A 72,089-nucleotide genomic window follows, 5' to 3' on the forward strand; every position below is an offset into this window, starting at 1 on the left:
TTTAAAAAGTCAAAACCATAAGGGGAGGGAAACATAGGGGTCAGACTGAGTCCAAACCCAAGGCCAGGCAGAACAGCTCTGTCTTGCAGGCGCTGTGGAAAGATGTCAAGTCCTGCAGGGCCCTGGTCTCTTGTGACAGAACGTTCCACCAAGTCGGGGCCAGTACTGAAAAGGCTCTGGCCCTAGTTGAGACCAATCTAACCACCTTGTTGCTTGGGACCTCCAAAGTGTTGTCATTTGTGGATGTTAAGGTCAATCTTAAATACATGTACAAAGAAAAGGTAAAACTAATAATAATAATAACAACCTTAAATAATTATACAATTAAATATTGATTTAAGCTTGTACTTATACATGCTCTTTTCTTATACTTTCTAACTAAACAAAAATAAACCAAAGTAAAAATCCAATAAACTAAATTATGTCAAAACAGAGTTCCCATCATTTCCCGATGTAAGTTACATTTACAACATAGAATGTACTTATACTTCTTACCTTACTCTTACTATATTTTCTAATACTTTTATAACATATCGTACCATTTTTCCTTATTTAATATTTAATTTACACAAGGGTCATTCAAACGCTGCCATAGATGTTATGTCATTATTATATTTTTGTAGGTATTTCTTAAACATATCCCATTTTTGCGTAAATGATTGTTTTGTATTTCCCCTTAATCTATTTGTCAATTGAGCCATTTCTGCATAGTCTAAGAACTTATTCTGCCATTCCCTTATTGTATTGGTATTTCCCCCCCTTTCCAGTTCAATGCAATTAATAACCGGGCAGCGGTTGTCACATATAAAAAGATTTCTCTTATGTTTTTTGGGATATCACTGCCTAGAATTCCAAGTAGAAATGCTTCTGGCTTCTTTGAGAATGTTAATTTAAAGATCTTTTTCATCTCATCATAAATGAGGTTCCAGAACTCTTAAATTTTTCAGCATGTCCACCACATATGGTACATATGTCCTTTTGTTTCTCCACACCACCAACGTTTGTCTGAAATATTTTTATACATCTTGGAGAGTTTTGATGGTGTAAGGTACCATCTGAACTGCATTTTCATAATATTTTCTTTAATTGTATAACATGCCATAAAATTCATGTCAGTTTTCCAGAGTTTCCCATTCACTCATCATGATGGTGCGTTCAGTGCCTTGTGCCCATTTAATCATTACCGGCTTCACCTCCTCCTCCTTGACTTCCCAGTCAAGGAGGAGTCTGTACATTCTGGAAATAATCTTAGTATTGTTATTTAACAATTCTTTTTCTAATTTTTAGGGCTCGTTGTTGAATCCATTTTTTTTTTGTCTTGTTTGAATGTCTCAAAGAGCTGGTGATATTCTAGCCATCCTGATAATTGATCTTTTATTTCTTCATCTCTCTTTAATTTTATTTGGTTACCATCTTGAATTAATAACAAATTATAAGTGAGCCAATTTCCTTTCATATTTTTGTTTTTAACCACCATGGCCTCTAAAGGAGAAATCCAATGTGGAGTTTTTGGTTCCAACAGGGCTTTATATTTTGCCCATACTTTAAACAACCAATTTCTTATTATGTGGTTGGTAAAGCTCTTATGTACTTTTGACTTGTCATAAATTTAAGTAGGCATTCCAACCGAAGCGAAGATCATGCCCCTCAAGATCCAGTACATCTGTATTCTTTTATCCAATCTTTTATCCAAGAGAGGCATGCTGCTTCATAATAGAGTTTTAAATCAGGTAGGCCGAATCCCCCTCTCTCCTTGATATCAATAAGTAAAGTGTGTCTTATCCTCGTTCTGCACCCCTGCCAAATAAACTTAGAAATTTCCTTCTGCCATTTTATTATACAGCCTGTGCCCCCGATAATTGGAATGGTTTGAAACAGAAATAGTAGCTTTGGCAAAATATTCATTTTTATAGCTGATACATGTCCCCAAAAAGACAAATTTAGTCTACTCCAAATCTCCATATTCCTTTTAACTTCGGACCATGTGTTAATATAGTTGTCTTGATAAAGATTAATGTTTTTCAATGTTAGCCATATTCCAAGATATTTTATTTTTTGACAGAACCTCAACTGTGTTGTCCTCTCAATTTCTTCTTTCTCTTGAGCCATGAAGTTCTTAGCCATAAGTTTAGTCTTTTTACTATTTAGTTTAAACCCCACCACCTACCAGCTGGTCCAGTTCACGGGCGATCAAAGTCCTGGCTGGGGACGTCGGGACCGGGGGCAAGATGGCGAGGTGGGAGCAGGAACGAGAGTCCAGAAGCCAGGAGTCACGAAGTCAAGGGTCTGAGGATCAAGAAGCCAGGAGTTACGAAATCAGGGGTCTGAGGATCAAGAAGCCAGGAGTTACGAAATCAGGGGTCTGAGGATCAAGAAGCCAGGAGTCACGAAGTCAAGGGTCTGAGGATCAAGAAGCCAGGAGTTACGAAATCAGGGGTCTGAGGATCAAGAAGCAAAGAGTTAAGGAGCCAAACGCAGCAAGGCAGGGAACGTGTTGCTGTGGCAAAGAGTCGAAGGGAAATGCTGGCCTTATATACCTTCCTGGCTCTTGCCACCAGGTGCAGTGAGTTACCAATCAACCTCACCTGTGCAGCCTCGCCTTGCCTCTTCAGAACAAATTTAGGAAGGCCCTAGTCTTGCAAAGTCCTACTGGTCACAGGGCCTGGCTCCTGCAGGCACTCCTGACACCAGCCATCTTTTCTCATCCTTGTCATCTGCTATAATTTACTACAGCTTGTCATACAAGTGCACTCTCTGGATGTAAGTTAAATGAAAAGTTAGTCAGCCCAGCTTGTGTGATCAGTGCAGTTTGTTTCCAGGCAGGACTTGACAAATCTGTCAGTTTTGGTTTCTCTTATTTTCTCGTCTTCTCCTCCAGTCTTTGGTTCAGTTCTCCACGCTGACACCTCAGTCTGGGAATTCTTTTAATTAGAAATCCTTCTGAAAATTTCACAGGGTTTGAGTCTGAATCTCTCCTAACAGACACATTTTTGTATGCAATTTTGCCAAATAGACACAATTCTGCAAGCAATGCTCCCTAACATAATACAATTGTGTATGCTGTTTTCACTGGTATATGGATTTGTTTTACCTACTGTATGCAGTTTTTGCTTGGCTGAAGAACAAGACTGCAACATTCAGAGAAGTGTGACACCCCCCCCCCGGAAGGCTGTGTTTCAGCTTCCATATTGTTTTGGGATCTTCAAACTAGAGAGACATGCCTTTAAGTGTGGGTTTAATTGAATGGTGAATTTTCCTGAGGATTTCCCCCCCTTAAAAAACAACAACTGCAAACGGATGTGGAAATGTGGAAAAGTGAATTTAAGACCGGGAAAATGAGAGACTGCAATTGACAGATCCGTCTTCCCCTAATTCACGACTTGGAGGCGTCAGCCTTTGTGGGCATCATGACTGAGTGCTCCATTCGCACTGCTGATTACACACTCCACCCAAAGTTCAAGTGCACAGGAATCCATTGGTCACAATCAGTTATCCAAAAGGAAGGAAAACACCCTATCAATCTATCTGCAAAGCAGCAGTGACCCCAATGTGCACCCAGGATCTCTCTCTCTCCACCCCCCCCAAGTTTCTGTATAACTTTCTATTTCAAAGACAAAGTCTAGAAGCAGTCAGCTCGAAGGCACTCTCCAAGCCAGTAGCATCCATCAACTGCAAACAGTAACACTTTGTTGCAGGCCATGACAACAGTGCCCCTGTCTCCAACAGAAAGATGTAGTTCTTTGCAGCTGCATTGCCACCAATGGAATTTGCTACGGTCGGTCTTTTGCAGCAAGCACTGAGTAAATGAAGAACCAGGGCAGGACAACAGTCCTTTAATCTAAGAACACAGGGTTTGAAATGAGATCCAAATTGCAAAGGAGGGTTATACACACCCACTCTCACTTTCTATGGCCAGCTTTGTCAGTTGCAGATCTGCCATCTTGACCACTTTAGATGGCGATATCAGAGTTTATTCTCCCAATGATCTGTCTAAATGGTGTTATCCCTTATATCCCATTTGGTCATTTGAAGCACAATAGCAAATTATTGAATGGCAGAACCATATGACTTGCAAGCAGCTCAGTTGGTTAGAGTTTGGTGCTCATAATGCCAAGGTTTGGGGCAGTTGCATATTCTTGCATTGCAGGGGGTGGACTAGATGATCACCAGGGTCCCACCAACACTACAATTCTGATTCTATGACCTCCCTCTCCCAAATTTGCATCTAACAACCTAATTAATTAATTATTTGGTTAATGATCCAGCTGAACCATTCCCTCCTTTCATTATTGAGGAGTATCCTGATGACTTTTTAAAAACATGTTGATATTATTTATTGTGCTTTTCTTTAAAAACAAAAACAAAACAAAATTGAAGTTTATTGTTACTTGTAAGGTGACCTGGAATTTTCTAAGATGGGACATAAATAATTATAATGATAAAAAAAATAGAGAGATGGATGAATGAATGAATGAACTATCCAGCATTATTCAGTCTTAAAATGGATGGGATGTTAACACAATTTGGTGCAGCTCAGTTTGGTGCACATTTAAAGGCAAACCTATCTATTTTGCACTTTCTGAAGGACTACACAAAATGAAATAAAGCCATCTTTCAAAATTTGCAATTTTTTGTGGATTTTTCAGTGCAGTTTTCTGGCCAAGTAACATGTACAAAAATGCACAAACTATAATAAAGTGTGCATTAAAATGTATGTAACACAGAGGGATACTTCATATTGTGGAAAAATGCTTTGCAAAAATTTGTATATTAGGAGAAATTCACACTAAACTGATTTTTCATGAGGACCTTCTTTAAAAATAAATAAATCACAAAGTAATTTTGGAAATGTGAAGATGGGAAAAATGAGAAACTGAGGGAAACCCAGATTCCCCCATCCTTACTCTTAACAAAGGCAATAGGAGCTGACTTTGTTTATGCTTATTTAACATGCGTCTAGGAATAGAGATGATGACAATTTAATTATTTATACTGCTCCAACAGTGGTGTCATGTCTGTGTGTGTGTGTGTGTGTGTGTGTTTGTAATATCTTACAATCTAAGTGTTGACTTTGGGAGAAAGAACAAAGTGTGGAGGGTAAAGGTGAGATGCAAGAGCAAGATGGAATTACAGCAATCTACCTTAAACTGTAATAGTTTTTATACTTCTTCTATTAATATGGGCCATAGATAGAGATTTCTGCTATTTATTGTAACATTTCTATCCTGCATGGCTCTCCCCTCCCTTCTCCATTTTATCCTCACAACAACCCTCTGAGGTAGGTTAGGATGAGAGACAGTGAATGGGGATTTGAACCCTGGTTTCCCAGGTACTAGTCCCAAATTCTGACCATTACTACCCTATACTTTAAGAATTGTGGCTGTTTTGATGAGATTTTTCCTCATCCACTCTCTGCCCCCCCTTTCCAAATAATGTGTTTGATTTAATTTTCTTTTACTGCCCTTAATTGAAAAGGTATCAAGGTGGCATGCAATGTAATACGAAACAATAATCCTAGTATCCTACAATTAAAAAGGTCTGAATACAATCCATTTTTAAATGCCACAAAATCTCTAGCAACAGCATATTTAATAAATAAATCATGTCCTCCCTAAAAGAGGGAAAGTGTTGCGGTGAGAACTGGAGACCAGCCTCCTGTGTTGTGGGTGGGTAAGATTGGACAGTCACAACACCCGATTGGTAGGTCCCATGATTTTGGGTTCAATCTGGCCAATGGGGCGCAGTCCAAACGGATTGAGGGACCTATATATACCCATACACGTGACCCAGAGCTTCCTCTTTTGGCTCGTGCATTCGGAACAAGCTAACAGTGTGTCCTCTGTGCAGCCGAGAGTCTTACCTTCAACAGATCATCTTTGGTGATTTCTTTCTGTTATCTTTCTTTTTCTTTAATTCATTCCTTATTTATTCCCCCTTTTTAAAGTTGATCCCTTCCCCTTCCTTCCCTTCTTTCCAGCAGGGCTTTCACCCCACGGGGCTTGCAACCCCTGAGCACTCCTGGTTGCAGAACCTGCCGCTGCCCATTAATCCTTGCCCTCCCTTTTGCAGTGCCATTAGTATTGTGAACATAAATTCAGTACTCCCCACCCAGTAAAGAAGGGATTGAGATGCCTATCAAAAGGAATCCCAGTCCTGCTCTCCCTTCTAAGAGGGTGATTAGAGGTCTGTCTCAGTCACTGCATTCAGCACCTGCCCCCGTGGTTCCTCAGCTTATGCTGGATCGCTTGGGTGCAATTATGGCTAATATTGGTTCAGACCCTGCTGCCATGACAAGGTTCAATACAGAACTTGAGATGCTGGCCCAGCAATTTGGGGGCAGCCTGACTCTCAGCTGGCCCCTGCATGTCATCCACTGTTTTTGAGGCTCATGGTCCTTCAGATGTGAGTGAAGGGAGCAAGGTTTATGACCCTTTCCCAATTTCAGACTTCCAGGATCCCATTCCCAGCTAGTCCTGGGGTCATCCTAGGAGTATGGGTGCTATGGTACAGTGGGCCTTTTGGTCTGGGCTTCCTCATTCACAGTCAGCACCCCCAGGATCTAGGAGCTGAGGGCCTCAACTCACACAGCATGTGGGAGGGGGGAATTTCTCCCAACCAAGCTCCTCACATGTTTTTAGTTCTGTGCAGGTTTGGTCGGCCCCTTCAAGGGAAGCACTCAGTATCCAGTCTTCAGAGGAGGATCTCCCAGTGCCTAGAGTTCCTTCTTTGGGTGGCAAGTGGCAGAGGAGTCATCGCTCCAAACACAGGGCTAAGAGGCGCAGAGATGGTGATTCCTCCTCGTCTACTGGTTCATCTTCTCAGACCTCTGATGATGATTCAGAAGCAGTTCTGGGTCTGTATTGGGATCATGGTGAGGGGGCTTCGGGCCTTCCCAGGTGGGTGTGGCAGCATACAGCCAACATGCACAGGGTCAGATATGGCCAGAAGACTCTCTGCAGGCCTGCAGTCACCCCATCATCGGGTGCGATTGCCCAGCGAGGTCAAGGCAGACCTCGAGATGTGGCTGGAATTCCTGAGGGGGTTCAATGGCGTATTCCTGTGGCAGGATACTTTGAATCTGCAATTCGATTTCCAGGTCCATTCGGACGCTGCTGGATCCTTGGGTTTGGGGCTTTATTTCCGTGGCCGTTGGTGTGCTCAGTGGTGGCCTGAGCACTGTCAGGGTACAACCATTACCCATGATTTAACATTTATTGAGTTCCACCCCCTTGTAGTAGCAGTGCACATCTGGACCATGGAGTTCAAGGACCAGTGGGTCTGTTTCTGGTCCGATAATCAGGCCATGGTGAGCGTTTTGGCGAGGCAGTCGTCATGCCCCAGCAGAGTCTCTGCCCTTTTGCGCACATTTGTGCTATGGTGCCTCAGGTTTAAGATTGTGTTTTCTGCCCATTTTATTCCTGACACTAATAATGATCCGTCACCCGGGCGTTACCTTCCGTGATGCGTCCCTTTACAGGCTTGATGAGGTTCATCTGTCTGTAATTGGGAATGATTTGTGGCTGACAGCAGTGTCAGCGGGGTTAAGGGATTGGTTAAAGGTGTGAGTGGTTGGTGGTGAGCGCGGTGCTCATGTGATAGCTAGGCACTGGTTCACGGTGATAGGGATGGGAGAGCGGTCTCTCTATCCCTATGTGAAGGGTATTCCATTAAAGGAATCCAGGGACTCAACTGGTTTGGTCAACTCCCGAGAGGGGGTTGTGCCCATGCCTGAGTCCAGGGGGGCATCTGGGTGGTGAACATAGTCTGTTCCCGGCTTTTTGCCTACCCAGGTGTTCACCCTTGGTTGGCCAATGCTGGTGCCCTGGGTCAGCTCTGCCTGCATGGGTGCAGGGAGCTAGTCAAACCAGAGCCTATGCAACCAGTCACCTTCTGTAATCAATAAAGTTGTGGCCTAAATTCTGCCAAAAACCAAAACTAAAATTTGAGTCAAGTGTGTATTTAGGGGGGAGGTCTCTGGGTCTGAACACGCAAAAGCACCTTCTACTAGAAGCCAGGGAAGACTTATGGGTTTTTGATACTTTCTTTAAAAGTTGGTGAATTCCTTCTCTTTCTCTCCCTTACACACACACAAAACTTGGGAATGCAACAAAATGTGGCAGTGTGGAAGCTTCCTGTTTAGGAAATTCTCCTGGGTAGGGTGCAAGGATTTTGCTGAGCATGCATTATGTATAAAGTGTGTTTGTGAGTGTCTTTTCTTTCATTCTGTAATTCTCTTTCAGTTCTCTGCATTTTGCAGCCTCCCTGGGTGCCCGTGCTGCCTGAAAACAGCTGGGCTTTCCTGTAAGGGCAGGCAGGTGGGGAGGCTGCCTGCTGTGTGACTGACAGCTGTTCGCCCCCTCCCCAAGGGATGTCTTTTTACTTCTATATAAATCAGCATAGAAAGATTTTTTTTTAAAGGGTGAAAGGAAGAGTTTTGCTTAAAAACAAAATCAGCAACTGCACCACTCTGAGGTGCTCAGTAATCTGCTTCCCTGGCTGGCTGTGCTTAGATTAAACTTTCTGGGAAGATTCCATGAGGTAATATTGTCCTATGAGGATTTTTAAATCAGAAAGGGGAGGCAGAGTTCTGGAGAAATGTTCCTGAAGAAACACCCTTTCACCCATCTGTAGCTACCTCATAACAAGAAGATAAGCTCAACTCTGCACTCACTAACTGTCTAGAGAAATTCTAATTGCCCTGAGGAACAGGCAGAAAAATAGAAGCTTCTTTCACAGGAGAATAAAGCATTTGAGTAATTAAGGGACAGGTTTTGACACAGCACTAGAATTTACCCATTTTACTCTGACAAGCCTATTCAATTGTTTACAGTTCTTCATAATCAGTCAGTCTAATGTATTATTATTTTGTACGGGTTTTAATGGTGTTTTATGTTTTATTGTACTCAGTGCTTTTTTAAAAAAATAGAAAAAAAGGTGCTGGTACTCTCCATGAAGTTGTTACGGTAAGTGCCACACTTTTAACATTTGGTGGGGGGTGGGCGCGAAAGTGCTGATACTTCATACCCCCAGAAAAAAAGCACCGATTGTACTTGTCAGTTTGGTAGTACAGGGTCCTGGCCTTTTATATGGGGAGTGGGTGGGTTTCTTTCAATATTCATACAAATAAAAATAAATACAGAGACAAAACATAGGTGGCAGAGATGAGATGCTGCATACCTAATGTACTTAGTGTGGACTGGATGGAGGGACAGGCAGGTGAGGCCAGGTTGTCATGGGAGCCACCAAGGTCACTATTTTGAAGAGTAGGCCATGCTCTTTTTTACTTGAGGAGGCCAGAAATCTGCTTGGTTTTTAGATAGGCCATGAGGGAATAAGAAATCCTGTTGGAGCCATTGGCCTTATAAAATGAGAGAGAGCAAAACATCCTTTGGTCCCCCTTCCTTCTGCCCAGTTCTCTAAAGCTCATTTCTTTACATCTCCTTCTGAACTGTTGCCCCCCCCATCCGTCTGCCACCCTCTCCATTCCCTCTTGTAATCATGTGTCTTTATAGCAGCAAAAGAGTCCCCAGGTAACTATTTAGTCTAAACAAACCATGCAGCTTTAATGGAATTACCTCAGCCTTACTAGTAAATAATTTATAGGAGGCAGTAAATAAAATATGTTTCTTCATCTCTCTCTATCTCAAACACACAGAGAGAGACAGAGACAGGGGGAGTCAGTTGTCAAGCAGGACGTTAAGCGAGAAGATTGTAAAAGCGCTCCAAATGAAAAGGGGGAACACAGTCAAAATGAAAGGCAGAAACCAAACAAAGCTTGTTTTTTCTCCTCCTTCCTTCTTCTCTGAAAGCGGAGACATGAAACGAGGCTTTGGTGCCATTGTGTGACTGGAGGGTGAGATGGCCCCTAGCCCTGAGGAGGAATGAAGTGAGGGATGTTGAAGCAAAGGTTTGTGTCCATTCAAGGGGCTTTTGCAGTGCAAGGTTCTGTATGTTGAAGATCTGCCAGTGGCAAACGCTTTATTTATTTAATTGGATTAAGAATGTAAGAAAACCCCTGATGGATGAGGCCAATGGCCCATCTAGTCCAGCATCCTGTTCTCACAGTGGCAGACCAGATGCCCCAATAGGAAACTCACAAGTGGGATGTGAGAGCAACAGCACTCTTCCCGCATGGGATTCTCAGCAAGTGGTATTCAGAGACATACTGGCTGGTAGCCACTGGTAGCCTTATCTTCCATGAATTTGTCTTCTTTTAAGCCTTCCAAGTTGGTGGCCATCACTACGTTAACATGGGAGCAATTTCTAAGAGTGGCTATGTTTTTGGCTCGCGCATTGTTTCAGGAAGTGCAGACTAGGCATGTTCCTCTTTCAATGTGAAATGAATTGAAATTCTCCCCCATATCTATTGCAAATGTTGACATAGTAAATGAATATATGACTTCAAAAACCCAATAGAAATTCGTGTTGTAGTTCATAGGCTCATTGACAACACAAACAGACTATGGGACTATGGGACAAGAGATAGGTCAGGCAACGTCTCCTTCAGCCCTGGCTTAGATGACTTTTCAAAGGGAATTAGGCAAAGGTATGGTGGTTGTGGTGGGGTGGGGTGGTGGTATCTGTCCATAGATATTAGTTATTTATTAGTCAAATGTAGAATCTAGTTTGTTCAGAGGCAGTGTGCCACTGAATGCCAGTTTACTGGAGAGCAATAGGTTTGGGAGAAGAAATACGTCCATTTCTTGTTCTAATATGAACCTACTTAATTTGCACTTCCTGAACTGAGAAGTGCAAATACTTTGTACTTTGCACTTCTCCAAACCCTGCTCTCTAACCAAAAAAATGTGCACAAAAGTCCACATCTTTGTAAAAAGAATGTATAAAACTGCATTATATTAGGGCAAATTGGGGCATCGGGGCAGGGAATGAAAATGCAAATATTAGGAAAAACATACACAGAAATGCAGTGCTTTTTTGGGGTGGGGTGCAGGGGTACACATATTCCTAAACATTTTATGAATCTTTGTATTTTTGTCCATTTACTGTTTTTATTTTCCCTGGTTTGAACTATAAAATGGTGGTTTTCTTGAGTCAAAATGAGAGTACCCCTAAACATATTTTTAGGGGGGAAAGCACTGTGGAAATGTATGCACATTCTTGTGTAGATTTTTCTTTTTTAACTGGAAATTCAAAACAATTGATGTAAAAATAGGGTGAAGTTGTTGTAAACGAAATCTCCCCTTATTTCCTTATGGAGTACACAAGAGCCCTTATAGAGTTCTTTGTAGGTTCTCCATCGGTAGGAGAAAATAACAGAGGCCTACCAGAGAATACTGAGAAGCAAAGCAGCTAGTAATTAATTTATTAAACTGTTGCAACAGGGTGCTTCCCTCACACGCAGGAGAGAGGAGGAGGACCACTAACCATATGTGCTTGCCCTTATATAGCCATTTTGAAATTCCCTGCCCTAGAGCTCAAGACCACCCCTCCATACATCATACATACACCACAGAAGAGGTGTAGCCCAAGACCACCCCCCCACAAACATCCTACCTACATCACAGAAAAGGCGGTCTACAACAGAAATTTGAATGTTGTTGTTTTTCCTGTCTGCCAGGTTATCTGATAATGGCTTATCTGATTGCCTTTCCTGGAAGTCTGGCTGTTCCTTTGAGATGGTGATTACCCAGTTCCTGAGACAATGGGAAGGTTCCCTCACCCGCTCCCTCCTTGCAGAGAAAACATTTGGTCAGTTTGGGAGTCAAAATGGTTTCAGGACTGTCTTCCTGTGCTTCTTCAGAAATGAGGTTTATATATTTATGTACATGTTTGCTTGGTACATTTATGAACATTTATTATATATATAAGACTTTACAATTCTTATTACAAAGTTAAGGTGGGAAAACATGAAAGCAGGGAGAAACTGAAATCAACTGATTCATACATTCCGCTGCGCCGCTTGAAAGCATCACAGAGGAATTTGGTTGGCTGCTGTGGGAAGCAAGCTCTGTTCATTTATGTATTCAGTACAATCCTCCACCTCCCACCTCCCAGGAGATAAATCCCACCAAGATGGCTTAGACCAGGAACATTTCATAGCTGGTCTGCACCCACCCACCTTGGCCTGGTCCAGCAAGTTGTGTGTAATCTTGTTTAATAGAGATGTGTACCATTTGCCAGACCAGAAGCCAAGTTTAAATATGTTGTTTCTCCTCCATCATCGTTTCCCTTGCCCTCTGTGTAGATATTTGGTCATTGAAGAGATCTTCCTGTTCTTCTTAGGTCGCTGTCTCTTGTGATCCCCTTGACCATGAAACTGGAGCCCTGAATACTTGACCCACATTCTCAAGGGCATCTGTTTCAGCCTGTAATTGCCAACATGCCTCATCTGAAATCCGAAACTTTGGCTCTAATAGTATTAACAGAAGCTCTGGCTTTGAGCAAGGAAGCGCAATGGGTCATCTTTGCCTGGATGACCAAAAGCACCTTAAACCACCTTTTCAAAGTTTTGCAGGCTCTGTTTTGTGTTGTTCCCATTGCAGTCGTAGATGTGTGATTGGCTCCTCGTGATTCTCAGTTTTCATATCATAGAAAAACAAACAAACTGTCCTCTCCACTGCAGAGAATACAGCTGGGTGGAGGTCAGCAGAATCTGCCCTTGCAAGGGTGCTTTGCAATTCTATTTAGCAAAATCATTTATTTGTAGATAAACATAAGGCAAATTCAGCTGCTCCAGGCAATGCGCAAGAAAGCAGTTCAATGAACCGATATTATAAAACAACACAAAAAGTTACCATTAAACCACAAGGAAACAACTAACTCCCTAAATGTCTATGTATCATCGCTCCATCTAATTTATTTAAAAGCATTTGTAAACCACTTAATATTTTAAGAAATCTCCATGTGGTTTACAACATAAGACAATAAACCATATCATTAAAACAGAAATGCAACATAAAACCAGTAAAACAGTAGCATAAAGCATACAAAAGCAAATAAAAACAGGAATTCGGGGAATCCAGACAGATAAAAACAGGATCAGAGAAAGCCTGGGCAAAAAAGATATCTCTTTACAAGATGTCCAAAGCAAATGATGGATGCCTGCTACACATATGGCAGAGGGAAGGAGGGCATTCCATAGTACAGAGGCAATTGCAGAAAATGATATTCTTTAGGGTATGGTGCCAGAGGTAGAATTTCCCCAGATGAAATCTATCATTTATCTACAGAGAGAGAGAGAAGAGAGATATTTAAAGGCAATTATATTTGCAAAAATAATGGGTTTTGATTTTAAAACATTTTAAAATCTATTATCCTCCTTATCTCACTTCATGCAAATACAACAGAATCCAAATGATGAAAGCATTGAAATAACATGCCATTAAATATATACAACTAATAATTAAACCCATTCATCAGCAGGCAATAGATCATTTTTCTCCTTTATCAGATTACACACGCATGCACACACACACACACATTTGGCTTTGGTCTTTGAACAGGTTCCTCTCAGTCTGGCAAGAAAAACAGTTCCTTATTCCCGTCAAAGTGCTCATATCTTCATGGGTATATTCTTATTAAACCATCCATTCTGCTAGGTTACAGACAATTGCAGTATTCATGATGCAATCACCGTTTACCAGCAATTTGCATTAGTAGTTTCAGTGCTGGTAAAAAAAAAAATATTCTCAATAGCTGTTTTGCTTACTGGGGGTAACTCTATCCAGGCCAATATCTGGAAATCTTGCAAGATGAAAACAAGACATGGCAGCCATCATTAGTCAACACCAAAGACCTTAAATACAACCAATTAATTGAATCATAGAATCATAGAGTTGGAAGAGACCACAAGGGCCATCGAGTCCAACCCCCTGCCAAGCAGGAAACACCATCAGAGCACTCCTAACATATGGTTGTCAAGCCTCTGCTTAAAGACCTCCAAAAAAGGAGACTCCACCACACTCCTTGGCAGTAAATTCCACTGTCGAACAGCTCTTACTGTCAGGAAGTTCCTCCTAATGTTTAGGTGGAATCTTCTTTCTTGTAGTTTGGATCCATTGCTCCGTGTCCGCTTCTCTGGAGCAGCAGAAAACAACCTTTCTCCCTCCTCTATGTGACATCCTTTTATATATTTGAACATGGCTATCATATCACCCCTTAACCTTTTCTTCTCCAGGCTAAACATGCCCAGCGCCCTTAGCCGTTCCTCATAAGGCATCGTTTCCAGGCCTTTGACCATTTTGGTTGCCCTCCTCTGGACACGTTCCAGTTTGTCAGTGTCCTTCTTGAACTGTGGTGCCCAGAACTGGACACAGTACTCCAGGTGAGGTCTGACCAGAGCAGAATACAGTGGCACTATTACTTCCCTTGATCTAGATGCTATACTCCTATTGATGCAGCCCAGAATTGCATTGGCTTTTTTAGCTGCCACGTCACACTATTGGCTCATGTCAAGTTTGTGGTCAACCAAGACTCCTAGATCCTTTTCACATGTACTGCTCTCAAGCCAGGTGTCACCCATCTTGTATTTGTGCCTCTCATTTTTTATTTTATTTTTTGCCCAAGTGCAATACTTTACATTTCTCCCTGTTAAAATTCATCTTGTTTGTTTTGGCCCAGTTCTCTAATCTGTCAAGGTCGTTTTGAAGTGTGATCCTGTCCTCTGGGGTGTTAGCCACCCCTCCCAGTTTGGTGTCATCTGCAAATTTGATCAGGATGCCCTTGAGTCCATCATCCAAGTCGTTGAATAAGACCAGGCCCAAGACAGAATCCTGTGGCACCCCACTAGTCACTCTTCTCCAGGATGAAGAGGAACCATTGATGAGCACCCTTTGGGTTCGGTCAGACAGCCAGTTACAAATCCACTGAGTGGTAGCATAGTCAAGTCCACATTTTACCAGCTTCTTTACAAGAATATCATGGGGCACCTTGTCGAATGCGTTGCTGAAATCAAGGTAGGCTACATCCACTGCGTTCCCTTCATCTACCAGGCTTGTAATTCTGTCAAAAAACGAGATCAGGTTAGTCTGACATGACTTATTTTTCAGAAATCCATGCTGACTATTGGTGATCACAGCATTCCTTTCTAGGTGCTCACAGACTGTTTGCTTAATGATCTGCTCCAGAATCTTCCCTGGTATTGATGTCAGACTGACTGGGCGGTAATTATTTGGGTCCTCTCTTTCCCCCTTTTTGAAAATAGGGACAACATTTGCCCTCCTCCAGTCTGCCGGGACTTCGCCTGTTCTCCAGGAATTCTCAAAGATGACTGCCAGTGGTTCTGAGATCACATCTGCCAGTTCTTTTAATACTCTTGGATGCAGTTCATCTGGCCCTGGAGACTTGAATACATCTAAACTGGCCAAGTATTCTTGTACTATCTCCTTAGTTATTCTGGGCTGTGTTTCCTCTGCTGAATCATTTGCTCCAAATTCTTCAGGTCGGGCATTGTTTTCTTTATCGGAGAAGCCTGAGGCAAAGAAGGCATTGAGGAGTTCAGCCCTTTCTGTGTCCCCTGTTTGCATTTCACCATCTTCTCCTCTGAGTGACCCCACTGTTTCTTTGTTCTTCCTTTTGCTACGAACATACCCATAAAAGCCTTTTTTGTTGCTTTTAACCTCTCTAGCAAGCCTGAGTTCATTCTGTGCTTTAGCTTTTCTGACTTTGTGTCTACACGTGCTGGCTATTTGTTTGAATTCCTCTTTGGTGGTTTCCCCCCTTTTCCATTTTTTGTACACAAAAAATGGAACACATTGAAAGCTGCTTATACAGATTGAAAGCTGCTTATTGAAAGCTGCTTATTAAATAGTTTGACACATTTGATGTAATGCATTTAATACAAAGCACCTACAGTTTCAATATTTCATTGTCTCCTAAGGCTATGTTCTCTCTCCATTATTGGAGGCAATATGCCGCTGAATATCCATTGATGGGAATCACAACTGGGAAGGGTTGCTGTTGCCCTCAGATTCTATTTGTGGGCTTCCCTTTGGGGCATGTGGATGGCCACTGTAAGAACAGGATGCTGGACTAGGTGGGCATTGGCCAGAGCCAGCAGACACAATCTTCTTATATTCTTGGTCTGCTGGGAATCTCAACTGGAGAGAGTGCTGCTGAATTCACACCCTGATTGCCTCCTTCACATAGGCATCCATCTATGGGAATGCTTGGCTTGATCAGCATTTGACCTGATTTGTCAAGACTCTTATGCTGTTATGTTATGTTATTAACTGAAGACTTTCCATGAGCAAAGCCTGTTTTTGGCCATCACTGAACCATGGTCTCTCCCCAATGCTCACCTTTCCTACTGCAAAATGGCAGCACAATATGGTTTCACTACCCCATCCAACTAATGGCAAAGCTGTCCCTTTCCTACCCACTCATTGGGTGGACTTTACTTATAATTAGGGCACCTTTCCTTAAATACTTGCAGAACATCATCCAACCTGCCTAAATGGGTATCATCAGTCTACATCTGTTCCAACATTTGAAGGGTCTGGAGAGGCTCCCCCCCCCCAAGCTTGGCTGCGAGATTTAATATGTGAGCCGAGATATATTTCACGAAAACACGGTGCTCCGTCTGTGTCTGCATCTGCTCCTTTATATTAGGGAAAGTGAAGCGTTTTGATACTAATTGCAGCGAAACGGTGATGTGTTCACCCTGTAATTGACTTAATGAAGTTCATATGAAACTTCTGGAAATGGTTGGGTAATAGGCTCCCCATTGAGCCCATTGTGGGTGGGAAGGGAGAAACTGCTGTGTTGTGAAGGTAACATGCCCTCCCAAAGGGTCAAAAACAAGTGTGACCATGGAAAAACTAGTGTTCTCACTAGATATGTGTTGCAAAATGCTGATACCACAAATGCCACCTCCAGTACATTGGGGGAGGGGGGGACAATGACAGACCTTCATACATACCTTAGAAACCATAAATCAGAAATCTTGATGAAGAAATTGGGAGTGCGACATAGCTCTGCAGTAGACTGCATGGTTTGCATGCAGAAGGTTCCAGGCTGAACTCACAGCATCTTCAGGTATGGTTGAGAAGTCTACTGTCCGAAGTCTACTGACTGGTAGCTGCTGCCAGTCAGTGCAGATAACACTGAGCTAGATGGACCAACAAATTATGGTCCTGATGACCACATGTTTTATGCGTTGCAGATCCCCCCCCCCCATGCAACAATCATCAAATCCCAGTATATTAGAAGGATGAGAAAACTCCTGGATAGATATATTCACAACCCTAACATCCCATGAACTTAACCTTGATGATAACATTATTTATTATTATCTAGCAGTGCTGTTCAATTGCTTGGCTCAGTTGTAGATTCAGGTAGATAGCCGTGTTGGTCTGATGCACTTGAAATATATATATAAAAATAAAACAATTGTCCAGTAGCACCTTAGAGACCAGCTAAGTTTGTTCTTGGTATAAGCTTTTGTGTGCATGCACACTTCTTCAGATACCAGCTCAGTTAGTTAGAACATGGTGCTGATAGGACCAAGGTTGTGGGTTTAATCCCCGTGTGGGCCAGCTACATATTCATCCATTGCAGGGAACTGGACTAGATGGTCCCTTCCAACTCTGCAATTCTATGACTCTATGATTCTAATAGTGTATCCTCTTTCAAGGGATTCTTTTTTAAAAAAGAAAGAAAGAAGAGCCCTTCCCCAATTACACTTGTTTTTAGAGCTAATCCTAAATATCCCTAGAATATATCACTGGTTTACTTTCAGGCATTCGTCATTTTTACTGTTTACCTGGCATGGAGAAATAATCCAGAAAACACTAGCATCCTTGTGAGACAATACCTTCCATCTCTTCCTTTTTTCTGGTCCTTGTTTCTGAGAAATCCAGAAGCAAATTCCTTGTTACATTGCTCATTTTATTTATTTCAACGATTTGTATGCTGCTTAACCACAGTCATCTCTCTAAGTGGTGTACAAGAAACCCACAACAATAACAGTAAAGTACGAGTTAAAACTATAAAATCAGAATTCAGCTAAGAAGTCTGATTGAATAAAAGAAGTATTCATTAAGCACCAGAAGTTTAACAGGGAGGGGGCTTTTCTGATCTGAACTGGAAGGGAGTTCCAAAAAACTGGACCCACAATACTGAATGCATGTCTCCATCTGGACGTGAGGCATGCATCAGAACCATGGGAGACCCCTAGCAATGACTCCCATCTTAGAGATTGAGCAGGGATATTAGGTATCAGGCAGCTGCTGAGGTATCTTGGACTCAAATAACCCACTATGGTGAGATGTATTTTAATTTAAACTAGGGTCATTTGTTCTAAACTAGCATATTATGATGTTGTTGTTCACACTGGCTAGTCACTTTATTTTAACAAAAATTAACCTCAAAGCAACTTACATTTAAAAATTAAAACCAGTGTAAAACTAAAGCAAAATAAAAGCTAGAAACATCCATACACATATGAAAGGCGGCCTAACACATCCCACCCACTAAAGGAGGCCAGAATATCTAAAATTCTCCAAGTTCAAGGCCAAAGGCTGGCTGAAAAATGCTTTTGCCTGGTGCCTAACACTAGCCAGTGATGGTGCCAGACGCAGTTCCCTCAAGACAGCATTCCATAAGGCCCATTCTCATTTTGCCATTCCCTCTTCACCTCCCTTGGAGATGGCACACTGAGCAGGATCCCAGATGGTGAACATAGGGTGAAGGCTGGTTCATGTGGGGAGAGGCAGCCTTTGAGGTATTGGGGCCCTGAGCTGCATAAGGTTTTATAGATCAAAGCAATTTAGGCAAAACCTTTTTCAGGGTTATGTAAGTGTCCAGCCTAGCAATTGCGCTGTCAATTAATAGAACTTACAGGGGACAAAATCAAGCCTCCATCAATGGATAGTCGTCTGAGATGATGGGGAAGTGCTTGGGTATGTATCCTTAGCAGGAGAAAGCAGTTGTAGGCATTTCTTGGGCCACGGTTTCCCAGGGAGCTGCAGGGCTGAGTGAGGATTTGAATCTGGGTCTCTGCATTCCTGGTCCAGCATCCTGACCACTGCAGACAAATGTCTTAATTTTAGTTATTTTGATATGGGAGGTGGGAAGCAGTCCCTTTTGGTCTCTAGCAGTTGCTGATACAGTCCAGACCTGGGCAGTGTCCATGGAGGTCCTAGGCTGCCCAGGTGACAAGACCCCACTCTCAATTGCTCTGTTTTAAACTCTGCATTTTTACTCTGTAAGTCACCTAGATACTATTTTTGCATTAAGCCATGCATGTAGTGGAGAAAGATTAGAGCCCTTAGAATTTCTCTCTTTCTCCCTCCAAAATCCCTTCAAGTATACAGAAAGAGAAAGAGCCAGACTTTTCCTGTAGACTCACAATCTTCTTATTGGCATGCTAGCTTTCCACATACAAGATTTGTTTATTTTTAAACAGATTCAGTGGAAATGAGCTTTGATTAGCTCTGATCTTCCGTGGCAGATGTAAATTGTACAATAGATGCAAAATACACAATTCATGCAATTACTTTTCTGCTTTTTGAGGGGAGAAGAATGTTTATTATCTTTATTAGAGTACACACAACCAAGGGTCTGCTTTATTATACATCTTGAAGACTGATTTATGGCCCAAACTGAAGATCCTTCTAGCCTGAGAATTGCTGTAAAACCAGGGAACACATTAAACTTTAACTACTGTAATCCTAGATAACTCTGCTGTTTGCTTTTACTGCAAGTTTGTCAAAGATTTAGAGGGATTTGTGTGTGTTTTTTCTACTGATGAATGATCCTAACACCTAGAAGGCTTCGGGTGGACAGAGAATGATCTCATGCCTTCAAGATCAAAGCCAAGTGCTGCAAATAGTAAAGTAGGAAAGAGATGGTTCACACCAAAATAGTCATCACCATGTACGTACATTCAAATCTGGTCCATTTTTCAGAATCCAACCTTATTTTTAAGCCTCTCTCTTTAAACACACTACATACGAGGACCAGAGGCTTATGGCTTCCAGTGATGACACCTCCTTGTCCAAATGCTCCAAGGAATAGTCCATGTATTTAATTACCTGTCCTGGGAAATCACTAGAATGCTTTCCCAAAATGTGTGTGTGTGTAACTAGCACAGAGATGGGCAACCATTTTTCCCTGTGAGGGACCACATTTCCATGTAGGAAATCTGTCAGGGGCCACATGCTGGCAGTGGAAGGAGCCAGAGACAAAAGTGTTCTAGATTAACTGGGAATAAAGTCTTCCCTGCTTCGATTTTCACCCTTGTCTCTAGGTGCGTCTTGTCCCTAGTTAAGGGCTAATGGAAGTGAAATAAAAATAAGAATATTGGGGGGGGGGAGTATTAGGGTCGCAGAAAAGGAGTGATGAAGGTGAAAATAATGGAACAAATATTTGTAGTTAAGTCATCCTGGGTCTCACGTATGAGGCACTTTCAGGTTGACTGGACCTTCACAAAGTTCATTTTCACAATGTCATATAAGATTGAACACCAAACTCTTGAAAAGTCTGGCTGGGAGGGAGTCTAGCAGTTGAACTTGGTTGGCAGCAGGAGAGCTGGTTAAAACAGTTGTGGGCTTATAATGTGTGTGGGAGAAAGTACAGAATGAATTCTGCCATCCTCAGCGATGAATAAGAATAAGAACTAAATCTATAAACTCTCTCCCACACATAGGTAGGTTCTTCTTTTTTTAGAATTATTTTAAATAGAAGTACTCATAAAATACTTGCAAAGCATTTTCTTGGGAAGGACTGTAGCCTAGTGCTGAGCACCTGTGCAGAAGCCCCCAGGTTCAATCCCTCTCATCTCCAGGTATGGCTGGGAGAGAACCCTTTTTGGAGTTCTGGAGAGCTACTGCTAGTCATTGTAGACAATTCTGTACTACATAGACCAAAACAGCTTTCTATTCAATTTACTGTCTATTTTTCTTCCAAGGAACTCAAAGTAGACAGTTCTCTCCTGTGTTTTATCTGTACAACAACCTGATGACATAGGTTAGGCTGAGAGGCGGTGCCTGGCCAAAAACCACCAAGCAAGCTTCATGGCTAAGTAGGGATTTGAAATCTGGCCTCCCAGGTCTTAGTTCCAACAGTCTAACCACTATACTATCCTAGCTCTGGTGCATGCATGTTTGTATCCTCACAACAACCCTGTGAGCATCATGGCTGAGTTGGGGTTTGAACCCTGCTCTCCTAGATCCTAGTCCCTTGCCTCTCCTATTTTGCCTCTGCTGGTTCAGACTGCAAGCTCATAGAGGCAGAGACCTGTCCTCTTTATATTCTGTAGGGTGCCATTTAAATCAGTGATGCTATAATGCATTGATGATGATGATGTAAAATTACAAATCTTGGAAGTGGCCCTCACATCTCACATGTGGAAGGGAATGCCTTTTCCAACTGACTTCATTGTGGCTGCAATAAATGTGCACAGTAGTTCTGAAAAAATAACATAAAATATGTGTTTCCCTCCGGAATTGTTGCTTTATTTATTGCTCTACTTTTTATTGCAGAGCTTTATTTATTTGTCATTTACTGACCAGTTTTATATAAAAAAAAACCTTCATCACATTGTAATCTGAGGGCAGTGTCCAATAAAGTAACAAAGGCAAGATTGCAATAAGTACAGCAAAACCCTTAAAAAAAACTATAATAAAAAACTATATCAAACAGCAAATAAGAACAGATTAATCATAAACTCAAAACCCCCAACATTAGTTAAAACCAAGACAACACAACTCAACCAGAATATACATTAAGTGGATTTAATGGATTAACCCCATGTGGTTAATCAACTGTAATTACTTTAATCAGGTAACAGCCCTAGAAAGAAATCATTCTCAAAAAGCTTTTTTTTTTTTTTTTAATTACAGGGATGGTGGACCTGATGTTCCCCGAAGTCACAGCAGCCAACTCCCAGGGGCTGAGGTTCCTTCAGACCCCCCCTAAATATTTGAGAGGGCTGAGCTCCTGCAAAGTTGATGGGCATTGCCATTCAAAGTGTGTGTGTGTGTGTGTGTGTGTGTGTGTGCGCACGCGCGCGCACGCCATGTCATGTGATCAATTATATGGGGCGGGGCTTTACCTGGCCCTCCCCCCAATATTTTACGCAAGTTTGCAACCCAGCCAGAAGTTGCTACATTACAACTGCTATAACCTCTGACTTTTGGCCATGCTGGTTGCTGCAACTGATGGGAGATTCCCAATGGCGCTAGGAGGGTCAACACCCCTGTTTTATCAGGTTCATTCCTGGTCTTGCTCCAAGGAAGGTGTTGTACGTGAATATTGTGCCATCTTATCCTTGCCAGGTCAGTAGGGCTGAGAGAGCCCTTTTGACAAAGAATCAGCCTCTTGCATTTCATGACCAAGCAAGAACTTGATGGCTATATAATATATGAATCCTTCAGCTGCAGGGTAGTATAACCACATTATTGTATGTCACCTTGAGGTTTCATGGAAGGCAACAAATATGTTGAAATAAATAATAATAATAATAATAATAATAATAATAATGGGCCAGCAGCATTACACAACTGAAGCTTCAGGATAGTTGTTAACTTAGGAATCAGTTGAAAGAAGGAGTAATGTGAGGTTCTTTGTGGAGAGAAGATCCCTCCCTCTGCCTCAGCCTTGTTCCATTGGTGTACCTTTGCCGGTAGATAACATTGACTCCCACCTTCCTGTTCAGCCAGCAGAGAGGAGATAGGGGAGCTGATAGGAGGAGCCAGGCAAGTATTTTATCTTGCCAACAAAATTCTGAGCGCATGCCCTGAATTAATTTTCTACAAAGGTGCAACTCTAACTTTTCTTTCATGTCCCATCCCTGTTTGTGAAAGGACATTAATACTCTACACATTTAGAAACTTGACAGTTATTGTTGCTGTGGCCTTGAGCTTGCTGTCTGTGATCTTGGATGCCATCTCTGTCTTTTCAAACGTGGACGTAATCTGTAGCTGTTTATTAAATAAAAGCTGGAGTGAATAGTGGCAAAGAGGCACTGGGGACCAGACTCTGCCATCATGCCTGGAGTAAACCTAGCTTTACATACAGTTGTACCTTGGAAGTTGAACGGAATCCGTTCCGGAAGTCCGTTCAACTGCCAAAACATTTGGAAACCAAAGCACGGCTTCTGATTGGCTGCAGGAAGCTCCTGCAACCAAATGGAAGCTGTGGAAGCCCCATTGGACGTTCAGGTTCTAAAGAATGTTCACAAACCAGAACACTCACTTCCTAGTTTGCAGCATTTGGGAGCCAAAACGTTCAAGTTCCAAGGTGTTCGGAATCCAAGGTATGGCTGTACTTCAATTATCCTTGCTAATTTCTGTCCTTAGTCAGGCACTCTAGTCCAACCTCCCCATGTCCATCAGAGACCAGCCCCATCAAAGAGTCTCCATGCCTTCAAGCTTGTCCATGGGACTGGATTATACTTGTATGTCTACCTGCAACAACCAGTGGGGACTTGCATATGTGAATGGGCTTCCCCAGATATAGCACCACAGATGATCAGTTCACAAGTTCAGCTACGAGTCACAAAAAACTGACTGGTTCACACACAACAGATTGAGGAATAGGGGTCGAGTGTTTAATTGTCATCCCCCCACCCAATTTTTTTATTCATTTTATAACACAAATAATAAACACAAACAGAAAAGACAAACAATATAAACAAATTCTTGTCATATCCTTATTTTTCTAAACATTGTTAAGTGGGCTTCCCCGAGTCCCACCTATCTGATTTTCATTTTACTTCATCTTTAGCAGTTTACATATATCATAATTTCTAACCATCTTTTTTTATCACACATAAAATAACTTCACATTTTATCGCTTACAAATAATACCATTTTAAAATACCCTATCTTCTACTTCTAACCCTACAGCCTATATCCACTTCCAAAGCTATTCTACGGTTTAAATATTAACATATTTTTTTCAAATATTCCTTAATCTTCTTCCACCATCCCTTTTCTCTGGTCTCGGAGTCTCTCGGTCAGTTCGGCAAGTTCCATATTAGACTATATGGACTATAGGGGTCGAGTGCTTAATTGATGGCTCAGTTAGATCAATCAATTTTAAAACTTTTACTCAATGGAAAAGGGTCAGCAGTGTGAGGACATGTGTTTGTGTATATAACACACAGACATCACACGTCTAAACACTCATATGTGATGTTTGTGCATCAAAATGTGTGCATATCACAGTGACTAACGCAATAGGGATATTAATGTTATAAATGTCTTGGCCTTCTTCATTTGAATCAAACAGTACTACAACCAAAGTGGCAAGTAGCTGTCTTATTGGCTGCAGTGCCATTTGATTCTCCTTCATGGATCACTGCCATGTCTTGGCGAGGGGGCTTGAATAACTCAGAGAAGCTATGAGCTATGCCGTGCAGGGCCACCCAAGACGGACAGGTCATAGTGTAGAGTTTTGACTAAACGTGATCTACCTGGAGCAGGATCACAGAATCAAGAATCTCAGGATTCTTTGGGTAAAGCCATAAGTGTTTAAAGTGGTATCAACAGTGCTTTATTATGTAAGGTGCAGATTATGGCCTAGATTTGTGGGCTACCACTTTCTATAGTCTTTCTCATTCCCATTATGGCCAGTGCCATTTTGGCCTTCCTTCTGTTTCCTACCACTGCACAGTAAAAACAATATCCTCTCAAAAGCTCCCTGCTTTAAACAGCTTGTCTTTTGCCTCTGTAGCTGAAGATAACTGACAACCTCAGTGTGGCGTCTACTGGGCAGCCATGCATTTGGAGTGCCACCTCCTCACACTCTGTTCTGAAGCCTCAGGCCAAACGGTTGACGTGTCCACTGCGGTACCTTCTCACAGGTGCAAAGTGGCAATTGGGATCTGTGTGGTTCTTTGGGGCAAAGGAGAGAGACTGCCCTGAAGAACGCTGTGACCTGGAAGCCCCCGTGGTGCAGATCTCCATGGCAACACAGAGAACATGCAATTAACACCCCATGGTAACTGAGCTCTACTACTGCTCGGAGAGCCGTGTCAGCCGTGATTCCATATTGGAAATCCTAATTTCCTCAGGTCTCTCTCTCCCCCCACCCCGATCTCCTTTTGGGCGCATCAGCATCCACACAATTCATCTTTGTGGAAGACCTCAAGTAATCCACAAACAATTGTGATTGCTGTACGAAGGGCCTGGAACAACTCTGTGTGGAGAAGGCCACACACACACACATTTAAAGCACTATGGTACCATACTGTCCAACATTTCTCCAATGAAAATAGGGACGTCGCATTCCATAATGAGAATTTTACTATTTATACCCCACACATCTAACTGGGTTGCCCCAGTCACTCTGGGCAGCTTCCATGAAATATACTCAGAGTCGAGTAATAATTTCATGTTCTTTATTTCAGCTCATAGGAACAGTGATTGAATTTCCCCCCAAACCTCAGGCTTTATATACATTATTTACACAATGAGTACTGTCTGACTGATTGGGTCCTGGAGCCTGATTGGGCTGCTCCTGCAGGCCAATCAGGTTGTTGCATTCTAGGATCCTACCTGCCTATTGTTCTGGGATCCAAGCTTAGTACATAAAACCCCTCCCCTCTAAGTTCCTGTTGCACCCGGAAGATTAGCATTCATAGTCATCAAGGTATGCCGGTCGCCTACGTATGTGTTGTGGTCTGGGGTGCCCCTTGGTAGGGGTTCCTGGTTCTGGCTCTTGTTCCAGGGCTGCTGGCTGCTATGGGGCCATTGGGTCGGGTGCCACTGGTCCACTTGGATGTGGCTCTGGTTTCTGTGGCTGCTCGGCCTCGGGGGTCACCGCTGGGCTTACTGGTTCTGCCTCCCTTCCCCACTCCTCCTGTTTTATGGGTCTCACCTCCCAGCTGTCCCCTTGGGATTCCTCTGTCCAGCCCTCCTCCTGGTTTCCCCCTGGGAATAATCGCCATAGTTGGTCGCAGTGGCGGCACCAGCATTGCCCGTCTCCGTTAACACCTCGTAAGACATGGGGCCTGTCACCCTGGTTGGAATGCAGGAAACATTCTCTCCCAAATCTCGTAGGATCTCAAAAGTGGCAGAGACACACGAAAGATACCGGAAGAGAAGATGGGGGCTTCTGTGCTGGGGAAGAGGAAGGAGATCGGTCCAGGCAACTCCATCTTCTCGGGAGGATGAAGAGTAGAGGAGCTCCATCCTAGTTTGTTGTTTTAGCAATAAATCTGAAATAATTAACAGCCAGAGTCATCTCGGGTTTGTGGGAGAGACCAAGCCATAACATGCGGCAAGGTGGTACTCCCAGTTGCCTTGTGTCATGCATTGGAGGGTGTCCTTGGTGGTCCACACCATGCACTCTGCCTGGCCGTTGGTGGCAGGGTGGAATGGCACCGAATGTGCATGATGGATGGCGTTTGTGCTGTGAAAGTCTGGAACTCCTCTGACATGAATGTCAGACGAGAGTGTTGGGGAGCTCGTGGGTTGCAAACAGCCTCCATAATACTCGGATGGCTGCGGCCATAGAAATGGATGGTACCAAGGGGACCTCTAGCCATTTGGAGTATGAGTCCACCACTACGAAGAAGGTTCTTCCTTGGAAGGGGCCCGCAAAGTCCACATGCAGACCATGGCGCTTGGGTGGACTCCCAGGGTTGGATGGGGGCCTTGGGGGATCTGAGCGGGACTCCTGGCAGGTCTGGCAGTATTTAATTCAGGCTTCAATCTCCCCATCGATCCCAGGGCACCTCATATAACTCCTTGCAAGGGCCTTCATTCTCACTATCCTGGGGTGTGTCTTGTGTAGGGCTGTGAGGACCTTTTGGTGGAGGAGCTGGGGAATAACCACCCTGCTTCCCCATAACAGGAACCCCTTGTGGGCCGACAGCTTGTGTTTGTGGGTCATGTAGCCTGCGAATTCCAGTCTGGGGTTGCTGTTGGGCCATCCCCGCCACACCCAGTCCAGGACCCGGGAGATGACCCTGTCCTTCATGGAGTGGCATGCTACTTCCGGTGCCTGAATGGGTCAGTCGGGAAGCTGTTCCCGGCTCATGATCTTTTGTGTGGGTGCTGGGTTGGGGTCGGTCTCTGGTAGTGACAGCATGCTGAGGGCATCCGCATGGCCCAGTGCCATTGCGGGTCAGTGGACAAGTGTATACTGGTATCCGGCAAGGAAAACCAACCACCTGAGGATGTGGGGTGACAGTACTTGAGGGGTCTGCTTTCTGGGGGCGAACAGGGTGAGCAGTGGCTTGTGGTCAGTCACCACGGTAAAGGTACTCCATACAAGAAATTGTGGAATTTAACTCACTTCACAACTGCCGGTGGGCCTTGAGCCTGATGAGTCGTACTGTGGGGTCTGGTTGTAGGCTGATGTGGTGGGGGGGACAGTATATTGTCCCAACGCCCCATTGAAAACCTCTGGAAATTCTTTACATATGGCGTCCACATCCACGTGTAAATGGTGCAGTTCACCCCAGTGATGGCTACCCCAGTGGCCCAAACCACACCAATCCCAGTAAGCTAACGTAGGGCCCCTTGACCATGATCAAGTCTAAATGCCGCTTCCGCCCTTGATATTTTACATTGAAGGTTCCCACCCCCATCATGGGGACCTTACATTTCTGGAAGTCCCAGAGAGTGAATGGGGCTGGCCTGAGCTTGGGGCACCTGTTTGGGCACAACTTTCTTAATGTCCATGCCAAGATTATGAACAGGGTTGAGCCTGTGTTGAGCTCCATGCGGCATGGGGCCCTCTATATCTGTACCTCAATGCAATTTTTTTCCTCATTGGAATAAGGCAACTGGTATACCTGACAGTCTGTGATTTCCATCAAGTTGCCTTGGTGTGTCGGGCCATGGGGCCTGGGACTCTTGGGTCGGCCATCTGCTGCAGGGCAGTGGGTGGGCCGGGCATGGCACACCTGGGCAATGTGTCCTGTTTTTCTGCATTGTCAGCATTCTGCATTGTGACAACGGCAAGTACTCTGGTCATGGCTCTCCCCGCAGCTTGCGCAGTTCCCCTCTTCCATCTGAGGCAGTTGTGGTGGGCGTGTGGCTTGTGTGTGTCACTGCACTTGGTGCACATCCTCCTTGCTGGATTCGGATTCGTCGGTGAGGTCCTCGTGGTGGACCCTTGGATTGGGCGACCGGCTCGGCTCGGCTGGAAATCTTGCGCAGACCTCTCGGCAGCTTCGGTTGCCAAGGCCTCCTCCAAAGCAACCTGGAACGTTAGGTCCTTCTTTGGCATAGAGGCGTTGTTGCTGCTGCAGGCCAATCAGTTGTTGCAGCCTAGTATCCTACCGGCCTATAGGCTGATTAACTTCCTCCTGGGGTCTGATTGGGCTGCTCCTGCAGGCCAATCAGTTGTTGCATTCTAGGATCCTACCTGCCTATTGTTCTAGGATCCAAGCTTAGTACATAACATTCCAAAACATAAAAACATAATTAAACGTTGAACTTTAAAAAACAAAACAAAAAAACTTCCCTATACAGGATTGCATTCAGATGGTTCAGGGGTCAGATAATTCCATACCTTCCAACATTTCTCCATTGAAAATAGGGACGTCCCAAGGAAAAGTGGGACATTCCAGGATTAACTCAGAAACTGGAACGGCTTCTCTAAATCAGGGGTGTCCCTGGAAAATAGGGACACTTTGAAGGTCTGTGGTACCACTTAAAAGAGTTGTGGTTTCCCCCAAAGAATTCTGGGAGCTGAAGTTTGCTAAGGCTGCCGGGAGTTGTAAGGAAACCTCTGTTCTGCTCCCAGAGCTACAATTTCTAGAGTGGTTTAAAAATCAATCCCTTTTCACAAGGTATTCTGAATTTGTAACTCTGTGACGCCTCCTCTCGGGACCCATAAACTACAGCTCCCAGAATTCTTTGGGGGAAGTCATGAGTCTTTAAAGTGGTATCATAGTGCTTTAAATGTACGGTGTGAATGTGGCCTGTTCTTGAAGTCATACAGAATGACATTAGCTGGCCCTCCCTGCCCAGGAGATTTGCAGCAAGAGTATGAGCAGAAGTGGCTGGCTAGAATGGCATGTTTGTGAAATTTCTTCATTGTCTTTGTCTTCTTCTTAGTCTTTTATTCATTTGTCTACTTAAAACATTTTAAGAGCATAAATTGTTGCTGCTGTTATTTGTTATCATTAATCAATTGCCCTCTATGCAATTGTCTCAAGGTGCTCTGAAAGATGTTGGGGGTCATGAACCAATATATACTGGGCTTTATATGTCAAAACTAGCACTTTGAATTGGGCTCTTTATGTTACAGGCAGCTCCCCACTTGTGTGCAACCATGCACATGTGCGGCACTGGGAACCCAGAAGTGGGGAGCACCCTGGAGAGTCCTCGTGGCTCACGAGGAGACCCTCCACAGAGCCTGAAGAGGACTTCCACTTCTGGCTCTGGGGTGGGTCTCCTCGTGAGCCAGAGGGGCAGCGGGGCTTTGTTGAGGCTGCTCAGCTGATGTGCAGGGAAGCAGCAGTGGCTGCTGCAATACCCCACATGTCAACTCTTAAGTGAGGATGCTGAACAGCCTCAACAAAGCACCGCTGTCACTCTGGCTCACAAGGAGACCCTCTCCAGAGCCCAAATAGGTTCTGGGGAGGGTTTCCTCATGAGCCACAAGGACTCCCTACTTCAATAAGGGTGCACCCCACGTGTGCTCATTTCCCTTATGCGTGTAGGGGCCCGGAACTTAACTCCTGTGTAAGTGGGGAGTTTCCTGTACTTGAAACTTCACGTTTGTCAGTGCTTGGGAATGAAAAGAAACAAACAAAAAGAAACTTAGTGACGTTTGGAAATCAGTGGTTAAAATCAATGCAATTTTGAAAGTTCAGTCCACCATTTTGCTTCAAAATGGCTTCCAATTGTATCCAAACATAGGCAAAACTTGCTTCTTGATCTCAGGGACCATCATGCAAAATGCGGCCATGCTATCTTCAGAAGTGTCCATATGCATAGTGAATAAGCTACTTTCAAAAATATATAAAAGATTAGTGAATTTACCCCTCAGTGTTGATCCTTATGCAATGGCACCGCCTGGGTGTGAGAGCTGATGATGTTCCACAAGGTTTGCGAAAGGATAAAGTTAGGGGGAAAATGTAAGGGCGACTGAGCATGCTCAGTGGCCATGGAATGCTGAATGCTTGCTGAGTGGAAGAAAATGGGTAATGGGAAAAAATGGGGCTGCCGGGCACCCCAAACAGGAGCACTCTGCGCTGCAACCTTTTGTTGCTGGTCTCCCTTGTTTCATCTCCTCTTATATGAAATATAAACTAAAAAGCCTTATTATTTTGAAACACATCCCCTGTTTATGTTGTGTGACAATGTTGAAGAAGTTAATCTCCAGCCATTTTAAAAACATATATTTGCCATTCATTTGACTTGACTAAGGATACCCCCATTTTGTTTCCCTCTTGATAAAAAGAGCTCGGCAATCAAGCGCGGTCGCACTGGAGTGAATCTGTTTAATCAATTAAGGCAATCAGCTTTGTCCCTGGCAAATTTCAGTTGTAAAAAGAAAACTAAGCATTTAATTAGAAGGGTTTGAAGCAAAGGAAGCACCATATAAATATATATTTATCCTTCTTAATAATGAAAATTTATATCATCTCACCATGGTATCTGGAGACTGCAAAAGAGTTTAACATCTTTTTAGCCCATTAAACAAACATCACACTGCTTGGCAAACCAATTATTGCATTTCCCCTCTCACTTCCTATTTTGTTCCCTGATAGGCTTGTTTCAAAGACTGGTGACAGAAAGGCTCCCTGGCCAATGTGCAATTAGGAGTGCAGTTTAAGGCTTCTGTTTGGACACTGGCAGCTGCATATTCCCTTTCCTGTCACCTAACATCACATATGGTGGCTGGAGTTGGGCAAATGGGTGTGGTTTGAAGGAAACTGCCTATTGGGCCAAATTGAGGCCCATGCTGTACTTAATTAGGCACATGGGCTGAAGGTTCCCAACCCCTGATATAGCCCATCATCATCCATCACCCAATGTTGGACAGTTGGATCCCCCTGAGAAACTCACAAAGCATGAAAGTCTCCATGGTTGCTGAGTTTCTATTCAGCAGACATGGCTGATACACAACAATGGACCTTTCCTCTTTGAGGTTGCTTTATAGCAATGGTCCAGCGTATGGTCTGAAGGCACAGGAGGCTACTATTTTGCTGCTGCTAACCACATCTGGGTCTGGTCAGTTCTAGGATGAGTGGTTCCCATTCATATGACCTCCATATTGGGTTCCATGATGGAATAATGATGGGATAGAATTCATAGAATCACACAGTTGGAAGGGACCCTGAGGATCATCTGATCAACCCCCTGCAATGCAGGAATAGTCCGTTGTCCCATATGGGGATCAAACCTGCAACCTTGGCATTATCAGCACCATGCTCTAACCAACTCAGCTATTTGACCAAAATAAATCAGCAAAAATATAAGAATAGCTGGACGTTTTCAAACAAAATAATGCACACAAACTGCATTTTTAAAAATATTTTTAAAAGGATCAGTGTTTTGCAAGGGAAATGCTTGCAAGAGAGAGATGTTATTGGGAATACAATATTTTGACTTTGAACCTCTGCCAACTTCAAAAATTAGAGGAGGCACTACTTACAGAAGGAGGAAATCTACTCTGTGCTGTGTTAAACTGGCACTCTTTTAAAACAATATTCTGATCAGTAAGTCAGACACTTTAAATAACTGAATTAAAAATTTAACCAAGGCTAACCCCTTCAGGAGTTTCAATTTTGGAAACATGGGTTGTAATTACACTCAGCACAGCCTCATTTCAGATTATTTTGTCAAGCCGTCATTTACAACTGGCGAAAAAATTCTGGTTGTACTGTTAAACTAGGTTTGAAAGCAAAATGAAGCAGAGAGAAACAATGGCCACATTCATATATTATTTGGGGGGGGGGGGGAGCCCATGTGAACCCATTAAAAGGCTATCTTCAGTCCTATACCCCCCCCCTCTGCCCTTGTTCCTGAGTCCCTGTAGGCATTTGATTCTGTGGAGCAGGTCTTAGTTTAAAGGTAAAGACTTTCATTTCTGTACTGTAGAAAGCATAACTGTTCCCTTGCTTGCAATTACATTGCTGGAACTATGATCCTGCCATAAAATAAAAATCAGTGCATGAAATATTCACCAGCACAAAAGAAAAATACAAAGTCAGAACTGTCTAAACATGGGTTTGTGCATATTTTAAAATTGCTCTGTTTTCGTCCCCCTCCCGCCACAGTTTGATTTCACTGTGGAAGAAGCGTACTTGGAATGTAAGCTCAATCCGCAAGCCATTTAGGTACAATTGCTTGGATTTAACCCAAGACAGGCTATAAAATAATATTAAAGGGAACATTGATAATAGGCTTGGCAAGGTGTTGGATCCCTTCCACCAGCTTCAGATTGCTTGTAATAATATGTTTAGAGGTTTAACCACACCTTCCAGGGTTGAACCTACGTACCTGCTTATATTATGCTATACTGTACTGTCCGATTGATGTTTCCATCCCATTACATATTACAGGGGGAGGGGGAGGAATCCCAGAGCAGCTTACAAATATTGGTACTAAGACAGCCCCGGCCCTCAAGTTTACAAGCTAAATGACATGACACAAAAGGGCAGGGGAGTTTTTCCAGCAGGAACTCGCCAGAACTCAGTACTGGTACCTCTCAGGTGAGTGCCATTGTCATTCAGAGAACAAGGCAGCTGGTGAGAACAATTTGCCGGAAGCTCCCTGCTTGGGCCTGCGGACCTGCATGCAGGAGGACTTGGAAGAGTTGAAGGCAGCTCTTCCTGGACTCAAAATTTTTTGGTCGCAGCTGTTGCAGCGACATGTGTGGTGTGGTAGCCAATGCACAGATGCTACCAAAAGGGCCAGGAAGCGCATCCAGAGCACTGTGGCCAAGAAGGTTCTGGCCTTGGGCGGGATGGTGATCCATCACCCGGGCGTTACCTTCCGTGATGCGTCCTGTTACAGGCTTGATGGGGTTGATCTGTCTGTAACTGGGAATGATTTGTGGCTGACAGCAGTGTCAGTGGGGTTAAGGGACTGGTTACAGGTGTGAGTGGTTGGTGGCGAACGCGGTGCTCGTGTGATGGCTAGGCACTGGTTCAAGGTGATAGGGATGGGAGAGCGGTCTCTCTATCCCTATGTGAAGGGTATTCCATTAAAGGAATCCAGGGACTCAACTGGTTTGGTCAACTCCCGAGAGGGGGTTGTGCCCATGCCTGAGTCCAGGGGGGCATCTGGGTGGTGAACATAGTCTGTTCCCGGCTTTTTGCCTACCCAGGTGTTCACCCTTGGCTGACCTATGCTGGTGCCCTGGGTCAGCGCTGCCTGCAAGGGTGCAGGGAGCTAGTCGAACCAGAGCCTATGCAACCAGTCACCTTCTGTAATCAATAAAGTTGTGGCCTAAATTCTGCCAAAAACCAAAACTAAAATTTGAGTCAGGTGTGAATTTATTTAAGGGGGAGGTCTCTGGGTCTGAATATGCAATAATGACCAGTTTGAATGGAAGGAGTTAAAGGAGGAGCCGAAAGTTGCAGGTCTCTCAACTGAGCTGCTGGAGAGGCCTTTCAACCCTGACTCCCTCCCATTTCATGTAGCCAGATTGAATGGCTGCTGCAGATGACAGCTGAAGGAGGAGCATGATGGAACTGGTATCTCAACACAGATGGCAGACCCAGCAGTGCCGTCTTTCCCATTGCTGCAGCCTGATTATAGTGAAAGATCTACTCTGTTATGTGCTGTGTTCATTTACACATTATTTGAAATGAGTTTTTGCAGCAGATAAAATGACATATTGATGTTGATACATTTATGTACACTGGGCTTAAGATCCACCCATCACCAAATGAGATGTTTTATTTTTCTACAGAGGTATCAGGTGCCGTGGTGGGTCTGCACCACTCACTTGGTCTCCTTCTGGTTGAGTTGCTGCTGCATACCAGGATGGAAGGATGGGGCAGTTGTGAGGTGCAAACATGCCAGCAGGATTGCCAGATTGGCTTCACTGGTGTGTTTGCACCATGCTGACCTTGGCACCACCTTGCCACTCACAGCCTCTGTTCTATGGGGAGATGAATCCTGAAGAAGAACCACTCCAGGAATTCACAAACTAAATATTAACATTACATATCCAAAAGAGAGAAATAGAGAACCACAGGGAGAGTGGTTTACCAGAGACACAGAAAAATCTCAGCCTAATATTTCCAGTCTGTTTCATTTTTATATGCTGGTCATTTATAAGTAAATCCTATCTTGTTCTCATATTAATTTCTGACTTTAAAAAATAAATAAATCAGTGTACAGTATTTAAATAAGTTTATGTATTCTAATTTTCTCCAAAAAGACACACTTCTCTTAAAGTTCATCTCTCTAATCCTATTTTATCCTAAGATACACATCATTATATAAGGTTGTTTTTGTTTTTGTTTAAGCCAAGAGCTACAATGCAAAATTCAGAGCATGGTGAAATCCGAAGGTTAAATGCATTCCAACCCACACATTAATCCAGGAGTGGTGGTTTATGTCTGCTTGAATTGGAATGTGTAAAGAAGAAATTCCTCAAGCATCTGTGACTGAGACCAGAAAATGTATAATTTAATGTGGGTTGTTGTTGTTTTCATTGGATGCCCCTCTATCCCCAGGTACAGTTATCATATTTCAAAATTTGAATCAACCCTTCTAATAAACTGTTTTGGGTAAACGATTTGATTTGCAAAGGGGGAAATGAGAAATAACCCCCCTGCTTCTCACTAGAGCTTGACTGCAATGTAAACACTACTGTTTGGTGTTGTTTTTAACTTCCAACAAATCAAATATTAACATGATTAAGAATTCAGATTGACGTCTCAGACAGGGAAGAGCTGTAGGAGGTGATGAAAGACAGACGAGGCGCGTATTTGATCTGGCAGCATTTCATCTTCATGCCACCATTTTACCCAGAATTGTGGGGTAAGGAAACAAAATGGTGGTTTCTCCTACTGTGATTAGTCGGAAATGTTCAGAAATGGAAACGCTTTGCAGTGCAAATGGAAGGAAAGGGGCCTCCTGACTAATGCAGGAAGGGAAAACTGAAGTAAGGGATCAATTAATTCTTTGCACACTGCAATACAGACAGACAGACAGACAGTTTGCACAGTTGAAAGCAGCTGTATTTTGCTTGAGGGTGCTACCTTTTAACCTGGAAAATCTGAAGGGGGAAAAGGGTTATCATAGTGCTGGGAAAGATACAGAAAAGAACAACTCAAAACATCAAGGGTGCATCAGGGAAAGGCTAAAGCTTGAAACTCAAAAGGTGAAGGGAGAAAAGACAGGAGTTTATAAAATTAGGAGAGAGGCAACGAAGAGAAGCACTTCTGCCTTGCTGCGTTAGAAGTCTCAGGTGGCAAAGATTTTGGGCTGATCCAAGATGGAGGCAATGTTGGCTCCAGGTTTTCAAGAGACGCCTCCCCCCCCCCCGCAGGAAAGACACTCCATAGATCCTCTCTCTCTGAATGAATCTCCCTCCTCCCTGCTGCAAGACCCAGGGGGCTTCCTGTCTGTGGAGCCTGTGCTAGGGTATGGGCCCCAGATAGATGCCCAGCCATGCCACACCTTGATGCTGCGCCTGAAGGGGGCACCCCACACCATGCCTAATTACGGAATTTACCACCCCCATGTTTATTTTTATGTATCAAGATTTATACACTGCTTGATTAAATAATAAAAACTCTTAAGTCAGTTACAAAAAAACCGCAGGAGCATTGAAATTACCATTCAAATACAGTTAAAAGCAGGTATTTGTAAATATTCAAAAGAGGGTTGAAAATCAACAGCAAGGAAAAAGAGATTAAACAGATGTCAATATTCTATGTGTCTTGGTAGGCTTGACTAAACAAACATGTTTTAAGCAGGTGCAGAAAAGAGTACAGTGAAAGTGTCTGCCTATGGTCAATAGGCAAGGAGTTCCAAAGGGTAAGAGATGGATTTCTTACAAGTGCTGAATGAGTATGATATCACACCTATAACCCTGCCAGTTCCACATACAGAAGTGGCTGAGTAGGCATATATGGGGTAAGGCGATTGTACAAGTCAATAAAGTTTGGTGGCTTTAAGAACATGTAAGGGTCACCCTAGCCAAAGGCTGCTAGCCATTATAGCTGAATGGTTTAACAATATGCCAGATTATTTGTTCATCCAGCTCAGTGTTGCATACTCTAACTGGCAGTAGTTCTCCAAGTTCTTGGCCAAAGGTTCTGCTCGTCATATGCTAAACCAGCATTTCTCAAACTTGGGTCTCCAGCTGTTGTGGGACTACAATTCCCATTATTCCTGACCACTTGTCCTGCTAGCTAGGGATGGTGGGAGTTGTAGTCCAAAAGCAGCTGGAGACCCAAGTTTGGGGAGCACTGTGCTAAATGGTCACTTCATCTCAGAGGTGGGGAACCTGAGGCCCAGAGGCCAAATGTGGCCCTCCAGATCTCTCTAGCTGGCACTCAGGACTTTCTCTAGGTCACAACCCTCCTCAGACTCAGACACAACCAGCCTTGCTTTGCACCTTCTTAGTGTTTTTGCCTGGCTGCAATTTGCCCTCAGACTCTGATAATGCCTCTTACTTGGCTGGGTGGACGATAGAGAGCGAGTATGTGTGGAAAATAATTTACTGTACAGAGGAGGGGGAGGAATGCATTTGTTATTCTGCCCACTTTTACCTCAGGACATGTCTCCTACTGGCATGTGGCCCCCAGAAGGTTGCCAAGAAGGGAATGTGGCCCTCAGGCTGAAAAATGTTTCCCATTAATGGTTTAACCAGGATGGCAGAAATATCCTGTCTGCCGTTGAAGAATAGTTCCTGCTTCAAGCACTATGCCCTTGAATAATGGAACTGGCATGTTCAGAGGCAGTATGCCTCTGGTTACCAGACAAAAATTAAGGAAAAGGCATCACCTTCATGGTTTGCTTGAGAGTTCCTGGCTGCTGCAGTTGGCAACAACGCAGTGGACTAGGTGGGCTCTCAGTCCCATCTCACAAGGCAATTCCTGCATTCTCGTGTTCTCAGAATAATCTAGCCACCTACTGCTTCAATGGAACAAAACAAGTAGGACATCAAAGGGCTTACTAGGAGCACAGTGCAATCATCTGACATTGTTTCTCATGATTAAATATGGAGTCAGCAGAGTGGGCATTTACTCTGCAACCATTCACCCTAGGCACACAAATCACACATCCAGAACCAGAGACATGCAGCCGACAATCAGCAAGGCTCAGCTGTTGGGCCAAGTGTGAAAGAGCACCCTAATTTTAATTTGCATTTGAGACTTTATTTAGGCTACTTTCTTGATCCTTCCCTTGTACCTCCCCCCTCCCCCTCCTCTCAGGTGTTCCAATCTATAAGGAATTATTATTGCTTTCACCCTATTTTCTGACAGATGGGAGTCCAAATAGAAAATAGCAGAAATTGATTTTGCACCTCTGTGGCCTTGGGGTGCTTGCACATGTTTTTCTTTAACAAAACCTAAAAAAGCAGCACAAGTGCTCCAGAGCAACTAATTGCTTTTAGTTGACAAACTAGAGCATGCCCAGAGAAGGTGAGGTGTCTGGAAACTAGGGCTGTGCACCGGATTTGGCTGGAGTCTGAATCAAATTGCAAAGCTTCTAAGGACCATCCCGGAATTACAGAAGCCATCCCAGTTTCTCATTTGACCCTGGAATGTTCCAGTTTTCCTATTTCCTTCCCCTTCATGTCTTGGAGAACAATTAAAAGGGGTGTGTGTGTGTGTGTTTGTGCGCATGTGCGTGCAAAAATGAAGGAAATGGTGAAGTTCTTCCTGTAATTTTGAAGGAAAGTGTAACCAATCCACTTTAAATTATTTAATTGCAATGCTACAGCAGCCAGCAATTTTTTAAGGAAACGTGTGGAGTGTTTATTCCTTTATTGTAAATTGATCCTTACACTGCAAGCCTTTACATGTCTCCTTAGAAGTTAGTCCTACTGAATTCAATGGAGCTTACTCCCAGGTAACTGGGTAAAGACTGTGCAGCCTTACACTGCAATCCTAAACATTTTTACTCAGAATTAAATCCCACTGAGTTTAAAAGGGTTTACTCTCTGATATGTTCCTTATCATTCTCACAGTTCTTGCTGGAAATTAGCAACATCTCACTAGAAATTGCCATCGATGCCAGCATCACTCCTCTGCAGATGCTGCTGGGCAGATGAGATGCCCAGTGGTGGAGCTTCAGGCTCCAGCACCGGGGGGTGGAGAGCAGGCGGGGATGGGGCTACCACACGTCCCAGGGACGTGGCAGCAGCGATGGCACCCCGCCGGGATTGTGCTGCCGGGGGTGGTGCGCTCCCTCCGCATGCCTTTTCCTCTGCCAGTGGAGGCGCCCATGGGGACACCCCCTCAAGGGTTTCTGCTGTCTGAGGCAGCAGCCTCACCCTACCCAGTTTCTGCCCTGGCCCTGTACAATATGATGGCAACTGTTTGCCCCTGTGACCAGCCAGGCCACAGCATTTTGTGCTAGTACACATGCTTTCCAGGATGCGGGTGGTGCTGTGGGTTAAATCACAGAGCCTAGGGCTTGCCGATCAGAAGCTTGGCTGTTCAAATCCCCACGACGGAGTGAGCTCCTGTTGCTTGGTCCCTGCTCCTGCCAACCTAGCAGTTCAAAAGCACACCAGTGCAAGTAGATACATAGGTACCACTCTGACGGGAAGGTAAACAGCGTTTCCGTGCGCTGCTGTGGTTCGCCAGAAGCGGCTTAGTCATGCTGGCCACATGACCTGGAAGCTGTACGCTGGCTCCCTCGGCCAATAAAGCGAAATGAGCGCTGCAACCCCAGAGTCATCCGTGACTGGACCTAACAGTCAGGGGTCCCTTTACCTTTATCTTACACATGTTTTCCACACTTGGAATGAACTGATCTTCCAGTGTGGCAGCTCCTCTGGAGCTCTTACATGGCACTGTTTTCCATGTCTGCTAAAAACCTTTTGGTATAGGCCAGGCTAACCAGACATGTACATTGTAGTATGTATTTGGCATGCATCTTAATATATATTTGCATGCATTTAAATATGTATTTATCATATATAATGCATGTATTTTAACAGCTGAACTAATTTGTATTTTGGGTTGTGGGGTTTTGTTTTTGTGTGTGTGTGTTTGGCCAGCTTGCTTTTAACATCTTACTTTTGTTGATCATTTTAATTCATGTGTGGTTTATACAGTTAAGCAGTATACAGATTCTGTTACATAATTAAAGAATCACATTTTCTGGGCCCACCTCAGTCAGTGCACTCGGTGAACAAAGATGTGAAATTATATGACATTGTTGAAATTATCTTAAGCTGCCACCACTGCTCCAGCAGACTTGACCTCTCTGGACCAAATAGCTGTAACTACGTAGATAACAGTCCATTAAAACATTCTCGGTGGTGACATGCATGAGCCTATCTGACCTGGCAATATGGAAAGATCACCTCAAGAGGTGGTGCATCAGATAACAATACATGTCAAGATAGATATCAACTGTTTTTGGTAGGTCACCCTACAGAATGAGGTCATGGGTAGTGTAATGGGATCTAGAGCCTTTCACCTCCAGGTTACAAGCATCATATCAAATCTAAGTCAGTGTCGGTTAAACAAACAGGGCTCAAAACAGTGTCTGAGGAGCTCTTGAAGTGAAGGGCAAAGACAAGCAGTGTGTCGGCAACTTGCAGAAGAAAGAAGTGGCTGGGTGCATCTCAGGTGATGAGGAAAATACTAGACTGAAATCAATGGACAAAAAGCCAGGAGTTAAGGTAGTTCCATCCTATATTCTTGTAGCAAACTCATGGGCTGCTAACACAACATACATCTGAAGCACGTTTGTTGTTGGCATCTGTCTGTCTTGAAAGACAATGAAGTGCAGCTCTGGGGGTGAGGTCAAACAGCTACCTTAGCATTACCAAAGTGACCCCAGGGCACAAACCTGGACAGTGTTTATGGAGGTCCTGGGCTGCCCAGATGACAAGACCCCACTCTTAGTCTTGCTGATGTGGTCCAAAGAAAAGAAGGGCAATAGCACCAACTTGGCTGCAGGAGTTACTAGAAGGAGGAGGCATACAAGGCCATCCAGGAACTTCACTCTGGATTTGTGTAGAGTTTGCTCCTTAGCCTTTCTTCTTCCAAAGTTATCCAGCAAGGTAGCGGAGGTTTAGGATCAGAGTTCTCCTCGATGGGCTACCTTCCCAGGTTGAGGAGCGCCACCTGTCCCTCACTTCCCTCCACAGCTTGTGCAAAAACCACCTTCTTGATCATTGGACCTTTGGACCCACTGCTGGTCCCATCCTTTCAATATGTTTGGCATCAGCTTGGCTTCAGGAGTTGCCAGAAGGAGGAGTACAAGGCACCATCCAACTATCTTAGGGACTCCAAAACACATTTAAAACACTTGATTTCCCCCAAAGAACCCTGGGAACTGTAGTTTACCTCCCACAGAGCCTCAATTCCAGCACCTTTTAAAATCCCAGGATTCTTGGAGGGAGGTCATGTGCTTTGAATAAGAGGCTGCTGGATCAGACCAGTGGCCCATTTAATTCAGCACCCTGTTCTCACAGTGTCCTATCAGATGCCTATGGAATACCTGGCAGATCTGCACACACTGCCCTGTTCAGTCCAAATCAGTCAGCCAGTCAGTCAGTCAGTCAGTCAGTCAGTCAGTCAGTCAGTCAGTCAAGTTTATTGCTTATAGCCAAAGGCTTCTGCAATGTATACAATGTCATTCAATAAAATATATACTAGTTTGATACAAAAACGTAAAATATTTGCATTGTCAAAATATGACCCAATCTGCACAAAGCTATAGAAACTCCTTAATATACAAACTGAAACATCAGACAATAAAATTTATAAGCTAAAATCACCACGGGGCCACTAATATATTAAAAGTAATATTAAATAATACAATAGACAATTATGTACAAGTTTAGTGAGAAACATACAGTTTGGTGTACCTTGGGCAACCAGATACCAAAATTTCCCTGAGTCCTTTTGAAGTGCTGCATCTCCCAGTGCTTTCCACTGTTGCTCATAATATATTTGTTTCTTACTTTTAAGTAATAGTTTATAACTGTTTCGTAATTGAGCTACCTCAGCTTGTAGAGCAAGATTGTGCATATTGTGCTTTAAGTTCAATTTTCTAAGTTCCCTAGATAGACTTTTTACTATTCTGACATTCCTTATTGAACCATGTCTGTCTTTTAAACTTTTTATTTTTGATCACATTGGTTGTGGTCATCAGTGGGTGCATTTGGTTAATTATATTCTCTTTTTTTAAAAAAATGATATTTATTATAATTTCACAGAAATACACAAAAACCAAAAAGATAAAAAAGCAAATAAGAAAAATAAAGAAGCTAAAAAAGAGAAAACATTTAACATTTAGAATCCTAACTTTCAATAACTTTCTTCCGCGACTTCTCCCCGCCTCCCCTTCTTGTATTCCATATTCAAATATTTATTCAACAAGTTCTTATCCCTAATTTTTAACCCTAGTTTGTTATTTTGTTATTATGTTTAGTTCAATTTATATACCAACTTTTCACTTATATACAATAATGATTATATTTAAAAACTTTTGCTAAGGCCAATCCAATTTCCCTTACACGAATTCCCCTATGAAAAAGCAAGAAAACAAAAACATTGACAAGAATCAAAATATATTTGTACACCCTTCGGATTCCCAAACCCCTCCCTCCCTTTCCCGGTTTCAATCCCTAAACCATTGTCCATTAGTCCATGTTGTATCAGCCTGGATTCCTCACATCAGAGGCTCTTAATTCCCTCTCAGCACCTATCTGCCGGTTTTTTTGATAGTCCTTTACATTAGCCACCAAATCTCGGAGGGGCACTGTCCCCAAAATGTCCATGTTTCTTCCAGCCAGGCCTCCATATTTAAAGGTGGAAATCAAAACTTGTTTCTTAATCCTTTTAGGTCCAAATGTCCCAAAATCTTCAGATCTCCACAAAGGGAGATCTTTCCATTCCTCCTTTTTCAATTCCAAACAAATTTTCATCATCCAAACCTTTTTTTCTTTTATACCTATGTTGACAGGCCTCCGGCTCTCCTTTGCCTTCTGCAGCATTTCAGCCCCTCCTTCCTGCTGCTCGTTTTCAACAAATATCTCTTTCTCCACTTCCTCAAATTTCTCAAGTTTCTTTTGTTGTTCAGCTGCCTGAACTGTAGACAAAACATAACTTTGCTCTACCAATTTTCTCACGAGAAAGGCAACCTCATCCAAGTCAGTTAATATCTTCCGGCCAATTTCCATTCTTGTAGTGTCCCTGAACCCCCTCTAGGGGGATTCTGGTTATTAAGTGTTCCTTTACACTTCCAGCCCAACAGTCCAGTTAACTTGTTTCAATTCTTCTTTATTTTCAACAATTTATCGCTATGTTGTAGCAAATGTAACCAGCAAAAGCGTCAGAAACAAAGTTCTCTATTTTCTCCCGCTTTGACAGCTAGTTTGGCAGCATCTTCTGCATCTCCTCCACAGGCTCCTCTCGCGGATTGCTCCCGGGTTTCGGGGGGGGGGGGGACTTTAACTCTCAAAGTTGGCTCTTATCCTCCAGCACAATTACTTATATATATTTTTTTAAAAAAAATTTTTGATTGGATTTTCACATTTTATAACAACACACACACACACACACACACACACACAACACACATATGAATGCTTTCATATCCTTGCTTTCATAACCCTCTTTCCCTGACTTCCCCCCACCCCCCCATACATCCCAATTTCCATATTAAATTCAGCAAGTTCTTGTTTCCTTCCCCAATCCTGTTCTTATTATGTTTAAATTTGATTCTTTTTGTTAGGCCCGATTCAATAATCCTTTGCTTATATACATTAGATCCTTATTCTAAGATCGATCAAAATTTTTATACCAAAAATTTCCCCTTTTTTGTATTAAAATATGAATCAACATTATAAAAACCCAAAAATCATAAAGTTTTAAATTCTACTTTTCCCCTTCCCTCCCTGCCCCAGGTATCTATCCCTTCCCAAATAGCTGTCCTCTTCTAAGATCCCTAGCCCGGATTTCTCACATCGGAGGCCTTTAAATCTATTTCAGTCTCTCCCTGCCTGTTCTGTTGGTAATCCATTTTGTTGGTCTTCAAGTCTCGGGGGGTCTCTTCATCCTTTCTCAGGTCAGTCCTAGTTAGAAAGACTTGCTGCCAAGGTTCTGCCAAAGGTCCCCAAAGCCCCAAGTCATCAAATCCAGAAAAGAGGAGGAAGCCCCAGTTATATTTCTTTATTTTTTTAACTTCCCATATTCCATTGTGTCCAGCGGCACAATTACTTATACAGTCAATCCGTGTAATTAATAATTTAATCTAATAAAAATGAGATAGTCTTTCGACCTTAATTATTTAATCCTTGCTTCAAATTGTTTACAAGACAGGGGAAACGGACTTCCTTTTTGCATCTCCCCGCTCGTACCGAATCCAAAAGAATTTTTAGTCCAATATCCAAGTTTCCAAATTACTCACGGGTTGTTCAAATTTAGTCCAGATTTTCAAAAGAAGAAGTCAGCGCTCTCGGTCGAATGGCTTGCGGCTTCGCTCGACAGGGGAAGCAGAAGACTCACAGCACCGCGCCACTCCCCATCCCCCGCTCCACAGCCTTTAAAAAGGCTCCTTCACGGGTCGGGGGGCGCAAACGGTGCCCGGCGAGTCACCAGGTCCACGGGCTTCCGCGCCCGTGGTTTTTGAGGGTCCCCGTGTCGGCAGGACCCGACCCCTGTGGAGCAGATTCCCTCCGGAGCTCGGAGGGAATCCGCCATTCAGCTATGGCGCCAACCCGGAAGTCCCTGGTTAATTATATTCTCAGTCTGATTACATTTCCTGTTTCTAACAACATTTCCCCCTTTAATAAAGCAAACTCATGGGAATCCAGGATCTGGATCATTTTTTCCTGGACCTGTGCATTCCATTTTAACCTTCTATTTCCAAGTATCAGATATTCTGTTTCATCCAATATTTTAGGGGAAAGTGGTCACTTTCAGCTCTGCGGATTATCCTAAGGGTGTCTCGATTAACTGGCACATTATTAGATGTTAGGATATAATCTATGGTGCTAGTAAATCTACTGGGGGAAATTAAAGCAAAATACTCCTCCTGATCCCCTTTTCCATGCCCATTACATAACAAAATATTGTGCTTAATTATAAGTTCACAGAGGTATTTCCCAGCGTAGTTAGGGGTGGTGTTCATTGCTGCCCTCTGGCAGATTTTGGGTTTGTCCTCCAAGTTTAGTTCAGATAATATTGTATTTTGTGGGGAGAGAAGGCCAATCCGGGCATTGAAGTCGCCTCCCAAGACAAACCGAGGGTTGGGGGACAAAGAATCTATACTTTCAAGTAGTTGGTCAAGTCTTTCCCAATATGAACTCAGTTCCCCACAGGACTTTACTGGGGGAATATACACGCAAATACAGTATTTCTCAGAAGACTATCAGAGAGGGACAATGCTAAAAAATTAGGGGTGGTCAGCAAGGGGCACAGTTGAATTATTACATTAAGAGATGTTGACACCAGCCCCCCCCCAGCCCCCCGCTAGGCCTTCCGTGATTTGCAGTTTTAAGTGCTGGTTGGGTGTAACTTGTAAAACCCTGTAATTCAACCGTAGTACCTTCTTTTGCCCAGGTTTCTTCCAGGAAAATGATATAATGTGTTTGTAAATAGGAACAGAAATCACTTTGTTGAATCTTGTTCAGCCACCCTGTTATATTCCATGATAAAAGTTTGATTGTTTTATAGTGATTTCCTCTTAGTAAATTGCTGGTCATTTTAGAGTTTGCCAATTTTTGAGGCAACAGGGTATCATTTATATTAGTAGTGTGATCCAGATGTTCAATAATTTCAGTCGTTGGGCATAAAGTGCTCACATTTGTGTTCACTGGATCTTTACTTTGCAAATTACTCACCAGTGGAGATTCCTTAAGCGTAGTTCCTAACTCCTCCTCATCTAAATATCTCATCTTTGTCCAGAACTCCGGTGGTTTTGTAGATATCAAGCAGTTATGGACACTGGGTCTGTTATCATTCTCCACCTCTGATTCTTTGTTCTCTTTCAACGTCTGGCTCATAAGGTCAAGCCTCTTGATAACTGTTTGTTGCTTTTCCTGAGAGAGGTTCCTAAAGGAGTTGAGGAAATCATCTTCCAAGGGATTATACTGATGTTGAGTACGATTCTGTGGATTCAACTCGGCATGTCTGTTTCCTCCCAGCTTATCAAGTTTGTTTGCAATGTCATTACTGCCATTGGAGATCCAGGCTTTGGTTTTATGGGTCGCTTTGTAGCCCTAGTCCTCATCTTGCTTAAGGGCACAACAATAGAATTGTGAAATACCCGGGTTGGAAAAACTCCTCTGCTTGACAATCTGGGTTTCAACTTGTGGATCAATAAGGGCAGTCTGGTAGAGGAAAAAGTTAACATGATTTTTTGGAATTGGTTTGTGGTATTCAGGGATTCAGTCCCAACTAGATTGATCTCTGTAAGTCCAATTCCAAGTAAGTCTGATAGACGTCGTTTGGCACGCTGGGCGCCTTTCCAGTTAGGAGTTTGAGCTGAACTTCCACAGATTGTCATGCAGATCATTTTTGGTTGAAAGATTAGATGAGAAGAGTTGATTTTAAGTACCTCTACACATTCTGTGTTGAGCTTAGGGGTCTACTCTTGTTGACGCCATTTCGCTTTGGTGGTCTATTGCTACCTGCTTATTATTAACAGATAATCTATGGACCTCTTGGGATAATTGAGTTTTTGGGAGGCGATACCTCAAATTTGTTGGAAGATGTGTTCAACCATTCTTGCAATTAAAGTTAATTGGGTGCTTTCCCTACTTGTTATTTCTTCCTCTGTTTGAAGCTGAGAGTCAGCTTGCCCCATCGCTAAATCTAGTTCTGCACCCCCACTCCGAGTATTCTCCTCACATTCACAATCAACTTCAAGAGGGGAAAACCGTTTGGTTTTTTTGTTGAAACTAAAAACAGATTTATTAAATCCATTTTTGATTGTTTGAGAGCTGGTGAAAGGATTGCCTCTTCTGTATCCCTGTAGCATTTACAAGCAGGCATAATAATGCAGTGATGAGTAAACAAAGAGAGGATTCCTTAGCAGGAGAGGAAAGGAAAAAAGTGTGCAGTTTATTCTATTGAAGAGCTTCTCTCTGTGATGACTGCCAGGAAGTCAAAAAACAAAGTGTAAAAGGGAGCTGGCAATTAACAGCTAGCAGCTAACGGCCTGCCCAGGATGCTTCTCACAGTGCTTGCCCAGAGTGTTTCATATAACATAGATAAGAAAGTGCTGATAAGTTCTCAGTGAATTGATAAGTTTAAAAGTGGAAAAGGGAAAATCACTTCCCTGCACAGCAATTAAAGTCAATTAGAGTCCTGCAGAGCTCCGAAGCCTGCTTTCTGAACCCATACAGACCAAGTGGATATTTAAGATCTTCAGAAGAATTTCCACTGGTTTTTCAGCATGCAACCCTAGTGCTTTAGCCAAAACCTCAGCTTCCATGCACAATAGGGAGCTATCAAGAAGCTTGGGGAAACTCCAAGGTTTGTAGGAGTACCAAAAAAGGTGGTGGAGCATAAATACCCCAAGCAAAACACAAACCCAGAGTGGTGACGACTAAGCATGCTGAGTGGATATGAAATGCTGACTGTCGTGTGTGGCAGGAGAATAGAAAACGGCAGGAGAGGAAATGTAGTAGCTTAGGAAAGGGCGTGACTGACTGGTGACCACTTTAAGCAGGAGCACACTGTTACATTTTGTTGAAAGTCTCACTCATTCAGTAAATAATTTTGAAACGGGAGGCATGCAAGAGCAGTTTGTGCTATGACATGGAAGCATGGGCAGAGAGGCTGATAGTCAATGCTTTGGGTATCCCTAAAGCATGCGCTTCCTTCCAGAGGTGATCCATGTGGGTTGATTGAAAGATGCGATCCATTCACAAACCAACCCTTTTAGCCTACAGGGAGGTGCCATGAATTCTAAAGCTTGATAGGTGGGGGTAGAGGTGGGTCAGGCAGGGAAGTGCAGCTTGATGTGGAAATAGACACTGTTCCTAAATCATGCAGACATGCTCATGCAGCCACTTGCTTGTAACTCCCAGTAGCCCCATCTCTTGAGTGGTGCTGGAAGCATGTTAGTCTATAAAAAAAATCTCTTTGAAAATCCAAAGCCATAAATTTGCTTGGCTAAAAGGCAATGTTACTTACTTCGTCTGCTTCTTTGAAAAAATTAGTCCCAGCAGGTGAACTATTACACTTTCTGAGGATGCAATGTGTTGTGTTTGCGTGCTGAATGCACTGAAAAGTCATCAGTAACAGTGTTGCTACTACTACTTGTAGAAGCAGCAACAAACCATGACCTTATTTATCAGCCAGATCTGGATTTGCAGACTGTTCTGCTGCCTTTGTGAAAGAGAACAAAAAGGCGTTCTCACCTTCTCCTTGCACAATTGCCATTGCATTGAATGTGTGCAGCTGCTCACAAGTGTCTATGCATGGCTCGCATTCATTCCAGCTGAGGCTTTTTGGGTGTGTTTTTGCCCCCAAATCCTTTCATGAAAGCCAGACATCAGAAACCTGTTTCCCTGCATAAGTTATCGGACTACATCTCTCATCAACCTCAGGTAGGATGGCCAATGGTCAGGGACAAGGGGAGTTGTAGTCCAGCAACATCTTAGAGTGCTACAGGTTCACTACCCCTTATGCAAGTTATTCCAAATAAAGCATTTTTGTAGTTGCACTGACATTGTAGCATGTTCTAGTTCTCCTAGTGTTCCTGTTTCCTGTGTTTTGAAACAAAGAAGGAACTTGCTGGTTTACAGGTACTGGCATAGTGACTAACAGCACTGGTAATTTTGCCTCTGCAATAAGGCCCACTATGTGACTGTTCTCAAGTCACTTTGAACCCCCCACCCCAGCTGCAATATGGGGACAATACTGCTAGGATTGTGGTGCAGGCTACAAGAAAATGAGTTGTATCCAACTAAGTTCTGCCCAGAGTAGACCCTTTGAAATGAATGAACCTAAGTTAGTCGTGGCCATTAACATCAATGAGTCTACTCTGACTTGTGCTTGTGGAGTGTTTTGAAGTTCTGTAACTCTGAAGTTACAGAAATGCAAAATCCTCAGTTGGTTCTGAAGGCACATAGTGAAGCAACCTTCCTGAGTCTGATCAGGAGCCACCTTGCTCCCCATGGTGGCTTTAAAAGAGGATTAGACAAACTCATTGAAGGTATGGCTATCAACGGCTGTGTTCTGCCTCCATGCCGGAAACCACAGGAGAGTGGGGTGCTCTTGTGGAACATAGGGTTGTACCACATCAGACAATTGGTCATTCTAGCTCAGCATTGTCCACATTGACAGGTGGTGGCTCTTGAATATTTCAGGTGAAAAATTAACCATGCCCTACCTGGAGATGCTAGGAGTTGAACCTGGGACTTTCTGCATGAAAAGCATATGCTCTGCCACTAAGTTGCAAATCTCTGCTTGGGTCCTACTTTCAGGCTCCCCACAGGCATCTGGTTTTCTTTAAAACTAAACCACCTTAGGTGTGGAAAGCCAGTATACATATGCAATGAATGAATGAATGAATGAATAAATATATCTGGGTGGCCACTATGAGAGAAGGGTGCTGGACTAAATGGGCCATTTGGTTGGTTCTAGAAGGCTCTTTCTTTGTTCTTATGATAGGAGAAAGGATATGTGTACTTAATTAATATTACTAAGCATAGCTGTTAATAGTAAGCATTCAGGGGGCTGATAGTTATTACAGATTAATTAACATGGGAGGAATGATAGTACCGGTGTAGAGTTCATGCTTTATTCAGAATTGGGACAGATAACATTGTGTCCTCCAGAGGTTATTGACCTACAGATTCCATGTTCAGTGACCATTGGCTATGTTGGTTGGGGTTGCTGGGAGTTGGAGTGCACCACATCTGGAATGTGCAATGTTGGCTACTCAACAGAAGGCCCCATCCTCAGTGTCTGGCATCTCCTATTAACAGCATCTAGTAGACATTGATGGGAAGGATCCTTCTCTGCTTGAAACCCTGCAGAACCACAGCTAGTCAGAACAGACAATATTGGGGCCAAATAGTCTGATCTGGTATAAGATAGGTACCTCTATTCCAGTGTTTCCAGCTGGTTTTGGACTACTTTTCCCATAGTCCCTGACCACTGGTCCTGCTAGCTAGGGATGATGGAAGTTGTAGTCCAAAAACAGCTGGAGACCCAAGCATAGAAAACACTGCTCTACTCCTAGCTTAAAACCCATTTTTAAGGAAAGGGACAGGGACAATAGTGCCATTTTAGCATACACTGTTTGCATGCAGAAGGTCAAGGTTCAATCCCTGACATCTCTAGGTAGGGTTGGAAAAGTTTCCCTGTTTGATCAATGGAGAGCAGCTGCCATTAAGTACAGACAACACATGCTAGATGGGCCACTTTAGCTTTGCCATCTGATGTGCTGGGCCATAGCTCAGTGGCAGAGTATATGCTTCTCCTGCAGAAGGTGGTACGTTCAGTCCTCAGCATTTCCATCTTGGGCATGGAATATCCCCATCTGAAACCTTGGAGTGTTTCTGCCAGTTCTTATAGACAATCGCTGGGCTAGATAGAATAGTGGTCTCACCATGGAGTTCAATGGCATGCTCTTCTGTACAAGGTCTATTTTATACAAAGAAGACATTGCAGTTGCTTCATATGTAACGCATTGACTCTGGCTCCAGCATTAGCACAAGGCCCTTAGTTGCTGTCAGTTTTAATAGTGTTCTTGTTAGTGGGACCCAACCATCTAAAAGAGTATCATCCCCAGTACCAGCTGCCTCGAACCCTATGATTGGCAGGTCAGGCCTTGCTGGCAGTGCTGACTCATAACAGGACCTTTTCAGTGGTGGTTCCCCAGTTGTGGGATGCCCTCCCTAGTGAGGTGCGCCTGTCTCCATCATTTAGTAACTTTCAGGAGGAATTTGAAAACATTCCTGTTTACCTGAGCATTTGGTGGTGGTGGAATACTGTCCCTGGCAATCCCGAGATCAGATGATGCAAGGATGTTTTTAACTGAAACTGCTTTTCAATGGTGTGTTTTTAAAATTATTATTATTGTAATTGTTTTTAGGATGTTTTGGCCAGTTTTAGAATGTCTTTGCTTTTACATTCTGTATCTGTTTGCTACCCTGGGCTCATTCAGGAGGAAGGGCAGGATATAAATTTGATCCAATCAATGATATTATCACTATCATTTCCCATTCCAAAGCACTGCTGGGGAGAGTGAAAGAAAGACAACGGCATTCATAAACAAAGCCAAAGAACAAACTCAAAACCATAATGAATGGAGCTTCTGAGGGTAATCAATTTGCATAAATTTCCCTTGTCAGGAAAGCAGGCAGGCTGAAAAAGTTGTGATGGGCACAGTGACCTCATGCCACCTTGATTTACATTTTCCACTAGGGACCCACTCATTACATCCATGTCTCATAATAATCATAAGTCCATGATTGCTACACATCTGAAAATGGCTTGTGCAGGTCCCAGGGCAATTAGTCTCAATGGTGTTACCAGAATGGATTGTTTCACAATTATTGTGATGTGACAGGTGCAAAGGTGGTGGGGGGAGAGGGTGGGAGGCAAGGCTTTCCATCACGTCACACAGTGTCGGTTAATAATGGGAACATATAGCCATTAAGAAAAACATGGGCTCCTTTGCTTATTACTACCATGTTCTGCCTTGTTCACACTCCGCAATAATTCATGCCTTCAGTGAAGCATGGGTAGCTGAGCCTTCAAGTATGGATAAATTGCCAGAGTGGCAAAAACTTACAAATGAGCAAGGGATGCCTTGAATATATGTGTACATTTGAATGTGGGATTTGCTATTTCCTTGATTCAAATGCAGTTTTATCCTGAGCATCCAAAACAGAACTGCCCACATCATAACATCATTATACAAATCTAGGTTGAGACTGGAATACTGAGTATAATTCTGGCTCTCTCACCAGATATGGAAGAGCTCGATATGGTTCAGAAAAGAGGCTACAGAAGGGAATGGAACAATTCCCAATTGAAGAAAGGCCATAACATTTAGGGCTTTTTCGTTTAGAGAAAAGGTGAGTAAGTTGTGAGTTGCGTTGGACTGTCCCAGAACAATCCATGGCTATCAAGGGGTGGGGCATCAGGCAGGAAGGAGAGGCAGGCTGCATTGGGAAACCCCACAAAAAAGCAGAGACCTACCTGACTGGTGGCCGTGTCTTCCCAGGAGAAGGTAGGCCCAACATTGCAACTCTACTTCCTTCCTGCTTCCTTGCAGGATCAATGACTCCACACAGCAGCTGTTGAATGGAGACATTAATCCTGTGAGGTGTACGTTGGAATGTACCAGTAAGTGGCATTCCTACAGGATCTGACCCTGTATGATCCCAATGAACCCAGACCCTTTAAAAACTCTATTTTAACCATATGTTTTGAACCTCTTAAAAAAAAACCCTTAGCTACCCCCATTGTTTGGGGAAAGTATTCACAATTAGGTGGGTGGTCTCTGGGGCGGCAGAGGGTGAACTGGCCCCATTTGGGGGTCACAAATCAGAGGGTGGATCAGTGGGGTCTGTGCACAGCCTACAAATAACACCCTCCCAGAAACCAAAATCAGCACACACCACTAGACTATTTCCTAACATGTCAGGGTAAATATTATAGTTTTCTAGCTATTTATCTTCAGTGATATGTGAATTATCTCTCCTCCCACCCATGATAATTTGAATATATTTGCAAAAGCTTGAGGGAGTTAAAACTGTCCTACAGAAAGATTCCCCCCTAAGTCATAAAGAAATGTGTCCTACCCCTATCAACACCCCCCCCCCAAAAAAAACCCACCGCAATTCTTCAACTAGCCAAATATCTCAGGGAAATAAGGTAGTCAGACAGATAGACTTTTATGTGATATCAACATTTGCATATTTTCCCCTCACTGTCTCTCAAAGAGAAGCAATGATGTGGACAGAATGGTGATGCTTCATCTCTTTCTTTGGGGAATTTCTTATATCATACAGTACTAAAAGAATTTTTAATTGGACTCATTTTATTTTATTATTATTTTAAAACATAACCCGACAATGCGCATATGAACCCCCATGGTTCCTCAAGGCTTCAATAAGCTGCCAAATAATATTATGGGAGTTATAACTGGATTAATGAAAAGCATGTAACAAAATTATCATCATGAGGAGAAATTATCCTATTGGGGACTTCTGCTCAAATGGGGAAAACAAAATCTGTGATAAGATGTAAAGAAATCTCCCTCGCATAAATTGTCCTGACTTTGTTAGCTCAATAAATAAGCCAGCGATGCATTCCTTGCTGGGGTACCATTCAAAGTATATGTAAAGATTCAGGCACATTAGGCATAGAACAGCATTTCCCCAACCTGGTGCCCTCCTGATGTTTTGGTATATAACTCCCATCAACCTTGACTGGGAGCTGATGGGAGCTGTAGTTCAAAAGACCAGCAGGGCTTCTGGTAGGTTCCAAAACTGTGTGCTAGGAGACAGTGCCAAAGCACAATGAGAAATCCATAAATTTAACTGTATGGCTTTCTGGGCAAGGCAGGGGAGCTGTCCAGCAGGCTCTGTCAGGGGCTAGTACTGAGAAATAAGGGAGCTGTCCAGGAGGTTTGCTAGACTAGGAGCAGGTCTAGGAAGACTGTTGCACCAGCAGCTTCCAGGCAGCATTAGAGGTTTTAAGTCTAACTCCCCAAATATTGTTTGACTGAAACACCTGTGGTTCCTAGAAGCTGTCAGAATGTGACAGAGGCCACACCCCAGGAAACAACTTCAGCTGGCTGGCTAAACCAAATGGATGCCAAATGGATGCCTTACAACAACAGCTCCTGAGATTCTGGCCATTGGATATGCTGGCTGGGGCTTATGGGAGTTTGAGAGATAAAACCTGGAGGGCCATAGGTTTACCACCCTGACTACCTCAGCCTTCTTGGTGTTCCTCAGCTTACCACTGTTACAGAACAGTTTCTGTTGAAGATGTTTTTTGGCATGGATGGGTGGGATTATACTGGCCCCATGCTGAAGTTTTTACCATGTAGATTACCAGCCTCCCATCAATTAAAACAGCTGTTGACTGGAGTGGTTTGAGTGATGTCTCATGGATTGGAGAACCTGGCCAGGACCTTGAGATTCCTCTGTGTTAATTGCATCAGAGATTCCTAGGCTCCCACTGTCTTACTGAGAACTTCTCTTGTAGATTCATTTCCATGCATAGACACAACTGTCACATTTGCTCATTTTCAGAACACTGGAACCTCATGTGCACATTAAGTTTTAAATGTATTTGCAAAAGGTTTAGGCCTCCCTTTCCCTTTTTATAATTATATTGAGCTGGACCTCAGCTAACCCCACAGATCTTTCAGTCTACATCTGTTTTAATTTCTTGTTTGTCTATTGCAGTGTGAACTGGGTGTCATTTAATATCTCCCTTGCCACTCATCCTCATGTTGGAAGCAAGCAAAGTTCTCTGCCTCTCTGCCTAAACCTGTGCATCCATTGTCCTTTGTCAAAGGCTTATTTTCTCCTTAACTGACATCCTCCTATATTTGCCAGGTCTTCTTGTTTGCACTTAACCAAATTGCAACCATCCTTTTACCTACCTTAGCCTGCCTTGTCATTTTTAAGCACTTCTTTAGACTTCTTTCTGCCATTGCAACACTTTGTTGTACAAAAGTTTTGCACCTTTTTGCACCCCTGGTGTTGGGATGTGATTAGATGCTAGAATATATATTTATTAGATATTTTCCTTCCTCATGTCTGTAAGTTTAGCAGAGTGCCATCCCTTTGCAGCTTAAAATGGAAGCTTATATAGGCTAGTTTTAGCCTTTTAGTTTAAGTAATCCAGGATGCTTTAAGGCAGACTGGATTCTCCTGGTACTTCCCTCCTTTTCTCCTCCTTAAAACAATAACCACTCACAAACAATTTTGAGAAAAGGTAAAAATTATGTTCACTCACTTGGTATGTTTCTTGAAGAATAACAGATACCACAGCTTTGTTCAGGCAGGCTTAAAATAGTAATTCAGTTGCAAAGACATACTTAAGTTTAGCTTAAAAATGGAGCCTGAACTTGGAGCTCGGACATGCAGATGTTGTCATGTTGCAAGCATGGTGAAGAAGAACAGAAAGAGGGTTTGCCCAGGCAGGCAGGAGGGATATATAGCTAAGGCCTTTTCCTCTTAGGACACACGGGGAGTGTTCTCACAGAGTTCTCTCTAGCAAATTTACAGGAATACACTGTGAGGCTCAACAGTTACATGCACCTATCTGCCAAACCTTAATTGTTGGTTTGACTGCATTTAAATATCCCACAACTGGCAGCTGATTCATTAGGGAGAATGGTGCACTGCCCCACTAACCTCAGACTCTCCTCTCAGACCCTACCTCCCTGTTTCCTTACTTACAACCAGTGAGGGAGCAGCTGTGCCTACCATTCACTCTGGTTCCACCTACTATTGGTCTCCCCATCTTTTGCCCTACCAGTCCCAATGGGCACCAGCCACCACTACTCTGCCACATATAATGCCACACACACCCTGCCACTCTCCTCTGCACAGTTTTAAGAGGCTGAACACATAGTGAAACTTTTATTTGTAGGTGGGTGAGGAACAGGAGGAAGAAGCTGCTGGATGAGGGGTGGATGACCTGTGGCTTTCCAGATCTTGATGGCTTATGACTTCCATCACCCCTGGCTATTGGGCTATGCTGGGTGGGTCTTATGGGAGCTGCAGTCCAGCAACATCTGGAGGGCCAGAAGTTAGCTGCACCTACGTTAGATCAACTGCTTACTAGCAAGCAGCCCAGTAGGGTTAGTGAGATGCTACAAGCTCTCTCTTTCCTCCTGGTGGCTTCTAAACCTCAGAAGGTGTCATGGTAAGGATAGAGGAGAGGCTGGGAGAAGGCAGAGGCTGTCTCCCCAGGGAGGAGCAGGCAACTCTGAAGCTGGTAGCATAACATAACTGGTTGACGGTGGTAAGAATAAGTCTCCCCTCTCTGCCCCACCATGCTGAATCCAGCTACTTATGTCTGACAGTAAATGGCAGAAATACTTAGCAATGGTAGTTCTTAGGAGTCAGGACCCATTGACTCCCACATGCAGGGACTAGGAGTCCCCCTGAAACTTTGCTGTTCTGTTTCACACCAATGCTGCTTGTTTATCATTTCTTTTAAGTATTCTATAACATCCATTATATTCCTTACACTGCGTTTCAACTGTCAGCCCATAAAAAATCCAGCCTGATCTTGATGAATTAAGTCCTTTAATACTGATTTCAACTAGTTTGGCAACATAGATACAAAAAGCTTATAGTCTTAAATCTAAGTCCTTCATCCTGGACCTGACTATAGCTGAGCTATGTGCATCATGGAAACAAATACATACATTCCAGTCATTCTACCCCTCTTGCCTCAATTTTTTAAAATCCTTCCTTTGCGGTCAAATTTATCATTGTAAGCTCCATAGGGATCTGTGTTCTTGTGCAAAGTGCAGTATGTAGTAATGTGTAGTAATGGAGAAGGACCACAGCTCAGTGATAGAACATCTGCTCTGCATGGAGAAGGTCCCAGGTTCAATCTGCTGCATTTCCAGGTAGTCATGTGAGTAACACCTGCTAGGAACCCTGGAGAACCTCAATCAGTTGGTCTGAACAATACTGTGCTAGCTTGACCAAGGGTCTTGCTTGGTCTAGGGCAGCTTCCTCAGTTCCTGCTTGGTGATGGCACCATTATCCATACTTGTGTTGATCTTACTTGCTGAATACTATCACCAAATTAACATGTCTGCCTCTTGGTGATCTTAGTTCCTACCTTTGCTTAGTTTGTAGCTCAAGTTTATGTATTCTTCAGGTCATAAGGATGTAATTACCGTACGTCAAATTAGAAGTTCAAGTTCTTCAGCCAGAATGAGAGCCCAATGATTGCCAGAGGCAGTCCCTCCTAGATACACATTGACAAGAAGTGATTTTTTTAAATAAGAAAAGAAAAAAATGAGCTGGGTTGTGGTCTTTCCCACTATAAGTTTTAATTCCCCCAAATTCATCTTCAAGTTGGCCATTTTTCTGTCTGTAGACTGAGAGGTAGAGAGAGTGGGAGTGAATGAAAGTGATGACAATGAATAATTCATCGTGACAATGTCACCTCTGGTCTTGTCCACAGCTTCTCTGTAAATACAGTAGGATTTTCTCAAAACCCTATTAATTATTCAGAATTATTCGTGATCCATAACTCATTCTTGAGCATATGTTTTCTGGTTGTTTGATTCTAAAAGTGGAGTACCTTCCAAGGAAAGATCAGGAGTTTCACTTTATACCAGGGATTGAGAACATGCAGCCTTGCAGACATTGTTGGATCCCAATTCCCATCAGCCCCAGCAATCGGGGGGGGGGGGGAGCTGTTCTGGCTCTCACTGCCTGATGAAGAACTGGAACCTGAGTTTCTGCTTCTGTCAAATTATTTAATGCATACATCGGAGTGATACATAGGGAAGGCACAGCAGGTGAATGGCATGGCTAAGTGCAAGCTGAGATATTCTTCCAACCAGCTACATGTTCTGAAGATCAGGGTGAGCACAAAACTTTGTGTTGCAAACGAGAGGTGCTTCAGCTCTGGGAAAACAAATGGAAACTACTGCAACTAGGCTGGGGCTGTGGGGTTGGTCATTTCAGTGCTGGTGTCTCTGTGTCCTTGGCAACAGAGGTGCTTCCTTAGTATCCAACTTACTCTCTGGTGCTTCCCCTCTCCTTACTGACAGGAGGGACCAGTGATGTCCTTTTGGAGGTGCCTGATATCACAGGAACAGGACACCACTCTGTGACAACCTGCTTGAACCTTCTGCAGGATCCAGCTCCTGATTTACTTTGATCCTGGTCCCTTCTGCCAGCTCCAACATCTCTTGAAGCCCCAGTTTTGCCTGCCTCAGTCCACTTGGGCCATTCCCTGGGTTGTCTAAATCAAACTCCCTGATCTCTAGTCCAACAACAACTGGAGGGCCACAGATCCCCATCCTGGCTTACTGCATAAGAAAAGCTCCACCTCTTTCCAGCAAGGGTCAGCCAGAAAGCTACATCTGAATTCAAAGCCTGTTCCCCAGTATGAGCAATTTGTCTCTAGTGTGAATACACTACCTAAGCACACATTCCTTTCCCCTGGTTACTGGGAGGGGCCAGGGGCAGGTGTGAAATTGAAGTAGGCATAGGTCAGGGGTCAGCAACCTTTTTCAGCCGTGGGCTGGTCTACCGACACATTCTACACATGTAAAAACATGCTGATTCCCAGACCGTCGGTGGGCCGGATTGAGAATGTGATTGGGCCACATCTGGCCCACAGGCCTTATGTTGCCTACCCCTGGCATAGGTCATGGTCCAAGAAACAAAAGAAGCTTCTTCATTCTGGGAACTGCATTCCTGGAAGGGATATGAGTAGGGTATGTCTTTAGTTGATGCTCAGAAGGTGCAAAGAGGTAGCAGGAAGACATTTTGGATTCTCTCCTCTTTAGGATGTACCGGAAAGGTCTTCTGTTCAGGCTCCTTAGGCAATGAGGTAATGGGAAGAGCAGCTTTCCTTGGTTTAGGAGGACCAGGAGAGCACTGTGGAACAAAGATGCAAGTTTATGTGCACTGCTGAAGAGGGTCCTTTCTCATTCAATGGGGTGGCTCTACAATGCTCCAGGGAAGACCAGGCTCTTCTGGATCCTGGCCATAGAGCTCTGTTCAGGGATGCCTTGCTATACAACAGTGAGAAGGTGGTGAATCTGGAATGGCCTCTGGTGGCCAAATCTGATATCACCTCCTAGCTTGAAAAAGGTACAAGGGGGTGAACAGGGGGAAATGGCAGGTTGATCTACCACCCACTGTCCTCTGTGGGATGAATCCTTATGTGTTTTTGATATTGCTGATGTTTTTTAAAATGTAATTGAACATTGCTTGTGAGCCAGTTTGGTAGGAAATATGTGCAAAGGTGGGGTATAAATCATTGCAATAAACAAATTCCACATTAGGTTGTTGGTTCATCTAGCCTGCTGTTTCTTGCAGTGGCTGTCCATCAGAGGTCTTTTAAATCACCTGGTGTCAGATCCTTTTAAGCAGAAGACTGTAAGCAAAGCAGCCACTCCACCACCTAACAATGGCCTAATACCTATACCAAGTCAGATCTTTGGCCCATCTAGCTCAATGGTGTCTGCACTGTCTGGCAGCAGCTGTCCAAGCTTTTATGAAGGAGCCCTTGCCAGGCATTGAGTCTGGGACCTTTTTCATGCAAAGCAGATGCTCCACCACTGAGCCATGCCCCCTCTTCTCAAAGTACATGCTAAACTTCAGTCTCCTTTGCCCTGCAGTGAATCAATTCTGATGCCTGGATCTGATTCCATAAACCTAAGCAAAAGGTCACACTTTGAAAAAGAGACAGGAATGCCAACAAGAAAAAAACACCCCTCTCTCTATGTGTAATCCCATGGAACACAATCAGTTCTGATGCTAACTTAAAAGCAAACAGAGAAGAGATGTATCAATAAATAGATCTGAGCTACTGAGGGACGAGATCAGATGCCAAAGCCAAAAGATCTGAAAATGAGATTGTGTAAGAGTTATGATTCATGCACACTCAGTAAAAGAAGGCGAATGATAACAAATGCATTTACTAGTTCACATTCTGGTTACTGGATAAGACCTCCGTGTGTGGCCAGTCTTTTGGTGGTCAGGATTAAGGAATGGATGCAATATACAAAAGATTCAGGGCATTATATATAGCATAACTGCACTGTGTTGTAAGCTCTGAAGGAGTGCAAGTACAATATTGTTTTTCATTTTAAAAAAATGTGCTTGTTTTCTGCTAAGTATTTGTCATGTTTCTAATGCATGGATCCAGAAGTGATCAATAACCAACCAAATTTAATAAGAAGAACTGTGTTCTTGTGGGAAAGGAGGCTAGTTGCCATGCCAACCATTGATCATCCCTGACAAGCTGCCCTACGAATGTACATCATGAGTTGGGGTCCTGATGGTGAGGGCTATCCTCTAGCCTGTCTGCAGGAAACGGGTTCCTAATTTCAATCAAGCTTTTTCTCCCTGGGAGATTTATAAGGCATCCATACCCATATTTAAGACTGCGTCTGTACACAAATTTGACCAGGGATCCCAGTTACCTTGAGTTCTCCATCATGCTGCTTCCTGTGCATATTTGAAAGCAGCAATGCTTCTGAATGCCTGTTGCTGGAAACGGTGGGTGGAAGGACTGTGCCCTTGCGCACTGATCCTGCTAGAGAGGCCTTCCCATACACATCTGGTTGGCTTCTGTAGGGACACGATGCTGGACTATGGAGAACCATTCACCGGGTCAAGAGGACTCTTCTTATGTTCTTATGTAGTTCTTAAGAGCCTTCGTAAAAATAGACAGTGACCCTTGTCCCCCAACTTTTTTATTTTTTATTTTTTTGAAAAGAACATCATAGTCCTAGTTCCCAGAAACAACGGATGAAGTGGAAATCTTGTGTCTGGACTGTACCACTTCAGTGTGCGACAGGGAATCACATGACTGAATGCTTCTCCATAGAAAAGGAATTCCATTACACATTAAAAAAAATTATGTGCAAAGATGTTGATATAGAAATACATGTAGCCAGTCAATTAAAAAGCTCCCATCTTAACTAAAGGAAGAGAGAAAGTGTAAATTGTGTAATTCCCTAACCAGCTAGTCAGAGAGGTATATGATGTTAATGTCACAAAGGGTTGTCTTTAGACGGTTATCGCTGCCAACAGGTCCTCTCAAAAGTCCAGGAGGTGCAGGCCATTTCTAGATTTCAAGGTCCCAAGCCATTAGAAAAATTAAAAATGATGACACACTGAAAACAAATAAGGCACCAAACCGCATGTCTTATTTGCTTGAATTTGCAGCTGTAAATGAAAAACAGATTGTGAAACTTAGAGAATGTAAAAAAATGAACAAATGTTTAATTTGACACCCCCTTTGGGCTTGAGACACTAGAGCACATGACCCTCCTGCCCATGGGCGTAGCCAGGATTTTTGTTAGTGGGGGCAGGCCTTTTGTTGGGGGGGCCTAGAACCTCAGTTTCTTATCTATTTTTTATTGATTTGTATTGATTTAGGGGGGCAGCTGCCCCTCCCTGCCCGCCTGGCTTCACCCATGCTCCTGCCCATCTCCCATTTGCACTGATTGCCAACCTAAATAGTATTTATGAAACATATTTCTAAAGGTTACACATTAACATACACACAGTCTTTGGGCCATAGCTCACTGGTAGAGCATTTGCTTTGCATGCAGAAGGTCACAGTTTCAGTCCCCTGCATTTTCTGGTAGGACTGGGAGAGGGTGCTGTGTGAGAAACCACCGGGGAGCTGCTGCCAGTCAGTGTAGACGCTGAGCTTGTTAGACCAATTACCTGACTTTGTATAAGGCGGCTTCCTATGTTCCTGTACCAGCTCCTGAGGCAGACAGGGGAAAGCAATTCCGAATTGCAACAGTGGCTGGAACAGTGAGAGAGATTAAGTACTCTCAGGGTCTCCCATTGCAAAAAAGAAAAATGTCATGAAGGTAGGTGGGGATTTAATTCATAAGGAACCACAGTGGTTGTATCTCTGTACCAGAATGATCTGCCACAATCAGAAACGTAGATTTTCGACTACTCCCCGCCCAATCCATCAGCCTATCTCCAAGACACATTCAGTTTGAAACACATTTCGAGGTTTTGTGAGTTTTAAACCTTCCGGTTTCTTCCAGGCGCTGTCCTCGGTTCAGACAAAGCAGGTCAAATTCAAATACGGAGTGGAATTGAGGGGTATCTCGTCTCTCTCTCTCTCTCTGGGGCACACATCCAAAATGTCCGCTATTTTTAATTTAAGGAATTTTCACTAGAAAGGTTGTGGGGCAGGAAACCTCCTGCCCTACCCGCCACAGATTCGTTAAAGCCAGTTCTTCCACGTTAACTGAATTACATAAATACATACTTACTGGTTTGGATGCTACTGGAGGATAGAGAACAGTGGTCATGATTATTACACGGTGGAAGAGTCCCAGTAGAAGAGTTGACAGAAGACCCAGAGAAAATTCGCCTGTGTGTATTTTTGGTGGATGAGGGCGCGCAACTGCTAAAAAGCGCAAAGTTATGAACGTATGAATGGCTGATAAGGCTATCCGTAGCTATTAGCCGCGATGGCTTGGCTTTGTTATCTCGCCGCTGTCGGAGGCAGTAAGCTTTTGAATAACAGCCTCCGGGAATCACAAGTGGCAAGAGCTCTTGCTCCCAGGTCCTGCTCGTGGGCTTCCCATGGGGGCATTTGGCCGCAAAGTATTAGAACAGGATGCTAGAATGGATCGGACTTTGGTTTTACGCAGCTGCATGGCTCTTGCGTTCTTAACGACTGTTCATTTTTACTCAGCAGCAAGTCTCGCTGAGTTCTATGGGGGTAATTCCCATGTATCCGTAGCCTGGCAGCTGGGGTGTACGAGCAGGTGTGCAGGAGCGCACCGGCGAGGAGAGGCAAGTCCCTCGGAGACAGGTGGCTAAGAATGGGTGCGTTGGAGAACAGGAATGGGTATGTGCTGAATACATTGGGAGAGGCATGCCGCCATCTGGATGTCCATTTCAGCTAAAGTTAATGGGAGTGACATACTGAAGTGTGCTTGTAATGAAGGAACTGGCTCGGGCTGATTTATGCCCGAACGCGCCTGCGCCGAAAAGAATCCCCAGCAGGAAAGGCAGCTGTGTGGTGTTTAAGGCGCCACAGAAACGTCGGCCAAATTGCGTTTACCACAGGCAGAAACCTGAAGGGCGGAGTGCTTCCTATGCAGTCTAGGCTTTGCACTCCCCCTCCCCCTGGAAGATCTTCTCCTGGTCTTGGGAACGACGGAAGCTGCCATTTAGCTCAGAATTGTCTACTCTGACTAGCAGCGACTCTCCAGGGTTTCAGAATGGGGTCTCTTTCATACGTACATGGATGGAAAATGAACTTAGAACCTTCTGCATGCAAAGCGGGTGTTCTAGTACTGAGCTGTGGTCCTTCAGACAGCTGGAGAAGTTGGCTGTGAGTGGGGCGTGTGGGATCCCTGCTTCGTCCAGACAGGCCGTGACGCAGGAGTTAACCCGGGTCTGCTTCTCGCTACTGCTTTTGACGAACTTCCGCGAACTCCTTATGGAGCGGATTCACGCCAGGAACAGAGGAACCACCTTCAGCTCGAGGGGCTGCTGAGAAGACCACCCACATCTCCCTGGCAGTCTCAGAATAATATACTGGAGGCATCATGGGTGTGGCCAGGGAGTGCAGGGGGGGGGGGTCAGCTTCCCCACCTCCAAATCAAGTAAATAAATAAAATATATTTAATTAACTGACCAATTGCATCGCAGATAACTCGTTTCCTCCCCGTAACATAAATCCTCCCCTCTAAAATAAATCCTGGCCACGCCCATGGGGACATAGAGGGGGCATAATGCACTTCTGAGGAAATGGGATGACCTTTCTCTTATATGCTAGATTTCTCAGATAATGGTTGGTTTCTCATTACCGCTTCCACCCGAGGGCAGGTGGAAGTGTGTGCCTGTATGCGCGCGAGTTACGCTTGTGCGCGGTGGGCGCTGACACACAAACCCCAGCCTGCGGCGCCGCCTACGCGCGGCTCTGCCTGTCTTCCTCTCGCTCTGATAATTTCAACTTCAGTGTGGTAAGCAACAAGTAATTCATCGCTAAATCAAAACCCGGATCTACATCCGGATTAAGATCAAAGGCGCTCTTTCTTTCTTTTTGGCAGGGCAGAGAAGCTAACTCCCCTCACACAGTCTCTTAAACCTTTTAACCTTTCCCTCGGTCTAAACCACAGAGCCTAAGGTTTGCCAATCGGAAGGTGGGCAGTTCGAATCCTCGTGACGGGGTGAGCTCCCGTTGCTCGGTCCCTGCTCCTGCCAACCTAGCAGTTCGAAAGCATTGCAAGTAGATAAATAGGTACTACTCCCTCGGAAAGGTTAACCGCGTTTCCGTGCGCTGCTCTGGTTCGCCAGAAGCGGCTTAGTCTTGCTGGCCACATGACCTGGAAGCTGTCTGCGGACAAACGCTGGCTCCCTCGGCCAGTAAAGGGAGATGAGGGCGCAACTCCAGAGTAGTCGGTGACTGGACCTAAGGGTCGGGGTACCTTTACCTTTAAGAACAAGAAAAGTTGACAACCTCCCCCAAGGTGTGCGTATGTATCATGTACATGTCCTTCTTTCCTTCCTTCCGTCCATCCATCTATCACAACTGGAGGGGGGTGGATCTTATTTTTTAACTCTTCTTCATGGATGCTTTAGCTGAGATTCCTGCATTGCAGGGGGTTGGACTAGATGACCCTTGGGGTCCCTTCCAACTCTAAGATTCTATGATTCTTCGACCGAATAGCAATCTTTCTGTAATTACTCCTCGATTTCTGATTAGCCGGAAGTGAGTCTCACTCAGTTCCTGCAGATTTCCACCCTAGTAAGCATGCTTAAGACTGCAACTTTATTCATTGGTGGTCACTTACACTCTTCAATGTTTTATGGAAAGTCTTCGTTCTTATTTCTATGGAAACAAAAATGCCACGGGGAGGGAGATGGAACCCCCACACTGTTAAACCACTTTGAGATTGTTTTTTGGAAGGGTTTTTGTTTGTTTGTTTGTTTCCTTCAAAAGTGACAGACTCAGAAAACAGTAAAAAACAAATGAATGGCAATAAATGGCACGCTTCTAGGGGAAATGGTTGGGAAGGATCGCAGGAGATCCATTTCCATCCCGTTTTAAATGTGTGCGTTTGGTTGGATGGGGAGAAATATTTTGAAACCGGTAAATCAACCAGGAAATCCTCAAAACACACTAAGATTGGAAATAGGCAAGGAAGGAAACGCACGCGCTTCTGAAGACTATTAAGAGAGTTTTGAGAGTGTTTTCTTAAAAACAAAAAATGGTTAAGTTGAGTAGTATTGATTGACTGGGGCGGGTGGAGAAGAACTGCAGGTTTTTTTATAAAGTGCCGGAAACTGACATTTGAAGTCACAAACACACGCGCGAGGAAGAGGACAGCCTCCTTTGTATTGTAGTCTACAGTCTCTTTCCCATATCTTCCTGTCAAGAGGAAGAGACGCAGCTGAAGTCGCAGCCGCGCAGTCTAAGAAAGTGGGGCGTGGTAAACACTGTCTTGGAGATTTTCGTTGCTGTTCTTCCTAATAACCCACTTGAGGAGTGGTGAGTCGTGGCCTTTGCTAGAAACAAGCAGGAAGACATTTTAGGCGAGAGAGAGGGTGGCAGCGAATGGGGCTTCTTCATACAAAACGTGGATGTTGTTGTTTAGTCGTTTAGTCGTGTCCGGCTCTTCCTGACCCCCTGGACCAGAGCACGCCAGGCACTCCTGTCTTCCACTGCCTCCCGCAGTTTGGTCAAACTCATGCTGGTAGCTTCGAGAACACTGTCCAAGCATCTCGTCCTCTGTCATCCCCTTCTCCTTGTGCCCTCCATCTTTCCCAACATCAGGGTCTTTTCCAGGGAGTCTTCTCTTCTCATGAGGTGGCCAAAGTATTGGAGCCTCAGCTTCAGGATCTGTCCTTCCAGTGAGCACTCAGGGCTGATTTCCTTAAGAATGGATAGGATTGATCTTCTTGCATCCTAACAGTCCATGGGACCCTCAAGAGAAGAAGAAGAAGCTTAGATAAGGAAACAGAGATCTCTTGCTAGTGCGAGTTTTGGTGCAACCGTTTGGAAGAAGGGAGGAGGAGGGAGGAGCTTTTAAAAATAGTGTTGGGATTGGAACAAGTTCTTCCGTTGGGGTTAATTCCAACCTTCCAGGTCAGAAAGGTAAAGCTCTCCGACCCCCCCCCCCCGCGCCGCCACCCCTTTCTCTCACGCACACGCCCAACACATTTGCTAGGTAGAATGCCTATCCATTGGTGTGTAAATGAAAAAGAACCAGCTATAACATTTCCTTTTATATGGTGGTTTTGCTGGCTGATTATAGTTTCCACAAGGTACAACTTGCGTTTATTCAGCCAAATTCCTGTACTTTTGACATTTCTTTTTAAAATTTCCTTCTTCCCCCACCCCTTCTGCTTTGCCTAACATCTTTTCTGAGGAAGAGTTCTGGAGAACTCTATAAAGTTTGCCACTATATTGTGGCGTTTTCGTTGGTCCTAATAAAGGCATTGCTCAGCTGTGAATTATTTTTTTTTGGGGAGGGGGGGAGACCCTTCTTGGAACAACGCTGCTACCTTTGCTTTTTATATCTCATATATCAGTCTACTCGACTGATTTCAACGATACTTTCTCCCAGAAAAGTGAGTATAATATTGCGGTTTGAGGTTAAGAATAACATCTGGGCGATGTGTTTACTCACAATTGAAATCCCACTGAGTCCAATGGCATTTGCTCCCAAGTAAATGTGGAAAGGACTTCAGCTTTACTCCAGGGAAACGAAAACTGATGGGTTTTGCTACTTGAGTATGTTTCGAGGGCAATTCTGGCACCAAACCTCATTAAAAACAACTAGACTTACTTCTGAATATTCATATATTTGGGTTATAGTTTTGTTGTTGATCTTGACAAAAATGGATAAATAGGTATGTATGTGAATTTATGTATCTATGTAATAAACACCTTTAAAAAGAGCGAGAGACTCATAATAGATACGTGTAGGACTGCAGAGATGTCGTGTATGTGTAGCGGTGTGTGAGCACGTAACTAAGATTCACTCCCACGCACACACCACGCACAACCAAGCACTCACCCAGAAACAGATCGATTTTTCTGCTGGCCGCTAGTTAACCTGTGTGGATTCTGCGGTGGATCCTCCACTTTTCCGATCGGGCAGAAACTCCCTGGCATCCAGGAGTAGGGCAAAGGCGAAAGGCTTCTGGCCCCTGGGGCATAGCAGCATGCACTTGTCTTGACAAGGTCTCTCCCCACCCGAGCAACGCTTCGAGCCACCCTGGCACTCTGCTCTCCCGCGTCGCGTTCCGTGGTGACGTTGTGGCCTGTTTCCTGGCCTCTTCCCCCGAAGAGCACCCTTGCTGGGCAGTCCAAATGAGACTGAGGGTGACTCGATCTTCTTGTGGGTGGTGCCAGGACCTGAGCGAAGTGGTGCCGGCGGCGATGCTGGCGCCCTTCTAAGAGGTGCCAAAGCATTCTGGAAGGGCGATGGTTCACTTCACCGAGACAGCCCTTTCTCCAGCTCCTGGTTCCAGCTGGCTCAGATGACCACTGCGCATCTCCCCCCCCCCCGCCCCGCAAGGCACTTCAAGGCACTAAATCCAGGCCATGGCGAGGTCAGGATAGAGGACCATATCTCATCACTGAATCGAGACGTTTTAATTTTATTTTATTTGCTAAGAATGGGGGCGGGGAAAGGGGGGTGCCCCTGGGATTATTGTTTATTTTTTCCTGGATGAGTTCTTGTCTGATTGGATCAGTCCTAACAAGTAAGATCGGGGAAGGGGAGGGAAGGATCAAAGGGTGGGCGAGGGAAATGCGGACACCTCCTTGCAGTTCCGAAGGGTCTGCGAGCTACAGTGTGGGAGAACTCCGACTTTTAAAAACAGCTGCCCCTTTCCCTCCCGCCTCCCGCCCCGCAACCCGTTGCAATCACCACACCATGAAAAAGCTGGCAGTTTCCCCATTCTGACTTGGAGGACTGGCAACCCCAGACCTGCAGGGGGTCCCCCCTACAAGACAGTGCGCGGGGTGGGGGTGGGGGGAAGCAACATGCTGGAAAGGGGGAGGGCGGAGAGCAAGCTGGCTTCTTACAAAAGAGAGTGAGAAATTGCGCCTGCACATTTAGGCTCATATCATAGGTTGTTAATGCTAGAGACTTACTTTTAAAAAGAAGGAAAGGAAATAAATAAATCCGGGAATTGTGGTTCACGGGGCAGGGGGCAACTCATCTTTGCACCAGCCCTGGCCCCGCTCAAGGACGCCAGTTGTAGGGCTACCATGGACACACAATCCTGTATAATTAATTATTATTTAGCCCCAGTTTCATTCATTCATTCATTCATTCATTCATTCATTCAGTAAGAGCAGGGGTCCACAATCAATGCGGCCCTCCAGAGCAACCACAAAACCGACCAGTCTGAACAGTCACGAGTTTGTGCGCGTGTTTATCTGGACGAAGAGAAAGAGGAGCGCATTTTGGGAGAGGGTCCCCTGTATTTTAGCCATGCCTTCCCCATCAGAGCCCCCCTCCCCTTAAAGGGGTAGCAGAGAGAACGGGGAAAGAAGGGGGGATTTCAGGCTGGAGTGGGGGGGGGGAGAGAAGAGAAATACAGCCCCTCTCTCTCCCTCTAAACACGCTGAGGCGTGTTCCATAAAAGCACAGCAGGAAGGGTGGCTCGGAGGAGAGGAGGACGCGGATTGGCTGCGGAAGCCGTTGATGGACAGCAGCTTACTTTGGCAAAGAGGAGATACGCCAGCTATCCCAGCGGGGCATCTTTCGGAAAATCTACCGGCGTTGCCTTTGAAAAGCGCCGCGCTTTCTAGGAAAAGGAGCTTGGGGGTGGGGTGGGGAGGGCGAGTGTGAGTTTCTTTCCCCGCGACGGCTTTCTAGTGCGTTGACATTTCTTTAAAACATAAGGAAGATCAAAAAAAGAACTCCGATGTGGCCCAAACACAATGTTTTAATTAGTTTATTCTGAGCCGTCGCCTTTTATCCAGTGTCTGCTGAGCCCATCTACCGCTTACGTCTCCTCCTCTCCCCGTCTCTCTCTTCGACACCCTTCCAGCGCCAAAACCTTTTAATTAAAACAACTGTGTTTACCTAGGCTGAGAGACAACGCCTTTAACTTTAGTGTGTGTGAGAGAGAGGCGGGGAGGCGGGGGGGGGAGAGAAATAAATAAGAGTGGCGAGCGAGGGTGTGTGAGATGCGGATTCTGGAGAGCTGCAATAGAAAGAGACGTGAAGGAGCAAATGAAAAAGTGCAAGGAGACCGTGCGCGTGCATGCGCGCGCGCGCGCGCTGTGGGATACATCTATATCCAACTACTGTATCTATTCCTGCCTCAGTGCAAAGCAACTCCCGCCGCCGCCGCCGCTCCAACCCTCTCCTTTTCGTCCTTCTATCGTGTGTGTGTGTGTGTGTGTGCGCGCGCGCTTACTATTTATAACACAGCATCTAGGCCGACGGGGAAAGGTTTTTTGAAATCAAATCCCCCCCCACACACACACACTTCGCAAAAACCCTTTCAAGACCACCCCGGGCTTTTATTTTTTATTTATTTCACAAAATTTATTTCCCTATATAATTATTAAAGGGCAAATGGCCAATGTATGAGGATGGAAGCGATACCTGGAAGTTTGCTACCCAGGATCCTGACCCAACTCAGCCCCCAGCGCGCGATTATGTGATGTAATATTATACTAATGTGGAACTAAACCTGCATTTTTTTATTTTTAATCGACAGCTGTTTTGAACTATGCTGATCTTTGCGATGTATCTCACCGAATTATAAATAGCCTGCTATGTTGGAATGTTATTTTGTGTGGTTGTTTTGGGGTGTGCGTGCGTGCGAGTGAGTGAGTGAGTGAGAGAAGTCCCTGTTTCTTTTCATTTTTGTAACTCATCACCGTCTCCCCCCCCCCACCCCCGTTATTTTAAAGTATCAGGTGGAGGAAAGTTTCAAGCACTTTCCCCACAGTATATATTAATTCAAATCTCACTGGGAAGAAGAGGGGCAAATAAAGGTTGAGACCCAGAAACTAACCCTCATGGCAGCGAAGCAAAATACACCGTGCTTCGAGGAGACCAACAAGTTAAACACACACACACACACACACACACACACACACCAGAAAACGCTGGAAGGCAGCTTTCGGATTACACAGGAGTCCTTTCCAGGGAGAGGTGGTTTCAGAAGATTTATTTCATTCATATATGTAATATGTAAATTGTGGTGCATCTCATACACACACACACACACACACACACACACACATGTATGTATATGAGAAGCACCACGATTTACATTTACTACACAGCACGGTTGTCCCTGCCTATACACACCTGCTCCGTTGACTGAAGTGTCAATGCGATTCTGAAAGCACCAAAGTACCCACAAAGTATCCTTCTGTTTGCCTATCCTATCTCTTAGGATGGTAGAGTTGGAAGGGACCCCGAGGATCATCTAGTCTCCAACCCTGCAGTGCAGGAATATGCACCTGTCCCTTACGGCGATCGAACCTGCAACCTTGGCGTTATCTAACCAACACTCTAACCAACTATGATTACCTGCCTATCTGCCAATCAAATTTTGCGCTGTGTACCTCACTTTGTAGAAGAGGAAGGTTCTCTGTGTTGCAAAGATGGATCTGGCTAGCTAGAACCAGAAAACCCGAAGTTCCTCCTGCTCATTTTAATGGCACCTTCAAATTTACCATCTGGGGCTGACCTGGTCCCTCTGTGGCCTCAGGTTAGGGCGGGCCTTTCCTGCATTCGTTGGCCTCACAGACTCCAGTCGAAATCCGTATGACCCCCTTTGGTCCAGCTCTCAAACCTCGACGGTTCTGGGTTTGGAGAAGTCCTACTATTTTTACTGCAGAGAGAAACCGCTCCCCAAATCGCAATAGGTTGTGGGGCAGACGAAGGTGCCCTGGGAGATCTGGAAGGGAAAGCCCATCGCTTCTCCAGTCCGGAGGAAGTGTGGCTCCAATATAACGGGAGAGGAGTAAGGGAGGAAAAGAAAGAGGAAGGAAGAGAAGGGGAGACAGGGGAAGAAAGGAGGAAGGAAGAGAGAGAGAAAGATTCTGAAGGAAGGAAAGAAGGAAGGAAGGAAGGAAGGAAGGAAGGAAGGAAGGAAGGAAGGAAGGAAAAGAACGAATGTGGAGGGAGATAAGGAGGATGGAGAAAGAGAAATAAATAAGTTAGAGAAATATAAGGAAGCAGAGAACCCGAGCAGCCCCCGACACCCAAACTAAGAGTGAAATATCTGCTACTGATTAAGGAGAATGAAATAAGTAGTCCGATTTTTCAAACGGATTTGGCACACAAACGTTTTAAAAACGCTGTTGAACAGCACTAGAAAGCATTCTTGTTAATATTCGATTTTAGATGCGAGGGATCGTCCGTCTGTCCAGCCATCTGCTTGTCTCAGGGACGTGCGAATGAAATGCAAAACGCCACAGTTAGTCTCCGGGCACACGAAACCTTAGGTTCGTCTTAGTCACTTTAACAGAGAGGGGAACTGACTGGGATTCGCCAGCACAACTGTTGAGGAAAGGGTCCTTTTGGGGGGTGGCGGTGGAGCTGGAAGGCAACGGAAACATCAAGCAACCTGTGACTTAGAATGGGCGCTAATTTCAGCTGCTTCCCAAATAAACTTTGCTTTTGCTGAAGGCCAAACTGGATCTTTCTGGATCTTTCTTTCCCTCGCTTTCCACCCCCCCCATCATTAATTGCATCTAGGTGTGCAGGGGTCTGTTTAGAATTCCAACCTACCATCAATGCAGGAGGTGTGTCCCCCCACTCCTTTGAGGGGGGGGGACTGGAAAGTTGATTTCCTTTGTAACCATGTAATGACAATAATAACAACCAGAAGACTTAAAGAATTATTTAGCTGGTTTTGGTATAGGAAAGAAAGGAAAAGAAAAACGTGTGCCCAGGCCTGATTTTTGATCTTGGGAGATATATTGCACACATTTTCAATTTTCCTCTGCTCGAAATATCCGCCACCCCCGCAAAAAAAATTACAATATGTGCTCTTCAACTAAGTTCTATGCAGAGTACACCTACTGAAATTAATAGGCTTAAATTAGTAACGTCCATTAATTTCAGTAGGTCTGCTCAGAGTACAGCTGCAATTACATTCAACCTTCATTCTTCAAATGTGAAAGAAAACAAAATGTTGGTTCCATTGGAGTTTTGGTCTCCTTTTATTTTCATCATTCCATTTAAAAAGATCTGGATTGTTAGGATGATTCCTCACCCCGCCCCAAGATCCCTAAAAGTATATATTGCTTCACCTTCCAAAAAAAACCAAAACCCCCAATGACGTAGCTGAATCTCAGGGCTTTTTGGAACTAATTAAATATATATTCCGACAGATCCTTTCGACTGTGGGAAGGGGAGGCGGGGGGAGAGATAAAGAAAATTAACGTCTCCTTTTAAGTGAGCGACGGCTTTTGATTGGGATGAGCCAAAACTGCATAAATTATAAAGGAAGTAAAGATGAAGCATTGTGTGAATTCTCTTTAATTCTTGAAATCTTCAACATGTTGTTTCAAATGTTTCCTCTCTGACATCCAGAACCTTGCTGAATTCCTTGAGGGGGGCGGTGTTGCTAAATTATTTTGCAGGTACTTCACAAGGGAAACTGATCGAAAAGCAGGAAGGCTCTGTGTGTTTGTGTGTTCGTGTGTGGAGATAGAGACGTGCACACCTCCTTAAAGCTTTCTTAGCCTAGTTCTTGGAGGTAAAAACGCTCGAGCAGACACGAGTGGAGTGATATTGTGTCATGTTCATGTCGGTGTTACAACAAATAATGCATCAGACGAAAATCAGCACACACAGACGCAAACCAGTTTTATAGTTGAGATTGCCAAGGCGGGAAGCGAGACGGGGAGAACTCAAGACTACAGTCCAATGCACGACTCAGTTAAGCCTAAATCCTTGCTTCAAAGGCTTCTAGAGGATGGAAAGAGCCTGGAAATGTACATTCATTCCAAACCAACAAGGTTATCGGCCAGTTCACACGAGCGCGTGTTCCTTCCTTCAGCGTGAAGGGTGGAGGCGTAGGAAGGAGTCGTCACAGATTCGCCACCCTGAAGAAGCAGGTATTTCCGAGTCACCCAATGTCAGCTGAAATGCAATACTTCCATGCCCATCATTCAGGGAGACAGAGTAAGGAGAGACCGTGCAATGAGAAATCAAGTGATTTATCTGCATGTGTGAATCATCCCCAATTGCTAAATCGAGTTGTTGCTGCTGCTGCTACTGGATTTTTAACTCGCCTTTCCGCTCAAGGTGCAATATAAGCGGGGTATGCGCACAATAGCCATCTCTGCGGCCAGCTGCCTTTGGTCCTAGAAGCAGCGACGTAGCCATGAACTCCTGAACATACTGTGGTTGAACTGGTCTGTGGCT

At 44.1% G+C, this 72,089-nt stretch overlaps 2 long non-coding RNA genes across 3 annotated transcripts; one reads left to right on the top strand and one right to left on the bottom strand.

Annotated features, from left to right (window-relative positions):
- Positions 1-13,099: 13,099 nt before the first annotated feature.
- LOC309334160 lies at positions 13,100-17,783 on the bottom strand. The gene is made up of 3 exons (XR_014152924.1): positions 17,693-17,783; positions 13,670-13,756; positions 13,100-13,184 (listed from the first exon to the last, which is right to left on the bottom strand). It is a non-coding gene; the product is annotated as an uncharacterized lncRNA (long non-coding RNA).
- Positions 17,784-23,176: 5,393 nt separating this feature from the next.
- Positions 23,177-55,983, top strand: LOC309334159. 2 transcript variants are annotated; one of them, XR_014152922.1, is made up of 3 exons: positions 23,177-23,218; positions 50,968-51,075; positions 55,865-55,983. It is a non-coding gene; the product is annotated as an uncharacterized lncRNA (long non-coding RNA). The 2 variants fall into 2 exon arrangements; XR_014152923.1 differs by lacking the exon at positions 23,177-23,218 and adding an exon at positions 35,885-35,972.
- The last annotated feature ends 16,106 nt before the right edge of the window (positions 55,984-72,089 follow it).

Source organism: Podarcis erhardii, assembly GCF_964252035.2.
Source record: "Podarcis erhardii genome assembly, chromosome: Z".
NCBI classification, from domain to species: Eukaryota; Metazoa; Chordata; class Lepidosauria; order Squamata; family Lacertidae; genus Podarcis; species Podarcis erhardii.